Source organism: Panicum virgatum, chromosome 7K (genome assembly GCF_016808335.1).
Source record: "Panicum virgatum strain AP13 chromosome 7K, P.virgatum_v5, whole genome shotgun sequence".
In the NCBI taxonomy this organism is placed as follows: Eukaryota; Viridiplantae; Streptophyta; class Magnoliopsida; order Poales; family Poaceae; genus Panicum; species Panicum virgatum.
This window is the reverse complement of record NC_053142.1, coordinates 27,361,690-27,432,181: the sequence shown is the minus strand read 5'-3', so window position 1 is coordinate 27,432,181 and position 70,492 is coordinate 27,361,690. Positions and strand designations below refer to the sequence as shown.

Here is a 70,492-nt window from a genome sequence, read left to right as displayed (position 1 = left end):
TGGCTGTAGAGCCAACTCGTGATGAGGGTTGGAACACAAGTAAGTGTTCTCAATCCGACTTAGATTCTTTGGTGTCGCAGGGTCTTTTAGTTCCCAAATCTGTCATCCAATGGCGTCCTGCCTTGGGTTCATATCATCCGTATGAAAATACAGAGGAAATCATAGTTTTCACCTCATACTTGGAACGCGGATTGGGGTTTCCTTGCTCTTCTTTCTTTTCTGGACTCCTGCGCTACTACAAGATCCAATTGCATCATCTGACCCCAAATTTCTTTTTTCATATTTCCATCTTCGTGCATTTATGCGAAGCTTTTCTGGGCATCGAGCCCTATTTTGAGCTCTTTCGCTTTCTTTTTCATTTGAAACCGCAGCCCAATAGATTCGTCTTAGATATAGTAGGGGGCGCGGGTCTCCAACTTAGGCAAAGAAAGGATAGAGTGTATATCCCTTATAACCTTAGTAATAAAGTAATCGAATGGAAACCCAAGTGTATTACTCCCGGCCCTCCGATCCAATGGCCCGAGTGGAATAAAAAACCAATCGACGAGAGTCAAATCTCTGAACTACTCCCGCGGATTGCCATTTTAAGGCAAAGTATGTCGGCTGGGGAGACAGTCATGTTTGACTGGATGAAGCGAAGAATCCAGCCATTGCAGGCTCGGGAATCGCTTGGATTCCAGTATCAGGGAACAACTGATCCGTCAAGATACTCGAAGGAAGAGATCTCGGATGATGTAGTTTTTAGTCGAATACAACGACTTCTGAAGAATGTAAATAATATCCCAGTTGTTCCTAGTACATTTTCTGCTGCGAGTCCACCGAAGTAGGTACTTGATAAGAGTAGTCGATTCATAGAAATCGACTACTTTACCATAGTATAAAACTGATAGGATTTGCTTTCTGTAGGAGGGCGTGGATCGCTTTAAGAGTAGTCCTTCGCTACCAGGCATTTGTTCACCCTTTTGTTATTCTAATTTCCTCGATCTTTTAACCAAATCTTGGTATACTCATATGAGATTTCATATAAACAGTACTGATATCCAGATTTGGTTGTGCAGATGAGGCAACGTCTGAGGAAAGGAGTGATGGGGAGCATAGCCCTACTCCAAGCACTGATGCCCAGACCGAGCGCCCAAGGAGTACACGGTCAGTGGCGAGGAAGCGTAACAGCTCCTCCCATACTACTAGCGACAGGTAAATAGCTAGTTATTTTGCAATGGAGTGCTTTCTAGTTGTCAATTTGCAAGTTTTGATTTGTGTTTTTGCTTTTCCCAGTCCGGCGGCTAAGATGCCACGGACTTCACCATCTGGGGATGATACTGCAGTGGGACAAACTATCCCCTCCACCATAGTGGACCCATCAAGTGGGATCGGGGCTACTTATTCATCGAGTAGTTCCGATATAAATAAAACCATCGATGAGGGTAAGCTGGCCATGATCGCAAAGCCTGCCCGCAGATTTGGCATTAAGGAGTTTGCTCTAATAAGAGCTCCTGCGTAAGTTCTTTAGAACTTGTTTGTGTAGGATCTGTTTTGAATCTAGTAGTTTGTAACTACTTTATTTTTGCAGAGATGCGGTCCTGGGAGAGGACGTGGGGGCTGAGAGCCACTCGGATTCTCAGCTGGGGCTGGAGAAGCCCCCGAGTACTCCTGAGATGAGTACTCGTGATGCGGAGGCGATGGCCAACGCTATGCTTCTGGATTCTCCATTGCCGAATTTGGAGAGGGCCAATGAGGAAATTCCAGAGGATGGAGGAAGCGGCGGGCTTCCAAGAGAAAGAGAAGGAAAGAAGCTTCCTGAGGGAGGCGATGATAAACAGCCTGCCGAGACCCCTGTAGGTAAGCTTGTAGTGCCTTGTAGAAAGGTATCCTTTTGTTTGCTCTTAATGTAATTAAGTAGCATGTTTTTCCTTTAGATTCCCAAAACATGGGGAATACTGTAGGAAGGATTGACAGAGTGCCCAAGGAGGCAGTTGTTGTGGCGAGTACTTCCCAAGTCACATCGGGAAGTGATTTGTCGCGAGAAAAGGTGGAGCATGCTTTTAAGCTGCAGGGGGTAAGTAGTCGAATGCTTCGAGTACTTTTTACAGAAGATCGAGTAGTATGCTGATCTTTTTGTTTTGCAGGAGGCACTGGGACAAAAGGGTGTCCAGACGCCAGATGAGACAGAGCTAAATGCTCTTAAGGAGAGGGTTAAGACGCTCTCATCTGAGAAGACTACTCTTGAGGGGAAGCTGAAAAAGCTTTCCCAATCTAAGAAAGGTTAGTCTTTAGCATTTGATATGCACTCGACTAGTAGATCTGCTTAGTGTTTATAAGATTTTCTTTCTATCGAGTACGCAGCTTGTGCCAAATCTTTAGAGATTCAGGAAAGCTTGGTACTAGATTTAAAGATTCTTATGTACCGAAACGCAGATGAGATAGAGAAGCTCAAGAAGATCAAGGAGGACTCTGATCGTGAGACAGCATCGATGCTGCAACAACTCAAGACTTTGTCAGAGTCTCGGGACTCTATGCAGCGCTAGCTCGTGGAGCTGAAAGAAGTCAGAGATGCCGCCCTGGAGGTAGCCGAGGCCATAGATATCTCAGTTAGAGATGGAGATGAACCACTCACGCTGGCTGGGAGGCTTCGCAGGGTGCCTGGAGCCTTAGAGAGGTTTGTTTCCCACATTACCCGCCATTACGTAGGTCACGTACTTGGGCTGGTGAAATCTTATTGGCCAACCACTCGTCTGGATGCTCTTGGTCGAGGAGCCAAGGCTGATTGTACTGATGATCAGTTTTGTCAGTACTTGGCGGAAACTTCCGGGGTGGCTGATCAGATTGTAGAAGCCTTGAGCAGAGCAGAGTCTCCTTAAGCTTTTCTTGTATTTGAGTTGGCATGTGAGCCAGAAGTACTTTAAACAAATGCTGGATGTTTGTGTAAAGTCAAGTACTTGTTAGGATTGTGGAATCCCTTAATGTGTCGAGTAGTTGTACTCGTGGGTTCTGAGTGTAGGCAACATCGGGCCCACTTAGTCATAATAGTAGATACGATGAATTGTATCCGTGGGTGCCTTAGGAGGCAACATATTCTCGAATCAAATCGAGTTTGTATGTTTTTGAATCGTAACCATAGTGCTGACCGGTTAGGATTGAATCCCGCGGGATTAACCAAGTGGGAACAGCACTTAAAGGTGTGAGAAGCCGTAGCTTAGTATCAATTTCCTTCTTGGAGGAAAAATTTTCAATTAGCACGCGGCTAATATGAACTTTATTGTTCAAATGGGGGAAAAACTCTTATTCAGTATTTAGGAGTTTTAAGAAGTTTCTCGATAGATAAGAAGACGGGAAGCTCTCGACAAATACTTAGATTATTAAGGAAAAACAGGAGTTCTTTTTGTATCTCAAGCAAGTGAGTAGTACCCGTCTAGTACTCGAGGCAAAAAGATTATATAATGAAGATTCCCATAGTAAACTAAGCAAGCGGGAAACTTGTGTCAACTTATTTTAGAGTATCAAGAACTTATCTGTACTCCTTGAGGGGTTTTCCCAGTTGACCATTTAGGATAGACCTTGTCTGATTACCCAGATAGTATGCAACTGTTTGCGAGAATATCCCAAACTACACGATCGTATCGAGTAGTATGTCCTATTAATGGACTGGATTGATTTCTAGAATAGGACTGTAAGGATTGAACTCCGTCGAGTTAATCAAGACGTAAATATTCTAGAAACATCCCAAACTTACTCGAGCAAGGCAAGTAAGGTGTCCTACTTGAGGACTGGAGTAACTCTAAGGCAAGTCTGTTAGGTACTAACCCCGTCGAGTTGTCCAAGACGAAGGTGCCGAAAGAGTATCCAAGACCTACTCGAGCCAGCGAGTAGGGTGTCCTTTTAACCAAGGACTGGAGTAATCTATAAGACAGAACTGTTAGGTACGAACCCCGTCGGGTTGCCCAAGACGTAAATTTCGAAGGGATATCCAAAACTTACTCGAGCGAGGCGAGTAAGGTGTCCTTTTAACCAAGGACTGGAGTAATCCTTAAGACAGAACTGTTAGGTACGAACCCCGTCAGGTTGCCCAAGACATAAATGTCAAAAAGATATTCAAAACTTACTCGAGCGAGGCGAGTAAGGTGTCCTTTTAACCAAGGACTGGAGTAATCCTTAAGACAGAACTGTTAAGTACGAACCCTGTCGAGTTGTCCAAGACGTAAATGTCAAAAAGATATCCAAAACTTACTCGAGCGAGGCGAGTAAGGTGTCCTTTTAACCAAGGACTGGAGTAACTCTTAGGGCAAGTCTATTAGGTACTAACCCCGTCGGGTTGCCCAAGATGAAGGTGCCGAAAGAGTATCCAAGACCTACTCGAGCGGGATGAGTAGAGTGTCCTACCGGAGGACAAGAGTGTCTTTTAGGATAGAATTGTTAGGTACGAACCCCGTCGAGTTGCCCAAGACGTAAATATCAAAAAAGCACTCGAGTGAGAACCATAAAAACTACTCGATAGCTGCTCTAATGCTGAGCAGGTCTTTCGAGGTGAGGGTATTGGTCGTGTGAGCGAGAGCCAAGTAGTCGATATGGGAGAAATCAACTTTATTTGGATTTGTCGAAATTACAATAACTGTAAAGTGACAGACTCTGACTCTTAAGACCTACCCCTTGCTCGTTGGACGTGAGCAATGGTTTAAATTACTGAATAAGACTTATTCGAAAAAGGAACTTAGTCGATATGATGGTCGACTAGTACCACTAGTCGACACAGAGGTCGACTAGATTTATTGGTGGTGTCTCCTTTAGGAGAGGTGCCCCAAGGGGTTTGCGGAGTGAGTCATACTGAAAGATCGTGTGAGAGCTCTTTGGGTGGATAAAGCACTTGCGTAGCAGTACTTTGTTGATCTTGTTTACGTTCTGAGATGATTCAGCTTGATGTTGGGTGCGTGGTTTACCCTGAGGACAGGTACTGGTGGTTGCCGGCTTGTACTTCTTGAAAGATACAGAAGCCTTTAGCGGGATGCGGTAGTTGGAAGAAGGGCTGTATGCCTCGACTTCCTCCTGTTCCTTTCTTCTTGAGATGATGACGTTGTGCGCATCGCGCCCAACGTTGATCACACTGCGGAGATCGCAGTTGGAGTGGTCGTAGTTGTCGCTTTGTTGTTCTTATAGGGTGTTAGCGAGGCGCTGACGCCTGAACATCCTCTTCTGGTTGAGCTGGCGACGACGTTCGTAGAAATCTTCTGCTAGATGTTGCTCGTCCAGTTGGACGATGATGGTCACCGCTGGAGGAGGAGGAGGAGCAGGTAGATTCTCCTTGGCACTGACATGGGCTTCTGTGATTGTAGGAGGAGTAGTTTCCATGTTGTCGGAAAGGTACTCATTGAAATCATCAGAATTGTAGTCGTTGAGGTTAAGACGCTCCGTGGGATCGCTCTCAGGTTCTTCGGCGATACGAACCATGAGGATTTCACGGCAGAGGTCTTGAACTTCTTGGTCTTGTTTGCTTGGGGATGGGTCAAAAGGAGTGCTCTGTTGGTAGGGTAGATCCTCTAGCTGTGAGGCGGAGGCGTTGGGATCTTGTGCCTTCTTGAGGTGCACTGTCCGTCCTTGCGGTGTTGCATATATAATCAGGTTAGGGAGGTAGTCCTGATCGGACTTGAGGTTCTTAGCCGAGTTGGACTCGACTTGTTTACTGTACTGGATTAGGTCGTCCAGTTGTTCCTCCGGGTCGGAGGAGTACTCGGATTCGGAGTATGTTAGCCCACCGATTTTTGAGTGTGTATGCTTTGGGTGAGCGAGAAGCGGTATGTCCATCTCTACACGGAGGGCGTTCTCATTCATCCAGTGTAGCCATGATTGAGTAGGAGTTAGCCCCTCAGGCACCTTAATCCAGGGTTTGTCATAGATTGAGTCGCTGGATTGTTCTGGAGCCTTGGCTTTTCCTTTTTTAAGCTTGGCCAGGTCCCAAAGAGTGTCGGCATGCTCGGTTGGTTTGGCCATGGCGTTCATGAACAGCTCCACATTATCTGACCATTCTTCGAGATCGTCAAATGGTTCAAAGTTCTCGAGACCGTTCATGAAGCGATCAAAGTCCTGATCGAACTTGGACTCGACTGGTTTCGGAGTCCGAGTGTGAGCAGGTTTCGGTGAAGGGCACTCTGAGGTATCCTGGAGATAGACGGTCTCATCCGAACAAGGTGGGGGTTTATCTCACCAGCTCCCATGCAGATTCCTCCTCCCGATTTCTGCTCTTTTTTGTAGAGTGATTTTAGCCACCTTAATGCAGTTAGCAAGCTTTGAATTTACCCGATCGATCCCTGAGAGCATGTCGCCCGACCTCTTCTGCGGTGGGTTTAGTGCTTTCGGGTTCTGCTATAGCGCAGATGGGCTGAGAGCGGTTTCTGCAAGTTTGATGCAGCCCTCTATCGATCATGAAACTTGATCCACTCCAGCGAGTAGTTCTGAGTTCTTGATCTTAGGGTGTTTGATTGTCTTCAGATGAGCCAAGTATTTTCCAAGAGTTTTGGAAAAGTAAGGTTTTTCGGAATCAGAATTTGTGTCGAACTCGACCAAACCAAGAGTTCGGTTTTGAGTTGTCACGTTTCCTGGGTTGTCCAAGTTGAGTTCGGGTGGAACTCTTTTCTCATCGAGATCCGCGGACTCGCGGATGCCGGCGAGTTGGGAGCGGGTTTTCGATTTAGGCGAGTTAGGCATGACAAGGTGATTGGAAAAGCCTCCCGTTCCATTAGCCGTGCAAGCCCAGGAACCGAAAACGAAAGTCGTGCCCTCTGGCACGCTGTTGGCGTTGCTTGATCCGGCCATCGAATTCGTTGGTGAACTCGCCGAATCCCCTACCTGGCGCGCCAGCTATCAGTGTTTACCGCCAAGCCTGCTCAGGGATACCCTTAGCAGTAGGGTTTGTAGGTAGGGATCGACTGCTCTAGAACTCGATGGTACAAGGAACACAAAGATTTAGACAGGTTCGGGCCGCGAGTTTGCGTAATACCCTACGTCATGTATGGTTTGTATTGTCTTAGGTGTTGATGATTGTTTGGAGGGGGTCCCTGTCCGCCCTTATATATCCGGGGAAACAGGGTTACATGGAAAGTCCTAGCCGAGTATAGTTGGAGTCCTACTACAACACAATCGGGTAGTTTTCTTTGTACTGCAGCTAGTTCTATGCCTATTCGGGTAGTTGCAAAAGAGGTAAGGTACATCCATGAGCTATCCCTTACTCTATAATATTCTATGTCTATAAGCAGTTCCGTTGTCCTAGGTCTGACATACCCCTAATTATTAAGCATTAGGAATGTGCTAATTAAACTAGCATGTCTTTTTCCCATGCACCTCCCCCACATGTACCTCCTCCTACATGGTTGCATGCACATCTTTCTATTGGAAAATACCCGAAAAAGTTACACAATTAAGATAGTTGGGTTCACTCTCAACCTAGAATGACATATATTTGAGGACAAATTTCAAACCTTAGAATGACATACAATTCAGGACGGAGGGAGTATATGCCACCGTAAACATCTTATTATTTAAGTTTGACCCCTGGAGATGATCACTACTCATGGTATTGTCGGGCCCCAACACCAGGGGTGGTAAAGGGCTTTAGATTTTGGCCTAGAAAAATCTAAAGATCACTACTCATGGTATACAATTATGAATTTATTACTTAATGTATGGATGTTCTACAACAATTGTAAATGATAATCGCAAATTATTTTAAGCTCTGCGCATGGTATACTTATATGTCATTATATTGAGTAAGATAACTAAGAATTTTCAGGACTTTGAATATAAGAAATGAGATCTTAATTTGTTATTAGCCATGCCCTCATCAAAATTCTATTATTAAGAAGCGAAAAACACATTGCCAGATGAATTTTGTATAGTGTGAATCATGAGGAATTTAATTTTTTTTAAGTAATAGTCACCAACTCGATGAGTTTGGCTCTTTTGCATACGCATTAAACTTTCTTCCGAAACACAAATTATAGACGCAGAAGGTTACATACACGTACGCATGCACACCCACCCCTATAAATACACGCAAGCAATTCCTACCCTTATGACCATACCAACTTACTTATACCATAACCGCCCTTTTGTACATACCCACAGACATATACAAATTCCTCAAGCAACCATGGCTTCCTGGATATTAAGGATTATGATTATTTGTCACTTTGTCTTCCTGGTCCAATGGACCTAGCAAACAAGGGCGGGGAGCCAGGGCCGTGCTGGACCGCGGGCAGCCCAGTTCATACCATGTAAATCCGGCCCAGGGATGGCAACGGGTCGGGTTCGATTCGGGTGGAGTGTCTGGGCACCCAAAACCGAAACCTGAACCCGCCCCGAACTCCCATTTGGGTGAGAATTCATCCCCAAAACCAAAACCCGTGGATACCCGAAACCCAACGGATAATCCGAAACCCGAATAATCCGATGCACACATAGTACAGACGCGACTCGATCACTCGAGCACAAGGCCGCCGCCACCATCCGCAACGGTGGTGCCATGGAACCCCGTGCCCAGGTCCGCGGCAACGGGGCCCATGCCGGCGCCGAAGGCCGGCGCATCGTCGAGGGGTAGGCGCGCCCGCTTTGCCTCCTCCCCGACGGCGGCGTCGCGCTCCTCCGGCGCCAAACCCGACGGTGTCGCCGCCGCCGCTCCTGGCCACTATGGAGGAGACGAGGCGGCGCAACACTGGCAGGTTCCTGGCGAAGTGGCGACCTTGAGGAGGAAGCCACCGACGCCTGAACCCTCGAGGCCATGCGGCGCTGGATGGTGAGATGCTCGCTCGGCACCGGCTGTCGGCGGCAATGATTGGGGGCGCTGGGTCCTGGGCCTGGGAGCTGGGGATCGAGGGGAATCGAGTGTACGGGTGCGGCGGCAGGGCTGGAGTGCCGAATCGGGGGTGAGGTGGTAGGATAAAATTCCATGTATATATTGTTAGGGTTGATAGATGGGCCTTTACTGGACTGAAGATTTCGGGGCCCAATGGAGCTCCGCGGGTTAATTTAGGGATCCGCCTCAAACTCGAAAAAATTCGGGTACCTGAACCTGCAAATCCTGCAAATCCGTGGGTCTAAACTAGGAACCGAACCTGAAACCCGCAAACCTGAAATCCGCGGATACCCGCCCCAAACTCGATCAGCTGCCATGCATAATCTGGCCACTTTGATATTTATTAGATAAAAAACAGTAGGATTAAGTATAATTTTAGTCAATCTGGTATTTGCCCAGTGGTTCAGCCCGGGCTGGAGAGACTTTCTAGCTCCATCCCAGCAATCAAATGCACATGTCAAAATTGAATGATTAGTAGTCTAGGGAGTTAGTTTCATGACTTATGATCCAATTGTATGATATCAATGAAGATACCAATTGAAAATTTTAACTACAGTGGATCACAAAATCATGAAACTAGCATGACATGAGCTAAGCTTTCCATAAGTATGTGCACAAAATGATAATGTGAAAATCACGTGCACAACTAGATATTATAACTAGAAAACTTAGATCATATTATGCACGGAGGTAGCTCTAAAAATGATATGAAATTGACAAAGATACCAATTGAATGAGTTTAGTATTTTGCATACCTCCGGGAACAACTTAGTTTACCTTGCATGTACCAATTGAAAGTGACTTGTAATCAATTGAAAGTCTTTAAACAAAGAGCACTTGGTACACCAAGGTTAAGCAAATGTATGAGCATATAGCCTTTGAACTTAGATATGAGCATTTAAGTAAAATAGAGCATGACTCAATATGAATGAAGCACAATCTATCTAATCACTCTTATAGAGTTGTTTGTTCACATCAATCGTGAATAACATTCTCTTAGAGTGTTAATTCCATCGTGAGACTACAAATGATAAACTTGCAAATATGTTAGTCCCAAAATCACAAACCATAGGATGAACTCCCTCTAAATGTGTGCATTTAGTGTTTGAATCACCAAGCAAATGTATACACATAGTTTTTGACAACAATGGGAAGTTTACTCTATAGTTTGCTTTCATGGTACATAAATGAAACACATACCTCATGAAGTCCATGTACCATGAAAGGTAACCTTGTGTAGCTTTCTATACACTTATCAAACCATGTAGGTTGCTCATGGGTTAGATTCATGACACAAACAACCCACCATATATAACACTAGGAGATGCAATACATGCAAACACCCTAGCAAAAGCAAAGGAGCTACATGATGCTTGAATTGAATTCTAGCTACCATTACCTTTCGGGGGACTTGGGCAACAAATGTCCAATTTGTGAGCTTAGCTTTATTGGCTTGAATATTCACTTCAACTTGTGAGCTAGGCCTCCAAATCCCCAGTTGCCATTCTTGGGCTTCAAGTCTCCTTTGGAACCCACACCATTTGAGGCCCCTTCATATTGGTGATGATGTCCTTGGGCACCCAAATGGAGTGGTTCCAACTCCTTTCCTTCTTCCCAACCTTGTGAGCAACCACCTTGTCATTGGTCTTCTTTTTGATCACATAGGAGGTGCAATTGCTTTTGTTCCTCCGGTTGGGCTTGGTGTAGATGAGAGAACTCTTGATTGTGAGCTTCTTCTTGTTCTTCTCATCCGGAAGTTTCTTCCTTGATTGAGGACACTTGTTGGACTTGTGGCCTTCTTTGTCGCACTTTGAGCAAGTCACGGTGGACCCCTTCTCAAACTTCTTCACCATGTCTTCATGGTTATCTTGAGAAGGTTGGACATTGCTCTTTATGTCTTTGCCCTTCAATCTATACAAGTGCTTCATGAGCCTTTCCACTTCTTGCTTGAGCTCATCATTCTCCTTGGCAATGAGATCATCACATGATTCTACAACAACATTCTCATTGCATTTCTCATTGCAAGGGTTAGAGCAAGAATCATCAATTAAATCAATGCATGAAGTTAAAGCATCTACCCTAGAGATAGGAATTGCACAAGGAATAGTTTGCTTCATTTCTAAAGAGTCATTTGTATCATTAATGCTCTCAAATTTTAATTTAATCTCTTCATGCTCCTTGCTAAGCAATTTGAATTTGCACATCAAATCTTCAAAATTTGTAGCAAGAGAAGCATTTAGATCTTTGAGAGCACTAATATTTTTTATTTCCTTCGATTGCTTCTTAATGACTTTTTAGTGCTCATGAACAAGGTCAAGAAGTTCATCAATTGAAGGAGAGTCAGAGTCATCATCACTTACATCGCTATCCATATCTTTAGCCATAAAGCAAGTGTTGGATGATGATCCCATACGGGTGGTGAATTTCTTGTTTGATTCATCACTTGAACTTGCACTTGATTCTTCACCACCGCTTACCCATTCACCAAATACGGCATATGATTCATGATTGAGCTTCTTCTCCTTCTTTTGCTTGTTCTTCTTGCACTTCTTCTCAACCTTCATGAGTTGATGGTGAGGCCCATCCTTGAGGAAGACCATATACCCCATTGAGTTGATTTCCTTCAAGCATTTGTTCATCTTTTTTACTTGCTTGTAGAGGTTGGGGTGCATTGGCTCTTTTTCATCATTTGAGGAGTTTCTTGCATCCTCTTCTTCCTCATCGCTTGAGCTACCTTTAATGGCCATCTTCTTCAACTTCTTGAGTTGCTTGCATGCAAGTGCACTATGTGTTGATGAGGAAGATGTCGTTTTTGCCTTGATGTCATTGCGTAACTCATGGGCGATCACCTTGTTGAGGACTTGATTTGGTGTCATTGTGTTGAGATCTTTTTCATATAGAATTGTGGTCAGCAAATCATATTCCGGCCTTCGGAGGGAGTGAAGGATCTTGCGAATGAGTTCCAAGTCTTCAATTTGGTTTACACCTAAAGAATTGATCTCATTCACAGGAGTGTTCAAACGTGAGTACATAGATTCGGCATTCTCATCATCATGTTGCTTAAAGCTATTAAGCTTATCAATGAGAACATGATATCTTTCGTTGGCAACATCCTCTGTGCCCTCATGGTTCTCAATTATAGTCTTCCATAGCTTTTTAGCATTTTTACAAGAATAAACACGATTGAACGCATTATCACTAAGAGAAGACAAGATTATGCATTTGGTGGTGACATCATTTTGCTTCTCTTGTTGACTATTATTTTTACCCCTTCACTCACTACTCTCCAAATGTTTAGCCCCGTCGCTTGGAGATGGGCTTGCATCAAAACCTTCCATCGTTGGAAGCCCGTGCCGTCGAACCGTGGAGCGGGTCTAAAAGGATCCATCATTAGGCGGTGAAGCCTACCGATCTAATGAGCCGGTAAACATAAATTTGACAATAGAATTGGCTTTCTTTGTGAGAGAAGTGAGCCCCGGTTCTGATACCAATTGAAAGCGATCGGGTGCTCTAGCCTAAGAGGGGGAGGGGGTGAATTAGGCACTCTTAAAACCTTAACCTATTGCTACAACTAGTTTGCACAAAACTTAAACTAAACCAAACTATCTAGATGTGCAACTACGGTTCACCTTAGTGTGAAACCCTCATCCCAAAAGAGTTTTACAACCTATAGCCAATCTTAGTAAGATACTACACTAAGAAAGTAAATGCACACAAGTTGCAATATGAAATGCGGAAACTTAAGGAGAGGGATGAGAGGAAGTGAACTCTCGACACGAGGATTTATCCCGTGGTTCGGACTGCCACAAAGACACCCCTACATCTATGTTGTTGAATCACTCACGAAGAGTATTGCTTCCTGGCAATCAAGTCTCTTCCGTGAACACAATCACGGTCACCTTGATCCCGATCTTCACTAAGGGAGATCGCACACGAAGGAGGGGTCTCCGTCCCCCATACAAAGTTGTTGACGCCGCTCCACACCAAGCCGGAGGGTCGTAGACTTGCCGGCGATCCACCAATGCTCCAAGGAGGCCGGCACACCGAGATACAAGTTTGGTTCACTCTAGAACCACAGCACAAGGATCTAAACCTTGATTGATCACTCACTCAAGAGCTAACCTAGCACTTACACTCGCAAAGCTTGTGCTAAGGACTAAGGATTTGATCTCTATGCTCTTGGATGGCTTAGAGGTGTTCTTGGATGTGTGTGTGATGTCTTGGGACTCCAGCAAACTTCAAATGGCCGGGGGAGCTCATATATATAGGCCTCCAAGTTGAACTAGCCGTTTGTAGCCGTTAGCAGCTTTTCTGCGTGGGCATCGGAACTTCCGGTGCTTCTGCATCAGTTCTTTCGGTCACTCACAAGCTGAAACTAGCCGTTGGCTTCTCTGACGCTTCTGTAGCTGAGTTGGCACCCATCGGTTGAACCGATGCTATGGTGTCGGTTCAACCGGTGACTCTTGATCATCTTGTAGCCGTTACCCTTGCTGACGTCATTGCTCCGACGCCTTGCTCCGCCGCACCACCGGTTCAACCGGTGCTGAAGACTTCGCTCCTGCTCGCTTGACATCGTCTCTGGAACATGGTACGTTGAATGCACCGATGTCTATCTTGAAGCCATCGGTTCAACCGGTGCTTCACTTCTTTCTTCACTTGATCTCCAGAGGCGCTCAGTCTTGCACCAATACCAGGACGTCGGATCTTCTGACAACCATCGGATGCACCGATGCTATGGGCATCGGTTCTTCCGGTGCTACTGATTTCAGTAGAACTCGTCCAATTCAGCGTTTTTTTGAGTTCTTTCTTCGTATATTTGTTTGTATGGCCTTTTTATATCATCCCTGGGATCTACAAATGTTCACTCAACAAAACCATTAGTCACATTGATTGCGTTGTCATACGATCACCAAAATCACTCGAAATGGCATAAATGGTGCCATGTTCGTTACTGCATTTTATCTGTCTGCGCGCAGACCGTACCGAGCGTTCATCCTGCACCGCTCCAGCTACGCTTGCTTGCTATGGCCGATTTTTGCGTTCCTCCAGAGCGAGGCCCGTGAGCATCTTTTGCAGATCTAGGCTCACTACCTCGTGCATGTGACCAAACAAACTTTTTTTTAAAATCAAAGGCAGGAGCACTGCCACATCATATAAGAAGAAAGTGCCTCATATTAAGGGAAACGAGGCCAAACCATACAATGCTCAGTTAATTAGGGAAAACCGAGGAAAAACCAACATGATGCCATACCACCACACCGTGGGAGAGGAACCCACAAGAGACCACCAAAGCAAGCGCCGTCATTCAACACTGTTCCATGCCAACCTGGCGCAGCCCGCTGCAAGCCTAGAAAGAAACCACAGCTCCTCCACCATGGCACTGTCCTCCTCATGCCGCACGCACATAGTCGTCGATCCCCCAGCTGCCACCGCGAAGCAAAACCAAATCTTGACCATCGAATACACCTCAACCGCGTGGGGGCCTCACCACATCCACCGCCTCACAACACATAAGCAAAACCACATTAATGCAACACTCCGCCGCTGGCCACTGCTTCGCCAAGACTTGTTAAGCCACCATGGTTTAAAGATTAACCTTGCCACCATCGGGATCACCACCGCACCACAATTGCCGACCCAAAATTAACAGACACCATGAGCCCTCAGCACCTCCAAACACAGCCACGAACGAGCCACCACCACCCAACGGGGCACCCCCACCCAAGGCCATCTTCCCTCACCATTGGCAACAACACTGCCGCAAGCTAAACCCGTTCTCAAGAAGCGACGCCTCCAAGAAGGGCACGACGCCAATGGAGCCACCAACACTCGTCCACGAGTGGACAAGATTTTTACCTAGAGACCTCTCATGCAACAGGTAGAGCGGCTCCACAATGGCGCCCCCAACGGGGAGAACGACGCCTGAGGGCACCGTCACCAAAGCTTTCTCCTGAAGCAACCCCCTACCTGTTGAACAAACACAGCCCACCCCCGCGCTAACGAGCCGCGGCAGCGAGCCAGCGGGCGACACTTGCGACAGACAGACCTTCTCCACAGCCACGAAGCATACGCCGGAGTGATGGCCCGGCACGCCCCGCAACACCTCCATGGTGCCCCGCCGCGTAGTACAGACCACCCCGGCCCCACCACCATGGCGGAGCCACAAGCTCCAACCGAAGACAGGAAGAGGAACCTCCTCCGCCTTCACCGCCGTCCGCCGCACCGCCGCCATGCCACACGAACGGCACGCACCACAGCACAGGGAGCCGCCAGCCACCATCGCGGCCACCGCACCGTCAGCGCGCGCAGATTGAGGCTCAGGGGCACTAGATCAGCCCACCTGGGCTGCGGATCTAGCACCCCGAGCCTCCCCCACCGACGAAACCCGGCGCCGCCGCCATGCATTAGGTCTCGTCGCCGCCGCTGCTCGGGGAGGGCCGCCGCCGAACTCCTGCCCCCTCCACCTCCGCAGCTCCTCGTCCATAGCCCCACCGTGCCTCGCCGCGCTAGACAGCGACGACCTCACCATGGCCGGCCGAGCTCCCTTCCTGCGCAAGCATCGGGAGCCCGCGTCCCTCCTGGCGAAAGGCCTCGCTGCCGCCTTCATTGGGGGGCGCACACGAGCTTCCGCGCGGACCGCCTCCCGCGGCGGCGAGGTGGAGGGAGGGGGGCAGCGGCGGTGCAGGGTTGCGCCCCCCAGTCGTCTGCGTGGGGGACGACGCGGGAAAAAAAAGCCCTGTGGTCGCTCCGTAACCAAACAAATTGAAAGGGCGTGTTTGGTTCGTTGCTGTGCCGAGCCTGGCTCAGATCTAGCATCCAGGCTGCTCTGGGACAGGCTCAAGTCATGCAACACCTCATTGTTTGGTTGCCAGCATATACTAAGTTAGGATGAAGACATATCTTGTTTGGTTGCTTGCATTTGATATGAAAACTTGCATCTGCTATACAGAAAACAGCTAGCCATCGCCCGGCTTTGCATCTCACGAGCCTGGCTCCCAAAAAAATGGAGTCCGCGGACGTTTCTCCAGATGCAGGCGGATGGGGTAAAAATTGCATGACGGGAGCCAGGCCCTGGATGCAGACCAGGCAACCAATTGCAGTTGTGCTGCCAAACACGCCCAAACTGCACATCACGGGCCTGGCTCAACGTTGATGCAGGAAACCCATCACGCCTTTGGATGCCCTAAAAAACTGACATGTGCAGCGGCCGCGAATTTTGTTTCCTGTTTCCATGTGTTTCCCCAGTCTCCGAGAAATGATTCGCTAGAACAATTTCATCTCGGTTAGTAACATTTTTTTGTAAATGTAATAATATATAAGTGAAATAACAATAAATACTAAATGTAGCCTATATATTGTTGCATGCAATAATTAGTAACATTTTTTTTGTATTTTTCACTTGGTTAGCAAGCAAGTTCACAATTCACATGTAGTAACCCAAAGATTCGCAGCATCTACGCTCACACGGGTAGGCTGATGGATCGCTTTATTCCTGGTCCAGGCAAGGGCAAAAAAATCTCGGGCCGGCGCAGTGCGCCCCCACATGGCCTTTTTCCCTGCTCCGGGATGCCCAAATGGCCGCGGCGGAGTTGGGAAAAGAGGCGGCTGCGTGCGCGCGTGACCATGGGCGGGGGCTGCGTGGGGCTTTTCTTCTTCTGTTCTGAGCTGCGGACCGGCTGGCGGGCAGGAGCCTTAGCGGCGAAGGCTTTCCCTCTGCGTGCGTGCAGTGGCGCCGGCACCTACAGGGTGTGTGGATGGGTCGTAGCCCTTCTACTTTTATTTTTTTACCCCGCAAGATCAAAGGGCAAGTGATCTTAGATAAGTCACCGGTTCATTTCACCTGCGGTTATTTCTGATGTGTTTCACTGCACTTTTCTAAATGCAGGATGGCGCCGTCTCCATCTCGGTAGAACATTCAGTTCGCTGTTTTCAACTGAAGTGAGGTAGGCATTGTCTGCTCATCAATCGGCTCTGAAGTCGCACTAATTAAGACGAAAGATTACGTTTTCTCCTTCCTTCTTGCCAACAATGCAAAGGAATTCACCATCATCACGCAGCATGTAAAAAGTAGGAAGCAAGAAAGCAGCCCTGCTTGCGGCGGGATTTGCATTGATCATAGTAAGGACTAGATCAGATGAGGCTGCATAAAAATACAAACCCAACATGAGAACGGGAAGAAAAATTAGAAAATACTCCCTCCGTTCTAAATTATAGTTCGTTTGAGGTTTTTAACTTCAAATTTGACCACTCATCTTATTCAAAAATTTATGCAAAATATTACTTCTTTTACTGTGGTTTGTTTTATCAATATATGTTCTTCAAAAATGACTTAAATTTAATTATGTTTGCACAATTTTTTTGAATGAGACGAGTGGCCAAATTTAAAAAGTCCAACGACATATTAAGGCCCTGTTTAGTTCTCACAAAATTTTCTACAGTACTCTTCACATCGAATATTTAGACACATGCATGGAGCATTAAATGCAGTTAAAAATAACTAATTACACAGTATAATTATTTCATACGAGATGAATCTTTTAAATCTAACTAATCTATAATTGGATATTAATTATCAAATAACAGCAAAATGTGCTACGGTACTAAAATTCAAACTTTTTCGCGAACTAAAGACAGCCTAATTTAAAACGGAGGGAGCATGCTCTTGGCCGCTTTAGCCAGCCAACTGTTGCGCACGAGCCAGCGCCGCCGCCGGCCAGCCGGCCGGCCGGCAGTATCAGGCCGTTCAAATATCATTTTTTATTTGAAAAAATCGTTCAAATATTTTCTCACAACACAACAGCGTGCAGCCACCACGCATCCATGCTTTTTTCTCTAGGCCTGCAAGCATGCGTCGTGCCCACCACCGCCTTTAGTAACGCCCGCTTTTGCTTTCGAGTTCTTGCCAGCGCGCCTTTCCTCGATTTGCCCGTGTTGCGTTTCCTTAGCCGCGTGGCCTCTCGTTTAGTTCTCAGTATTAAATAAGGACAATTAACAAAACTCATTCTACAATCCGGGTGAAATTGCGACACGAATCTTTTAAGTCTAATTAGATCATAGTTAGACAATGTCGTGCTACAGTAAACAATCTCTAATGACTTATTAATTAGGTTTAATATATTCGTCTCATAATTTTCCGTTCATTCATATAATTAATTTTGTAATTATTATATTTAGTTCTTCTAATTAATTATCAGTTAAAAATTGCTGCAGTAAATTTCTTCGAAATTTTTCAAACACGGCAGCCTGCCGCGCGCTTTCGTTTCTAGTGTGACGATGAAGCTTCTAGCTACGAGCTGCACATGCAACGCAACCCCCCACTTGGTGCCTTGGTGGTGACCTCCTCCTCCTGACCGGCCGGCCACCACCACCAGGCCACCCTTCTCTTAGCCTGTGGCCGGCCTATATAAACCCCTGGCGCCCCACGGGCCAAACTCCATGCCCAACCATCCAGCAACACTCACCTACTACAGTTACTGCTCCCACAGAGCACCACAAGCAAGAACTCTCCTCGAAGGCCCGGCTCGATCGATCAATTATTGTTGCGCTCGCTCGATAAGCTAGCTGCAACTAACTCCAACAAGATGAAGACGAAGGCGTCGTCCTTCTTCAAGCAGATGGTGTCGGCGGTCGTGGCGGCGGTGAAGGCCAAGTCCACGGCGGTGCGCGTCAAGACCAGCGCCCTCAAGACGCGCCTCCTCATCTTCGGCATCCTGCGCAACAAGAAGCTGCTCATGGCCGCCATCAACCACAAGATCCACGCCATCATGGGCCAGCAGGAGGAGCAGCAGCAGACGGGCAAGCAGGATCTGCTCGTCAACGGCGACGGCGGCGGCAAGAATAAAGCCATCGTGCTGTACTCCGCGCCGAGCTACAGCTTCTCCGCGGAGCTCGGCGCGCACGAGGTGGAGGCGGCGTCGGCGCGGGAGCAGGAGGACAGCGACGACTACCTGTCCCACTCGCTGTTCGCGGAGGAGGACGAGGAGGAGGACGAGCTGGTGAGCGCGCCGGGGTCGGTCATCGACGTCATGCGCGACGCCCGGGACCGGGAGCGTGAGGCCGCCGGCGGGGGCGCCGAGTTCCGGCTCGAGGACGAGATCGACCACGTCGCCGACGTCTTCATCCGCCGCATCCACCGCCAGCTCAAGCTGCAGAAGCTCGACTCCTTCAAGCGCTTCTGCGAGATGCTCGAGAGGGGCGCCTGATTGATCTGATTGATCCATCATCCCGGCCTTAACTTCTGCTACCAATCAACAGTTAATCGCCTGCAGTGTGCAATGCATGGTCAAACCAAGCTGATCGATTATTAACGTACGCCTGATGCAGGCCATGGTTAATTATGTAATCAATTACTATTAGTAGTAACTTAATTGGTGAGATGAATTAATTCAATTCCGTGCATGTAATTAAGTAGAAGGAATAAAGGTGGCATCATGGGCAGGGCGTGAAGATGCTTTCCTTGAGCTAGGGTTTAATTAGTACTGTAGTAGACAGATGGCACCTGGGTTTAACTGGTCATATGTATGTTCTTTGGTTCTTTTGGGGAACATTGCTCATGTGCTGAAAGCTTTCCAGGAAGGAATCAATAAAAAGCGAGGAAAAAAAAGAGTGTATGTATATATAGATTGGACAAATGTACAGTTGGATCAGGATGGACCTGAACTTTTTTCTTATTTGGTTTTCTTTTTTTTTTCATCTACATATATCCTTGGATGATGGACTGGAGAGTCACAGCTCACATCAAGACACCAAGTCATCATAGTCTATCGATTTATCAGATCGAAAAGGAACAGCCAGCTGATACAGATATTTGTCAGTATGAAACTGATATTCTTGCAGGATATATAGTAACATGCATGATGAATCTCCTTTCTCTTTAAGAAGCAAAAGGAATAATTAATACAGCATCACACACCAGTAAGCTCACCCCGGAGCTTTAATTTCGATCGGCCGGCTAACATTATTACTGGTGGGTTTTTCTTTCCTGATGGAAGGACAATAACAACCTCTGATCCTGAACCTGAATGAAGGACCTCTATCTAGTCAGTTTCGTCAGAGACGATAGATGAAGATACAACGAGTAGGTTCAAACAGAAACAAATTAAAGCAATTATCGGAATTGGCATGCATAATTAATATGCTTAGCTGCATGATGATAATTGTTGATAGCTGCAGCACATCGATGATGATCGATCCCAAAGAAACCAAAAAAAAAGTGCTTTTGTTTCAACCCTGCCTTTTGGTACACACACCCCAAGCCGCATCATAGCTGTGCTGTACTGTAGTACACCGTACAATCGGACGGACGGACGACCATGACGGAATCCGGCGACACACACCACGCGCATATCACTCCCTCTGCATTCCACCGATCTAGCAGCAGCCGCATCATCTAGCTCGGCCCCGTTTGGGAGGGCTCCTCCAAAACCGGAGCCGGAGCTCCACTGGAACACCTCCAAAAAGAGCTCCAACTCTCTCAGTTTGGTGTTGGTGGAGCTGCTAATGGAGCACCCCGTTTGGCAGAGCTCTAGCTGGAGCTGATTTTGAAGTTGGAGCTGGAGCCCTGCTAAAGAGGCCCTTCGTTATTGACAACAGAGTGCAGATCCATAGAATATTAAAGGAACTATTGTGTCCTTGCACCTATTTTGAACCTCAATTGTGTTTTACCCCACTTTCTTTCACTTTGTATTTTTACTCTTACTGTTTAGAAACGAAACCTCCGTTTGCCCCTAATTTTGACTTTTGACACCGCTAGCTATACTAAGAATTTAACAAATTTTAAAAATGAGAAAACCCTTGATAATATGCTGAAAAGATAAAAATACCCCTACCCCTTCTATCCCTCACCCCAACCTGTTCCTAAGCTTTTGCGAGCAGCGGGGTAGTGTGCCGACCGTCGGTGAGCAGCGGGGTAGGCATGGCAGCAATGCCCGATAGGGTAGGCCAGGTTTGTTTTTTTAATTTAAGTCATAAGTCCCGTCACATCGCATGTTTAATCACCAATTAGGAGCACTAAACATAGACTTATTACAAAACTAATTTCATAAGTCGTGTCTTAATTACGAGACCAATCTATTAAACCTAATTAGTCCATAATTTGACAACTAATTGCTACAGCAATGATCCACTAATCATACATTAATTATACTTAATAGATTTGTCTAGAGCTCTAATTGCATTTTATGCAATTTGATAGCGAAGATATCACGCGTAATATGTGGCTTGTATTTCACGAAGAGGAATACAGTACATATATATAGGCAGCCATGTGAGTATCCAGGTTTATAGCAACAAGAATCCTGAAGATAATCACGTGGAGACTTGACTTGCGTGAGAGTCCTTGGAGATCACGGCTGCAACCATAGAGGTGCGCCAGATCAATCCTAGGGAGGCCCACAGGGAAGCTAAACAGGAAATAAACCTATTTTCTAACCCCCCCCCCCAGTTGGAGCATCGGAAGACACGACGTTCAAACTGGAATGAAATTCAGCAAACACCGAAGTTGGAAGACCTTTGGTGAAGATGTCGGCAAACTGTGACGTCGTTAGAACATGAAGAACACGAACATCACCAGTAGATACCCGCTCGCGCACGAAGTGGAGGTCAATCTCAACATGCTTCGTTCGTTGATGCTGAACTGGATTGGAAGACAAATAAACAGCACTCACATTGTCACAATACACCAGAGTGCTCTTCTGCAACGGATGATGTAGCTCATGAAGAAGTTGGCGCAACCAGCAGGCTTCAGCAACACCATTAGCAACCGCCCTATATTCAGCCTCTGCGCTTGACCTCGACACTGTGTTCTGGCGTTTAGAGGACCATGAAACCAGATTGTCCCCAAGGAAGACAGCGTATCCGGAGGTCGACTTTCGAGTATCAGGACATCCGGCCCAGTCAGCATCAGTATAAACAGTCAACTCAGAAGCAGCACCATGCCGAAGAAGAAGACCATGGTCAAGCGTACCACGCAGGTAGCGTAGAATGCGCTTAACCGCAGAGAGGTGAGGCTCCCTCGGATCATGCATGTGCAAACAAACTTGCTGAACAGCATAGGTGATGTCTGGCCAAGTGAAAGTAAGATACTGTAACGCACCAGTGAGACTTCTATAATTAGTAGCATCACTAACAGGAGGACCATCCGCAGTAGAAACTTTGGCCTGAGTGTCAACAGGAGTGCTACATGACTTGCAGTCTGTCATTCCAGCTCGCTCAAGAATATCCAGGGTGTACTGCCGTTGAGACATGAACAAGCCATCCGAATGCTGGGCAACAGAAATTCCCAGGAAGTGATGCAGGGGACCCAAATCCTTCATAGAGAATTCTTGCTGCAGAGCCACAATAGTGTGACGGAGAAGCGCACTGCTGGAGGCTGTAAGCACAATGTCATCAACGTAGAGGAGCAGGTACACAGTGTTCTGACCTTGCCTGTATATGAATAAGGACGTGTCTGATTTGGCTTCTACGAAACCCAACTTGAGCAGATGAGATGCAAAACGGCTGTACCAGGCCCTAGGCGCCTGTTTTAATCCATAAAGAGACTTGTTTAAGCGGCAAACAAAGTCTGGGTGAGCTGAATCAACAAACCCGGAGGGCTGAGAGCAATAAACCATTTCTGACAAAGTCCCATGGAGAAAAGCATTCTTGACGTCGAGCTGATGAACAGGCCAATTCCGACATAGTGCCAGAGAAAGGACTGTCCGTATAGTAGCTGGCTTCACGACTGGACTGAAGGTTTCATCATAGTCAACTCCGGGACGTTGAGTGAAACCTCGAAGTACCCAACGAGCCTTGTAACAATCAAGACTGCCATCTGCAAGGTACTTATGCCGAAAGATCCATTTGCCGGTAACTACATTGGCGCCAGGAGGACGAGGAATCAAATCCCATGTGTTGTTGGAGAGTAACGCAGAATACTCTTCTTCCATGGCGGCGCGCCAATGAGGATCAGCCAAAGCACTGCGGAATGTCTTCGGGATCGGTGATAGCTGGACGCTGTGAAGACCAATGTACGGCTGGCGGAAGCCGTCTTTACCGCGTGTGACCATCGAGTGCCGGTTGACTACCGGCTGGATGGGCTCTGCACGTGGAGGTAGAGGGCGGGGTGGTCCGACAGGGCTGGGTGCATGAACCGGCACTCGGACGAACGTGGGGCGGCGACCGGAGGCGGTGATCGGGCCGTGAACGGGCCGTCGACGATAAACCAGCGGCGCGGAACACACAGGAGCCGCCGGGGCCGCGGGCGAGGTCGACGCCATGGCCGGCGTGGCCGCGCGTGGTGCGGTCGAGGGCGATGCTGTGGCCGAGGACAAAGGCGACGCCGTGGCCGCGCGTGGCGCGGTCGAGGGCGGCGCCGTGGCCGTAGGCGAGGATGACGTCGGGGCCGCTGGCGAGGGCGACGCCATGGCCGGCGTGGCCGCGCGTGGTGCGGTCGAGGGTGACGTCGTGGCCGCGCGTGGTGCGGTCGAGTGTGGCGCCATGGCCGCAGGCGAGGGCGACATCGGGGCCGCTGGCGAGGGCGACGCCGTGGCCGCGCGTGGCGCGGTCGAGGGCGGCGCCGTGGCCGCAGGCGAGGGCGACGTCAGGGCCGCTGGTGAAGTCCTGCAAGGCGCCTGAAGCAGACCACCAGAGCCGCAAGGGGACTCAGAAGACGGTAGCGTCGGCTCTGATGGGTCCGCAGAGATCCAACCAGGGCCGCACGAGGACCCAGTAGGGAGGGACGATGAACCTGCAACACGAGGGACAGGGAGTCCGACTGGACTGACCTGAACCGGGAACTCATCCAAAAATTCAAAGTCAGTAGATCGAAGCGGGGAGGACTGTGCTGCGTAGGGGAAGGACTCCTCATCAAACACCACATGACGCGAGATATAGATCTTGTTAGTGGCAAGATCAAGACACCGGTAACCCTTATGATTGGCAGAATATCCCAGAAAAACGCATCTAGTTGAGTGAGGGGAGAGTTTGTGGAGCGCTGTTGCCGAAAGATTCGGGTAACAGGCGCACCCAAAAACACGTAGATGATGGTAATCAGGAGGGGTGCCAAACAGAGCAAGGTGTGGGGTGCCAGAAGCAAGAGCTTTGGTGGGGAGTCAATTGACAAGGTATGTGGCGGCATGAAGGGCCTCGACCCAATAGCGAGGAGGAAGACTAGCCTGAAGCAGGAGGCAGGGAATGACGTTGTTTGTGGTGCGGATCATTCGCTCTGCGCGGCCGTTTTGGGAGGAGGTGTAGGGGTATGACATCCTGAGAAGGACGCCATGGGTGAGGAAGAAGGCGCGAGTAGACGAGTTGTCGAATTCGCGTCCATTGTCGCACTGAACGCTCTTGACAGGGCAGCCAAACTGGGTGGAGACATAAGAGAAAAAATTAGCCAATGTAGAGAACGTCTCAGATTTTAGACGAAGTGGAAACGTCCAAAGAAAGTGAGAGTAGTCATCAAGAATTACAAGATAGTATTTGTAACCGGATATGCTAGTCACAGGCGATGTCCAAAGGTCACAATGGATTAAATCAAAATTCTTGATAGCTCGAGACGATGAACTAGGGAAAGGCAAACGAATATGACGACCCAGTTGACATGCATGACAGAGAGTATGAATGCTAGTTTTGTTACATCGAATGCTGGAACAGCTAGCAAGCCTAGAGAGGGCCTCATGACCGGGGTGGCCGAGGCGACGATGCCATAGATCGGCTGGGGCGAGAACAGCAGTGGCGACAAAGGTGGATGACGGCGACTCCGGGAAGTGTAGGTGGTAGAGAGGGCCTGCACTATTGCACCTGGCGATCACGTTCCTGGAACGAAGATCCTTCACAGAGAGGCCAAAGGGGTCAAACTCAACTGAGCAGCGATTATCAATGGTAAACTGTCGAACAGAGATGAGGTTCTTAATAATGTGAGGAGCAACAAGAACATTATTAAGATGCAAAGCACCAGGTAAGACAGTATGACCAATTGAAGTTACTGGAAGAGTAGAGCCATTGCCAACAATGACAGATGAAGGATATGACGAACAGGGAGGACGGAATAAGGATATGTTACCGGCATCGGGCGTCATGTGGTTTGAGGCACCTGAATCCATGACCTACTCAGAGGTGGATGGCGGCTGCTGGAGGGTCATGGTGTTGAAGGAGTTGGCGAGTGCCTGTTGGTCCCACGAGGCGCCCCAAGGACTCCAGGAGGCGGCGCTTGGCGTCTGCGGTGCCTGCTGCTGCTGCATTTGCGCTGGAAGTGGCGGCAGCAGTTGCAGGTGCTGCTGATGCTGCAGGGGCAGCTGCGGCTGCTGTAGGGCCTGTCCCTGCGGCATGTAGGGCAGCTGGTAGAGCAGGGGAGCTCCGTAGGGGGGCAGTAGCAGCCATCAAGGCATGCTGCTGCTGAGAGAAACCGGAGGCGCTAGCCTGCGCCTGAGGAGGCTGCTTGCCGGCCTTCTGTTGTTGCTGAGGGCCGGGCCACATGGTGATGGTGCCGCTCCTGGCGGGTCGGCGGCCGGTGGAGGAAGCGCCATAGCGACGGCCTGGTGGCGGCGGCTAGGGTTGGAGCGGAAGCGAGAGGTCACAGATCGTAACCGTCTCTTGATACCATGATAGCGAAGATATCACGCGTAATATGTGGCTTGTATTTCACGAAGAGGAATACAGTACATATATATAGGCAGCCACGTGAGTATCCAGGTTTATAGCAACAAGAATCCTGAAGATAATCACGTGGAGACTTGCCTTGCGTGAGAGTCCTTGGAGATCACGGCTGCAACCATAGAGGTGCGCCAGATCAATCCTAGGGAGGCCCACAGGGAAGCTAAACAGGAAATAAACCTATTTTCTAACACAATTAGTTTTATATTAAGTTGGCATCCGAACATTCGAATTAACATCCGAATATTCGATGTAACATCTACTTATAAAAAATCAGCAGCAGCAGCAGCTTGCGATACTGTCATTCTGAGAGAGAATCTGTGTCATGCGTGAAGGCTACTGATGTTATTCCTGTATCCAAATTTGTAACATTTATGTGTCATCAATTCAAAGTACTGATCGATATTGTTCTCTTTTCTAAAAATCAGGATCAATTCCTCTGTCAATGTGTTGGAGTATCATCTCAAACTGAAGCCCAAAGTTGCTTTGGACATTGTGAAACAGTATCCTTCAGAATGTGAAGGCCTGAAATGAGAGTTCAATTCATCATTGCTTTTGGGTGTTGTTTAGAGTATGTTTTCAACACTACTGGAATTCATCATTGCTTTAAGTGGTTATGGAAATCAACTTGCTAAAATAAACGTAAGGCCTTTTTTTGGCTTCTTAAGGACAGGCTTTCCACCAGGAATTTATTAAGAAGGAAAAATTTGGAACTCCCATCTTACAACTGTGTTTGTTGCAGTCAAATGATGGAGGAATCACTAGCTCACCTTTTTATTCATTGCAACTTTGCCCAAGCTTGTTGGTCCACTATTGGCCTTGTGGTGGGTTCTGACGCCATTCACCACCCTTGAGAATTTGAAATTGCAGCTGGCGCTTCCTTTTTTCATGGATAGTATCATTGTCATGAGCTGGTGTATTTGGATGTAGCGGAATGATTTCATTTTCAAAGATATTCAAAATAAATCCTAAGAGCTGCATGCTCTTAGGATCAACAGCTGCATGCTTTCAACACTTCGTCAGAGAATTTGTCTTAGTTATCCTAAGAGCAAAGAATAGGAATAAATCCCTTGTCTTCATGGCTAGAAGCCCTCATGTAATCTCCTATATTTTTTTTGTTTCTTTCTTTGTTTCCTAATTGTACTGGACTTTGTTTTTTTTTCTTTCTTTAATATCATTAATCAGTAGGGGCCCTCCCCTCCTATTTCTTCAAAAGCCAGCGTTACTATTCGGTACATGCTCAGTGATTGCAGCGTCCTTCTCAACAAGGTGACAATGATATAGAGCTTTCTTTTGTCGGCAGTGGCGGAGGTAGGATGGGGGACAAGGGGGGCTGAATCAATGGAGTTGTTAATTTGCATGAAGATTTAATGGTGATTTAAAATTTTTGCTACAGTATTTTAAGTGTGATTAGTTGCTCTTAGGGGGCTGGAGCCCCCCAGCCCCTCCTGTAGATCCGCCGCTGTTTGTCGGTTAATTGATGGATATATATATATATATTCCGCAAACTGATATCCACATTTTCTCCCCTCAAGGAAAAAAATTGTAATTTTAACTGCTAAATCACTTAGTGATATTCTTTTATGTCAACATTACTCGAGATAGTTTTCCAGTGACAGACTTGTTGTTTTTTGCCATTTCAGACACTCGTATCTGGTTCCGCATTCGGTTTAGAAGGCCAGGTAATGCCGTTTGTTGGCAGAAATGACGTGATTCACCTCAAGAGTTCCTGACATAACTCTAGTGACACCCTTCAAACTTTAACTTCTAGCAGCTGACTGTTTATAATCACAATGGAAACCCATGCTACCGGTGTCTTTTTCCAAATCCATCAGCGTCAACAGGATGCCAGGGTTGTTCTGACAATGGTGTCCTGGGAGTTTCAGACAGAACACTCGGAGTCTCAGACAGAAAGGGTATGTAGATTTGAGGTTTCATGTTCAGTTTCGAAAACCGCTCCTCATACCTACCTACCTACCTACCAAGCAACCAACAAGATTCACCTTATTTCTCAGTATCAGCAGTAATAGCGCCTCGCTCATTCCCAATGCTGCAAATTGGGCGATAATTCAGTAGCACAGAATCAGCAATATATTTAAAGTACTCGGTTTGCAATTTGGTGGCACAGTCATCCGTGTTTAGATCATGAAAAATTTTGGACGAAACTCACTGTAACAATTTTCAACTAACATTTTTTTGAGGAGAAATTTTCAACTAACATAATCTAATTTTAAAACTAATTATATGAATGGACGGAAAATCACGACACGAATCTATTAAGCCTAATTAATCTGTCAAGAGAAATTATTTACTGTAGCATGATATTATCTAATTATGGTCCAATTATGCTTAAAAGATTCGTCTCATAATTTTACCTGGAGATTGTGGAATGATTTTTGTTAGTTATTCACATTTAATACTTCTAATTAGCAGCCAAACACTCAAAGTTACTGTAGCGCTAGAAAAAATTTGGGAGCTTTTTCCGTTGAATGTACATTGTACTCATATTCTGCTCAACATACCTTGATTTCACTATCACTGAATAGTCCATATGCCACACACTCCTTTTGCATGATCTAATAATATTTGCCCTTTGTTGACCAGTTCCAGGAGTAATTGGCTGTCTACAAGCTCTAGAGGTCATAAAAGTTGCAGTTTGGCGTAGGTGAACCCCTTTGTGGAAGAATGCTACTCCTCGATGCACTGTCCTCCCGTTTTAAGGCTGTATGTCACTTCTGTGCACAAGTAGGTTGTGACGTACTAGTAACCATTAACCAAACTGTGTGCCCCGTTCAACCTCCAGGACCCATTTCCTTATGCTAATAATATAGTGGTGGCAGTTAATTTTGAGAGCAAACTTAAAGCTTTTATCAATTTGCTATTTTTACTAGTAAAAGAGATCGTTCATTGGATCTATCATTTCTTCTGTTTTACTAGTAATAAAAGAGATCGTTCATTGTTCTATGCGTTTCTGAGGATCAAGATCCGTCGAAAGTCATCAATTTGCGCGGTTTGTGGAGAAAACCCTTCTTTCACTCAACATGTTTTCATGACGTTTGACTACGACAGCTTCACAAAATCTTCAGGTTCTAGTAAGGTACATTCCTTTTCATTACCAAAATTAAAATGATTCTGGTTTCCTTAACAGACCCTTTTGATGTGTTTGATGTGCAGCCGGCGCCAAGCCTGAACCTGCTCCCGGAGAACGCCAGGGTCACCTGCCTGCCGAGAGTACAAGCGGCTGCGCGACCGCGGCGAGCCCCACCTGTTGCCCGCCGTCCGGCCGGCGCGCACCACTTCCAGGTCGCCTCCATACCCGGGTCCCTGAACGTCCCGCTCCCGGACCTGGAGGAGAAGCTGCCGCTGCTCTGGGCCGCTCTGGACGAAGCGGCGGAGGCGTCGTCGCCCTCGCGCGGTAGGCGGCGGCGCCCTCCGTACGTCGTCAGCCGGCGTGGCAACGGCTCCCAGGCCGCCGTCCAGCGTCCTCCGAGAGCACGGCTTCCTGTACGCCAGCGATCTCGCCGGCGGCCTTGAGGCGTGGGCGGTGGACGCTGATCCCAACTTCCTCGTGTATTGGTTGTGAAACTTGGATCCTGTTGTGTTCGCAGAAGGAGAGACCTTCTTGGATTTTGGGGAAACACAAACACCATCCCCTGCAAATCTCCAATCCAATCTCGGCTCGATCGAACTGAAATATCGGCATTTTAAACACGCAATCGTACAAGAAGCAGACAAGCGTATACGAAGACAAGTTCTGTACAATTTTTGAGTTTTCTGATGAAATTCAAGCGATTCACGGATCAGAATGCAGTGTTACCTAACGCACGCAAGAACAATCAGTGCCGGCGCCGTTTCTCGGCGGCCGCCGCCGTCCGGGCCTTCTCCAACTTCTCGTAAACCGCCGCCACGTCGGCGTCCCGCTCCTCGTCGGTGAGCCAGAAGGAGAATTTCTTAGTCTCCACGGCTTCCACGGCCGGCTGCTGCTGCCTCTGGTGGCTCACGCCGGCGAACGCGTCCACCTCCTCTTGTAGCGCGGCCTTGCTCATCACCACGGCCGCGTCGACGCCCAGGCGGCAGCAGAGCTCGGGGTCGCCGGCCTTCCGCTGCGCCGCCGAGGCGGAGGCGGAGGGCGAGGGCGCCCCGCGAGCCTTGGGCGGCGGCTTGGGAACGTGGTGATGCGGCGCGGCGGCCGGCTCCCGGATCGACGAGCCGGCGGCGACAGCCTGGTGGTGTCCGTGCCTGCCGCCGATGACGATGCCGTTGGGTCTCGCCGTGATCGTCAGCGACTCGTACCGGCTGGAAGCTCATGCGGGAACGCCGCCGCCCGTGGCGGCCGAGTGGGGCTTGGCCGTCTTGTGCTGGCGCGGCGACGGCGAGGCGTCAGGTGGTTCCCGGAGAAGCCGCGGCAAGGAGCTCGGCGCGCTTGCCGCGTGAGCGACGGCGTAGTAGGAGCTGCCGCCTCCCGTGGCATAGCTGCCGGCAGCAGCAGCAGCAGCCTGATGCCTGGGCCTTCCGCCGATGACGATGGTGGCTCCGTGGCCGTGCTTCCCGGAGCCCGATTCCGCCCCCTCCGACGCCGGCGCGCGCGGCCGACGGTGCTGGTGGCGGCGCGCTCCGCCCGTGTCGCCCCCGTCGTCGATCTCGGACGGCCGCGCCGCGGTCGCCGCCACTCCGGCACCTGCAGCCGCGTCCTCGTGCTTCCTCCGCTTCCGCTCCTTGCCGCGGCCGTCCATCACCGCCGGCGCCGGGGGTTGGCCGTGGACGGCGGCGTCGTCGCTCGCGGCCGCGTGGACCTTCGTGAGCGGACCCTGCAGCGGCATTGCCGGCGATCGCAGGTGGGCCTAGCTTTGCAAATTCCAAATTGCAAGCAAAAAATGTAATCGATCGGGGGGCTTGATCGCTGCCGCCTCGTTCATTTATGAGCTCTCGCGCCGGCGTGCGCGGCGCCGTGTCCGACTGCGACTCGCACCAGTGGCGGCCAGCAGAGGCAGGGTACGACGCGCCCGAGGACAGAACGAACGAGTCCCGGTCGGAACGGGACGGGAGAGAGATGTGGCCGCGCGCGGCGGGAACGACAGGGCACGCGCGGTGTCCGGCCCACGCGTACGTGTGTTTGGGCCCGAGTTCGCAGGCCCGCTAATAATTTCGTTCCTGGGTTGTGTATTTGTACCGCCTCGTTTGTCAAATTTTCGAATTCCTGCCTCTAAGAAAACCAAACATCGCAGTCCTCTCGTGTCGTGAAAACATACTAATAAATTGACATGAGATTTGTTACAAAAATATAACTATACCTAGGTTACACTAGTGGGCTTCGCAAGTATTAAATGTCACGCGACATCGGCAAATTTGTTGATATGGTAAGGTTATCATGGGAAAAGTGGAGGGGGAGCTTTATGATATGTGAAAGGAGATACGTCGTCATGAAATCTAGCCAGCACAATTACCAAATTTTCACCATCAGTAACTGTATAATAAAAAATAAAATCGAGACTGACCTGATGTTTAACCATGTCGTCTTGTCAAATCATCTTTAATCGCTCATCCAAAGGAGTTGACTGTCGACAGTCAAGGAAAAAAAAAAGGATGGGAATATGGAGGCAGCAGAGAGAGAGATGGGAAATATTTCTAATCAGAGAAGGGATAAGCACTAAGCCGGCGATGACGCTGCTGGTGGCCCACTTGCCCTCAGCCTGGCCCATCGCACCCCCGCCCAGATTAATTCTTGTAGTAGCACGTGCTACTCGAAGAAGAACGTTGCGTGTCTGACAGGCGGGCTTCTGTCAGTTTTCGTATATCAATTGCTGCTTCGCGCTCGCCTCGGTGTTTCAAACTATGTACCATTCATGTTTTCAAATATTCTTTACGTGTATAGTATAGAAAAAGACAATTCAAATACAACATCCCCGTCACTCTTAAAAGGTACTCCCACGGAGGAGTAATAAACGAGTAGCCATTTTTAGATAACCTAACTCTTAGTAACCATATAATCTCTTAATTCGTAAATAAGAAAATGTTAAGTTTTAAATATCAACGAAAACTTCAAAAATAGTAAAGGCCCTATTTGGAATAAAGGAATACAAAATATAAGAATAGTAGGAAACGTAGGAATAGAAAAGACACATTGTTGCAAAACAGAGAAACTGAAAAATACAGGAAACTCATATGAAAGGTGTTTGGAACGGAGGAATTTTTTTATAGTAGAAGTTCACTTTATTTAGTACCGATCTTGTCTGCGCTTAGGTTAAGTAGTACGAGTTTTCTTCTGTATTATTAGATGAAACTAGCGTTCAGATGCACCAAGACCGAGGGCCCCACATGTCAACATAGGTTGGGTTGGTCTTATCCTCTCACCCATCCTTCGCTCCATCGGTTCTTCTCCGGATTGTTTTCTCTTGCTTCTCACCAATACTATTCGATTCGATCTCTCCTTATGTAATCCCCGTAAGTAGCATGAAAAAGAGGAGGGCAAGCTACAGGCTGCAGCTCGGGGCCAAAGGAGAAGATGTTTGATGTCGGCAGTGCGGCAGCTATAAGAGCAATTCTAGTATGATTTTTAAATTTAGGTGAGTAAATATTTATTTGGAAGTCCACATTTAAATTTTACTCATCTAAATATGGGCCTTCACTCCAACAGTCTGCCCAAATAGAGAGCCACCAAATTGGATTGGAGGGGGGGATTTGAAAGGCCTACCAAAATGACAGCTTATTTGCTCCCGCTGCTGGAGATGAAAAAAATCTCTTTTGCCTCCCTGAACTTTGGACCGAGTTCGCTTTTCCTCCCTGCAACTTTGAAACCGGCCGACCAGCCTTCTCGAACTCTCGAAACCGGTCGCTGGACCTCCTTAAGCGGGTTTGAGGGCGGTTTTACTATTTTTCTTTTATATTTATTTTAATTAATCTTTAAAAAATTATAGTAAATCACAAAAAATCGCAAAATAGAAAATCTAATTTTGTTAGATTCAATATGAGTAGATATACACAGTGAAGATGTTATATAGTATACTTTAGTACAAATTTTTTGTTATATATTTAGATATATACTTTTCTGTAATTATTTTATAGCTACAGTTTTTGTTTTCCAATTATGATGAAATTTTTATTGCGGATTAATTATTATATGATTGAGCTGTAGTAAAAATTTTATAATTATTGAATAATGTTTGACTGATCTATAGATTTATCTATATAAACTAGATAAATCTATAGAAAAATCTAGACGAATCTATAGATAAACCTAGATAAATCTATAACTCAGTCATACATGATTCAATAATCATAAAATTTTTACTGCAGCTCAATTATATAATGATTAGTCCACCATAAAAAATTGACAATAATTGGATGACGAAAATTGTAGCTATAAATTAGAAAAGTATATATCTAAAGATATAGCAAACAATTTGTATTAAAATATACCATATAATATCTTCACTGCGTATATCTACTCATGTGGAGTCCAACAAATTTGGATTTTCTATTTTATAATTTTTTTGTGATTTACTATAATTTTTTAGAGATTTAGTTAAAATAAATATAAAAGAAAAATCGTAAAACCGCCCTCAAACCCGCTCAAGGAGGTCGTGTGACTGGTTTCAGGAGTTCGAGGAGGCTGGTAGGCCGGTTTCAAAGTTCAAAGAGGAAAAGTGGACTCGGCCCAAAGTTCAGGGAGGCAAAAAAGACTTTTTCCGCTGAAGATTGATGTTTGATGTTCACCGACTAAATCTTCATATAAAAGACTATTTGCTTTCCCTACTGCACAGTTGCTCTCAGCCTCCGACACTCGAGGCTCAATTTCGCCATCTAATCTCTTTATCTCGCTCTTTTCTGGCTTGCGCGCATAGCTTTGCCTCGGGCTTCCGCGAAAACGTGGATGTTTTATCTCCTGCGTTTTGTGGAGGAAGCGAATCCTTTCCTCTGGAATGGGCAGCCGTGTTCCTCCGTTCCAAAGGACATGTGACCTAAGCAAACCATAGGAATGAGCTTCCTGTGAAATTCCTACGGAAAAACTCCGTTCCAAACGGCGCCTTAAAAGTCTCAATCCTACGGTCCACCTTTATTTCGCGCTACAACAATTAAAATTATATATGACAATCTCCACAATTACTAACTGTAAAAAAAAGACCTAGTGCCGTGGTAAATGTATGCTTGAACGTACTATATCTTCTTAGTATAAGGTAAAAAAGGTATTCACATGTCCTGATGGCTTTGTCTTGTTTTTTTATACCCTTGGAACTATGTAAGGATGGATTCGGATCGGATACGGATGAAATCGGATCCGAATGTCACATTTTACCACATTTTAATCCGGATACGAATACGAATGCGGATCTCATCGGATACGAATACAAAACGGATAGTTCGAATCCGGATTCGAATCCGGATACCTTCTCGATTTGAAACATAAAGCAATCATGAGTATCGGTTTATTTTGTCAATAATTTTATCATTAAATAAATAATTAATTTGACTCATATAAAATAATTTTAATCATGAAATAAATATATTAAATAGTTAAAGTTAATTTTTTATATCATTACTAATTTTAATAAATATATTATTAGTTATCTAGCTTTCTAAATAATTTAAATAGTGTATATAATTAAGTAATTAGGTATAAAGATAAATTTAAGATTGTCTCACTAGTTACTTTTTGTGGCAGCCCCGCCTAAATTAATCCGGCTTAAGTGCGCTAACCATCACCGAAACGGCAACTAGGGTTAACATGCACTTAAAACGGAGTAATCCGGCAGTGCTGTCGGGTAATATCCCGATTAAACTAGTTGAAACAGGATCGACAAAACATTTCAGAGAATGCAACATTCCACAAATTTTACAGTACAGAGGATGAAACTGATTGTTATTATTACAAACCGAGTTTGAATTTATAAAAGTACAACAGAGTTCAAGTTTGACGAAAAACGAACGATAGTCTAGCGTCGAAACCAGACGTCATGATGAAGCCCGTACATGATGTCAACCGTAACCTCCGATGTACCACCTGAAAAACAAAGCCACAAGCAAAGCCGAGTATACTAATACTCAGCAAGGCTTACCCGACTAAGGGTATACTTAGCCCTTAATCTATACATGCAAAGCTTTTGGCTTGAGGGGTTTGTTTTGCAAAAAAAAAACATCTAAAAGTGAGTCCTTACTTTCAAGATTTTAACTCAAGTTTAATGTAGCAAGTATTAACTAGGTTTGCAAGAATATTTAGAACAAGCATGGTATATCAAATTAATCCTCCAAGAATAGCATCATCATTCCATCCTCATTTCAATTTCTTACTACGATGTGACAAAGAGATCAAGGCTCTCATATCCGCGAGTCACGGCGAATCGATCCGATTTTAAACCTTGCAAGGTGGACCTAACACACACGACCTGTGTAAGCCCTGATGGACTATACAAGTCAACCGTTTCCTATATGCACACCGAATAGCTAAACTGCCCTGCAACTCGGGACTGCTAGCCCCACCGTTACCTACAAAGGGTCAGCCATGAGTTTACCCACTAGCACCACTGGAAAGACAGTATCAAGTTCATACTACCAGTGTGCATATGGTACTGAGCTTACCGGTTTCGACTACCTCCTACTTCCGGCATGTGGTTAGTATTGTTCAATCCTCGATCAACACTGCCACAACAGATCGGTCCTCAACCGACACAGGCGGAGACGTACTTTCCATCCAATTCATATCCTTAGCCAAACTCATCTCCGCCCGGTCTCCATTTCCTTTCCACATTGATTCATCCTCAATAACTTTTCCATAATCCAAAAGGTCCTAACTCTCGCGAGTGACAGGAAATCACTCGACTTCTACCGAGTCCTATTTAGCATGGCGGTACTAACGACCTACACACACTAGTAGATCAATTGAGGGAACCTAGGGATCATGCAACTAAGATTCCAGTCAACTCCTGTAAACTTAAGTGCACAGATACATAATAGGAACATAAAATGGTATAGCAATTAAAATACTGGAATTGATGCACCGGAACTTGTCTGGGATTAACACTAGGTCAGTGTTAGTTAAAAGATAGTTGCTCAGCGAGCATCTTCCTTCGGTCGTGCACATCGGGGTCCATCCATCCATCTTCTAGACGTGTCCACCATTCACCGTCTTCTGGCTCGGCTCCAACGTCACATCCTTCACGTGGTTCCTCTATCGTACCTAAATGAAATGCAACAATACATATGTATGGATGCAAAGTTCCGAGTTATTTAGCGATTTAGGTGTTATTATTTTTCCTTCACGATAAAGTCGTGGTCCAACATGATGTGAGTTTGGATGTGAAACTTCTTAATTAATATTTTCTGGGCAGTCATTTATAGAGTAGTAATTTAACACAATTTAGTTCGCAAGAGGAACGGGTGGTTTTCATAATCTTGCTAAGTCATGCAACACCAGCACCTTAACAAAGACTAGCCCGCCAATGTGCAATTCAACAATAAAGTTTCTCCTAACTAAAGGTTAAATTGTATAGGTCAAATGGTGCAAGTAATAGTAATTAAATTTTAAATAAGTGTTGTCTACCTAAAGATGAGCTTGCCATAAATTTTTCACAATTAAACAAGTATTTATACAGGGCATGAAAAGTAGTACAAGTATAACTGCAGTAAACAAAAATAATTTCCACAGATAGTTCTACTAAGTTTCAGAGGTACAAATTTTTCCAGCAAGATACAGTACTCAAATAACAGCTCTGGTAAAAATATCAGATTTTTTTTCCATGCAAAGGAACTATTTTTCTTGATTTAGTGTAAATATCCATACTATTAATTAGTTGGACTGGTTCCACTTATCTAAAAATTCTCAAAATTTTTATATAGTAACTAAACATCTCTTTAAAGATTCTGTAAAAGTTTGAGCTCATGAAACCAAGTTATATAACATGTACAGACAAAACTAATTAAACAAGACACAAAGCAAGATTTAAATAAACTGACAGCTAGATATGTCAAATGTCCACGAAACTTTTACACAAGGCTATGCATCTGACATGTAACACACTGATAAAAAATGGCCAACAGATCATGCATGTAACTTGAGATCTAATACAAGCTACACTTTCTTTGTATTTTAAATAGAGCAAAAAATGTTGAGCAAAATAAAAAGTGAATGTAACGAAAGTTGTAGATTTAGTCACAAGGAACTCAGAATAGTTGAGTTTGCATTTTTCTGATATATCTACAAATTTATATTGATTTTACAAATTTGCTATTTTTGAAAACAAAAGAAAAAGAAAACGGAACTTTGCAGTTGGGCCCCTGGAAAGAATTGGGGACTCGCAGACATGCCCCTGGCCGGAGCCAGGAACAGAGGAGGCGGCGGCCGGCCGGATTTCGGCGAGTCCGGCCGGCGGCGGCGAGGGGGAACAAGGGAAGGAGCAAGAGGGCGGCGAGAGGAACCTGCAAGTGGGCTCGGACAGGGTTGGGAGCTGCCGGAGAAGGCGGCGCCATGGAGCAGCGGCTCCGGCGGAGGTGGCGCGCGGCGGCGGCGGCGGCGCTCCGGCGAAGGGGAGCAGTGGTGGCCGGCCTAGGAGGTTCACGTGACCATGGGGAAGCAGTCTGCGGGGTCTTTTGGGGGCGAGGAAGGGCGGAGGAGAGGTCTCCACGGCGAGCTAGGGGGTGGCGGCAACCAGGGCGGCGGCGGGAGCTCTGTGCCGGCGAGGACGAGCGGGGAACGAGCCGGTGAGCATCAGTGGGAGGAGGAAGAGCTTCCTGGGGAGCGGTTGCGGCAGCGGAGGGCCGGAGAGGGAACCTCCACGGAGCAGGACCGGCGGCAATGGCGCCGGCGGTGCGCTGAGCGACGGGGAGGAGGGAGTTCGGCTCTGGAAGAGGCGAAACAGAGAGGAGAAAACGAACTTGGTTTCGTCGGATGGTTAAGCGGCGACGAGGGCAGCGGCACGGTGACACGTGGACGCGGACGCCGAGAAGCTGCGGCGGCGCGAGCAGAGGAGATGGAGGTGATGGCAGTCTCGTAATTAACTCAAAGTTCCAAAATGCAGTTTGTAAATTCAGTTTTTCTCCTTTTTCTTGGCCTCAAATGAAAAACTCTTGAATACCAAAGTTGTTCAAAATTTCGAGATCTATAACATTTGTTTTAGGCACTTTTTCATTTGAACACTGGTTTGAAAGATAAAAATTGAAACTTGAATGTATTTGAAAATGTCGTATACGCTTCGGAAATCAACTTTTTCTTCTATTTTTGTGTAGCAACTCGAAAAACTTTGAACACGAAAGTTGTTCGCCATTTAAAACTCTATAACTTTGGTTTTAGGCAAAATTTCATTTGAGCAATGATTTAAAATTCATTTTTAAAACCTGTTTGTTTCAATTTGAAAGATATTTTAAACATTTAAAATCTTTGATTTGAAGAACTCGTCATTTCATGTACAAAATTTTATTTTCTCACTTTGACTTCATCTTGACTTTGATTTATCATGGCATTAGTGATATGCCAATGCAATTTCATATGCAAACTTGCATCATTTTAGAAATTATTTAAGTTTTCTCTTCTGTTTTCAAATGCACACAGACACATATACACATAAACATGCATGCATACACATGCATTAATTCAAGGTTTCCTATGCATGATTTGGTGCTAATTACCCTGAATTGGCTATTTAAAAATCTGGGCCGTCACACTTTTTCTTTGCGGATACGGACGGATATGGTGTGATTGGATATTTCTCGAATACGAATATGAAATCGGATAGACAAAAGTTCTCAAAGTCGGATTCCAATCCATCCATATGACATTCATATTAAAATCGAATACGAATACGGATATTTATATTTATATTTTAAATTAATACGAATATGAATAATTCGGATGTTCAGCTATCGAATCCATCCTTTGAACCATGTAGATGCCACCGATGCATGTGCCCAGAAGGAAGCAGCAAAACCTGCAAAGCGAAGCCACGTCGCCGCCCCCTCGTGTCCCGGGTTTCCGTTGCTGCCGCAGCGGTTTTCTTTACTCCTACCCGAGGAAACCTGCCGTGTGCTCTGCCCGCCTGTCCACCCCTCTCAGTGACAGGTGGGCCGCAGCACCCGTGGCCCCTTGCTGTCAGTGACGGTCTCTGTTCAGGTCGCGCGCGGGCAGGCAGGCCCCCGAGCCGGGTCCTCTCGCCCGCCTTCGTCAGTTCGTCCCCCCTTCCGTTGACGCGGACAAGCGCAGAGCAGAGACCACCACTCCAGCCTCGTGCAGTCTGCCGAGAGCAAGGCGGCGGGGGTTTTCCTAGTAGCTGCAGTCGATTGCTTGGCATCTTTATCAGCTCGCGATCTCCCTGCTCCCTCCTATAGTTATCTCCAGATATTGCAGCGAAGGTGGAAGCAGCACTTGAGAGAGAGAGAGAGAGAGAGAGAGAGAGTTCTTGGACGAATCCATCCAGGGAGTGGGGAGCGGTCGAGGGAGAAGAGAAGAGGAACAGAGGGGATGGAGACGGACAGCCCGCGGAGCCCCGAGGCGGAGATCGGGCACCGGGTGGAGGACCTCTGGGAGGTGGCGGAGCCGCAGCTCTCGCCGTCCGAGAAGCTCAACTCCTGCTTCGAGGACATCCCCGTCGCGTCCTTCCCCCGCACGCACCCCTCGCAAGGTACGCTGCCATCTTGCTTCTCAGCTCCCCCTGTCTTTCTTGGTTCAGAGGCCGTCAATTCCATCTGTCTTTGATGCAGCGAAACGCAGGCACCCGGTCGCGGTCGCAGGGGTACTAGTAGTATCATCCTGCTGCTTATCAGCTCCGATTCCGCTCCCTTTCCGGTCCTGGTTACAAGCCGTTCGTTTGGTCTTGATGCTTATGCAGCGATTAAACGGGGAACACTGAAAGTAGCATCGTGTATCAGTTCGGATGCAATTAGATCAGACGAACGAACAGTTCTCTCTCCGTGCCAATTGCATTTCGTTCGCTGGTGTTGTTTGGACTTAGGAGCCCCTTGCTCATCTGGCAGCTGGGGCTGGGGAGCTGATAGCCAGGGTCGAACAGAGTCAGTGTCAACCATTTTGAGTTCTGTCATCACCTTTTCTTCCTTTTCTGATAATAACTTCCACTGGACAAACAACTATGGTGTTCTTTGTAGCCTTATGCAGCTCTTGTGATCAACTTAGTAGGCCTGTCTTTTCTGAAGCAAATGCACAGGCCGTGTCCAAGTGTTCTTGACAGGATGGTAGTTCGATACTATTTCTTGAGGATCAGTATAACAAATATCCCTGTTTCAGTCTAATACAGAAAGTTTTTATTTTCTTCCCGGACCTCTACAGCAGTTACGCACTTATGCTGAACCTTGGAAAGAAAATAACTTTCCTTGTTGTCGTGATATGGGGCCGAACATTGTGATTCTGGTTGTTGGTTGAAGGGTCCTTTTCCTCCCTTGACCAACTAAGCAGGAGCCAGGGAGCGCTTTCTTTATTGTCATGATATGTGTCACTTTGTGAGTTGATGTGGATAATTATCAGCTTGCTCAGAAATGGCCCACCTGACATGATTGAAATATATATCTTCTGGAACAGTGAGGGTCCATGTTACCATTCTTTTGCTCTTAGTTGTGATCTTATCTAGAGAACTAAGGTGTTGAACTGCTTAAAAAGATATATCAGCTGAGCTCCTCACACATGTTTCTTGATTTGCATCAATGAGCTTATACAGTCATGCAGAAATGTACAAAGACGCTTAGGTCCCATTCCATTTTTTTCTTTTCTCGAATGCACAGGAGAACTGCGCATCAATATATTAAGAAGAAGAAAAAAAGGGGGAGGAACCCCAAATACCAAACAGCTACAGGGTTAGAGGGCCTGTAGCATGCCCTGAAAATAAACTTAATAATAAACTTTTTGTCTACCCTGTCCCTTATCTCCTTCTTTCTTGGACACCATCTTCTGTTATCTGTTTGATCAATCAGGTGATGCTAGACTGAACAACTCCCACTCAAAGTCCAAGCAAGTTGCCAATGACAAGGCAACACCTCCAAAACTAAAGTGAATAGCATCAATGGCATGCCAAATATTCTTGGTGATGCTGTTCCATTTTATATCCTAGAGCAAACATCTTTACTCTTTGATGTTCATGTACGAGCTAATCTAATTGTGATTTTATTCATATGGGTTGCTTATGCATTCTTATCCGTTAAATAAATGTATGCTTTCTTGAGTTTGCAGTTTAAACTTCCAGATCCTTTGATTTTCTTCAAACATGTTTTCAGCTTCTTTACTAAAAATATCAAATCCAAAGGAACAAAACTATTAAACTCAAAGGTTGTTTTATGGTACTGATGAATATTCCATGTAATTATTTTGAGTTGATGGGGGTACTGGAATACCTCAAATGCTTTTTTGAAATTTCTTTATGTAGCCTAAGTACTCCCTCCATTTTTAAATATAATCAAATAATATTTTCTGGCTTTGAATGTAAAAAATGTGATGTTTCTCATGCAGTAATTGAGATACCCTCTGATGCCAGTCTTTCTGAAACTGTTGAAATATTGTCCAAAAACAAAATCCTGAGTGCACCCATAAGAAACGTTGAGGCTCCAGAAGATGCTAGTTGGATGGACAAATACATCGGTATTGTGGAATTTGCTGGTATTGCCATGTGGCTGCTCAGTCAGGTCTGTAACCATGCACTAGAACATATATAAGCGTTCTCAGTTCACAAAGTAGGTAGATTGGCTAGATATGTATAATTAACCTGGTAGTCAGAATGTGTTGATCTACTGCAGCTCTCTATGATTTATGTATTTCTATTCAGTCTGGATACCACGATTTCGAATGTTGAATTATCTGCTGAATTTGAATAAAGTAAATTTAACTCTGGACTACATACAACAACAACAACAACAACAACAACAACATAGCCTTTTTTCCCAAGCAACTCTGGACTACATACACAAACCAAAATAAAATATAAGCTACATAGAACTGTCCATCAAGTCATTCGCTGCAGGAGTATCCCTTCTATGGTCTTGTTAGTATGCATAATCAAATTGATCATAATCCGGGCCCCTTTTCCTTTTCTAGGGGAAAACAGTAAGGGAAGTCTACTGTATGTAATTCTGACCAGCGACAAACATTAAATATTTTAAAGAATAACACGTCTTAGTAAACAAATAACCTTATGATGGCAGAAATCATTTTTAATAATATCACTACCACTTATGTACTGATATTTTATCAACGCTCATCTTTTTGAACTGATTTTTTTTTCTGCTTGGCAACAGTCTGATGCTGCAGCTAATGGGACGGCTGGTTCTGGAATAGGATCACCTGTCTCCAATCTAGTTTCTAGGTTGGGTTCCTTCACATTCAGAAGGACATCATCCGGCAGGGTAGAAACTGCTACTGATTCTGAATCAGATGAAGCTGCATCGGTTGGAGGAAGTTTTTTCGAAACCCTAACTTCCTCTGAGTTCTACAAGAATACAAAGGTGATCTTCTGTTGCACTGTATTTAAAAATAGTTATAACCTGGAAGTGTGGATCAATCCTGAACACAAGTTGTGCCACTGTAGGTTGGCGATATCTCAGGGAGCTTCCGGTGGGCACCATTTCTTGCACTGCAGACGTCTGACACATTCCTTACCATGTTGCTGCTTCTGTCTAAGTACAGAATGAAGAGCCTGCCAGTAGTAGAAGTTGGAGGAGATAAGATTGAGAACATCATCACACAATCTTCTGTTATGCACATGCTTGCAGAGTGTGTTGGGCTCCCATGGTTTGAGAGCTGGGGAACTAAGAAACTTTCTGAGCTTGGGCTTCCTATCATGAAACCATCCAAACTTGTCAAGGTACCTCTGAACAAACTATGCTTTTAATTCATATAATTGCCAGACATCTTAATCTGCTTTTTCCGCGCTGGAATGCTAATGAATTTCCGAGTTTCACTTTCCTTTCTGCTCACAATGCATTAAATCCACGCTGTGTTAACAAAAACCTGCCTGGAAACAAGCACATGACTTGTGTTTGTGTATGATATTAGACTTATAACTGTAACCTCCTCTACAGGTAAATGAAGATCAGCCGGTTCTAAAAGCCTTCCAACTGATGAGGGAAAAAGGAGTTGGTGGTCTACCAGTCATGGACACGAGTGGAGCAAAAGCAATTGGTAACATCAGTATCAGAGATGTTCAATATCTTCTAACTGCCCCCAAGATATACAAAGAGCACAGGTAAATCCTGATACTTCCTTTGTTGATACGCTTGTAAGGCTTTTGCACTGTCGGAACTAGGAAGACCATTGCAACTGATAACCCTTCGAACTGTTGAATGCGACACAGGACAATCACAACAAAGGATTTTCTCACTGCGGTGCGACAGCATCTCCAGGAGCAACATGAGACCTCACCCTTTCTGCACGATGTGATCACTTGCAAAAAGGACGACACGATCAAGGACATTATACTGAAGCTGGACTCTGAGAAGATTCACAGGATCTACGTTGTAGATGACAAAGGGAACACTGAGGGGGTCATCACATTGAGGGACATAATCTCCAAGTTGGTGCACGAGCCTCGCCACTACTTTGGGGATTTCTTCGATGGTGTTGTTCCCCTGCCTGCAAATAGCACTGTATGAGACAAAATCGTGGTCCAATCGCACTGATGTACCTGTGCAAATGTATATTATGAACCGTTCTCTTCGGAGGTTCCTTGCTGTGCATTTCTTTTCCCAACCTCCTCATGTGAACAGAGTATGAACAAGAAAGTAAAAAAGACCAATTCGCTAATGAATGGAAATGGTGTACCCTGGATAACTTGGGAGCTGCCTGAGTCTTCTTTTCGTATGTTTCCGTTTTGATAATCCTGGCTTTTTTTTTCTGTTTTGCTAAAGATAATCCTAGCTCTTTGCTAATGTGCTATGAATGGGGAAAAAAACTTCATCATGCTGCACTTCAAAGCAAAATTCTGAGGGAAAAAAACTTAAAATCATGCTGCACGCCAAAGCAAAATTCCAAAATTCTGAGGGGCAATGACCTTTGAACAATACTCTTTCGTTGTCATGGTAACTTCTCATCATGCAGATGGTACACTCAAATTGTTGCTGCACTCTATTCCAACGTTCCATGTTCCATTCCACTATATTTGATATTGCCAGGGTCCACTCCGCTGAAACATACTGTTGCTGCCCAAGATCTACTTCGATGCATGTCTATCGCCTATGCATCATAACTAAGTGCTTACAGATTCAAAAGGCCCCCAGTAACACTAGAAAAATTAAATTAAGTATCAGTATACAATACTGGAGAATGCAGTTTCTGTTTCACATGTTAGTGGTTACTCGTAAGTAAAGGTCAACAAGCCTGGCTAGAACTGTGAATCGGCAAGCCGGAAGGCAAGTATTGCAGTAGCAGCATCACTGCAGCGGACAGTCCATACCTCAATATCAAAGGAGGCACCAAGCATTGCGCTAGGTGAAACTGGAGCTAGTGCATACTAAATTCAATCCAAAAAGAGACTCGCATAGTCAGGTCAAAAACCTTGTACATTTAACTAATGTACAAATTTGATAATCAAGTTCACAAGTTTAGGAAGGATCAAATTTGCACTGTTGATACTAAAATTCCCCACCTCAAGCATTCTTAGAATAACATCAAAACGGGAGCACCTCAATGACATTATCATCCTAAAATTGATCGTACCCCTTAGACAAGACGGGGGAGATGTTATTTTGAATCATGTCTGCAAAAGGCTAAATAAGATAGGAGTTGCGTACAAATATATTACTGCACATAAGATTTGGCAAGTTGGTCAATACAGTAAGCGAGCTATCGCCTCGTTCGGCTGGCTGGTGGCTGGTAGCTGGGCTGATTTGGCGTGAGAGAAAAATACTGCTGGATGGCTGGCTGGCTAGTGGCTGGGCTGATTTTGCGTGAGAGAAAACACTGTGCTGGCTGGCTGAACCAGCCAGCCGAACAAGGCCATGTAGGAGAATAATGGTAAGAAAACATGTTATCTTTAGTGCAACACGATCTTCCAAAATATAAATCCAAGCTTACCACTAAACTTCATTCCTAAGGAAATAAAACATCCTGCATAATTGGTCCAGATTAGAAGATTGGGTTTCACTGCAACAGGATCTTGCAATATAAGTTGCTAATAATGGTAATTTTCCCAATTTTGGAAGCTCAAATCTATAAAAGATAGTGTGCTCTCATTTTGGCAATGTCTACCAGACTACCACCTAATGGAATATGTTGCAAGAGTCACATCCAAACTCTACTAGACATTAGAGAAATAGAGGTGTCCATGAATTTTCAAAAAGAGTCACCATGGAAGTTCAAAAAGATGTTCATGATCTGTCCACTCTGCCACTGCACTTAGCTAAGGCGAGCATAAGCAGAACAATCTTTCAAAGGAGAACAACAAATGGATGAGATTCTTTTTCTGCATGCCAGTTGCCAACAAAGATATATAAATACTCATACCCCAAAGAACAATCAAAATACATTATTTTAAGCTTCACTTAACTTATGGAGAATTTATAAGAAAAAAAATACGTGTAATTTATGGCACTAGTAAAGCATGTGGTGGAACAGTGCGCTAAAATTAAGATATCTAACATTGTTGGTAGTGTTAATCCAAATAGCATTAACAAATTAAGACAATTATTTTCGTTTTGAATAAAAAAGTAGTACAATGCACTATGTGGAGTGCTGAAAAGAAAACAGAATTAGTGCACCAACAAGCCTGCTCTCAGTTTTGCAATATCTTGGCACCAGAAATAACTAACAATGAAGCCTATATTCCCTAGCAAGCTGGCGTAGGCTAGGGATGAAACACAATAAGAGGCACCGAAAACAAACAAATAGCACTATAACAGGGAAAAACGAAAGATGTATTAGTCATATAAATAGTAGTAGCAGCAATAATAAGACACTGATAGCCTAAGTCATGGTTTGGGCACTTAGATTGCTGATTTCCATGCGGTCCTACTTTCCAAAGCTCTCAAGTTTGCAAGATCATGGCACCAGAAATACTGGGAAAATACTATCTGAAGGTTGTAGGGTGATAGCCAGCCATCCATGCAGGTTATGAATTTCTTTTTCAAAAACATTACCGTCTTTAATAATCTTCTGAGGGCACGATTTCACAAACAAATTGAATTCGGAACGCTCATTTTATGCCATAAAGCTATGGCCCTAATAGAAAACTTCAAATATGAATAATGGTACCATGTTTTTTCTTTGTAAACTGTTGGAATATTGTTGATAAAAATTACAAAGTTTGAATATTGAAATGCATGAACACCTCATAAAAGGAGGTTGCGGTATGGCATCAAGAGACTTAAGATCACTGCTCCTGGATAGAAATAGCCTGCAGTCCAACAAAACTAAACTTTATTTGTGGATCTACAAGATGTACTTAACTAAATATAGTATCTTGCAAGAGAAGACTTGGAGCCCACCTTTAGGCTTTATCATAATAAACAAAAGCATGTAGGTATCCCACCGAATGCTTGTTATTACTTTTAAGTTTTAACACTACAACAAAGCAGATTTAGCAGAGCTGTGTCAGAGTTCTGCAATACATAATTTCAAGGATTTTATAAGATATGGTTGCTTCACTTCATTATTCTAAACAAAGCTTGCAAATCTCAAAATTCTCTTCCTATTTCAGTACTTGATAATCCAATTTTTGCGATACCCGAGTCCAAAAGTAAAAACGTATAAAATGTCTCTACTCCCTAAATGATGTAAAATTAATACCTGTAAATGATGTAAAATTAATATAGCTTGGAGACTTAGACAATCAAACTAGCAAATATAATATACTGAAGAAAAAAGCATGTACATCATTTAGTAGTACACATAACTGATTGCGAAACAAAAGGGTCCTGTTTAAATTACATCGCAGTACATCTAAAGGGACAAGCACTAATTCAGCACATGTTCACTCCATCATTTGAACAATATAGTGTCCCTTGTACCAAAATCATACCTGTAGCCAAATACCATTATAAGAAATTCTCATCTTCTCCTGGAATGGTTGGCAGCCCCTGGTGACCCTTCAAATAGATCAGACAGATGATTTTCCAAGTCCTCAGGGGTGTACTTTATGTATTTTCCTGAATTCCTTCCACTATCCACTAGACTGCCGTATCTTCCCGTAAAAGCACGATAAGCTGGAATCACATTTTCAGATATAGATATCTTGAGTTCCTCCCGGAGCTGAGGGTCTGGTACTTTCCACAGTGTTTGACTCCGGTATATCTCATCAAAGGCCAAGTTGAAGTTCTTAATTTTTTCTTTGATCCTAGAGCTTGAACTCCCACTGCTGCCAAAACTTCCACTCCCGCTGCTGCCATGACCATCATCCCTCAAATAAGATAACACTCTGGTCCATGAAACCCTGAGGTAGCTCTTTGAATTTTGCCGAATCTTGCCACGGCGCCTCCGGATCCAATGATCACCCAAAATCCTCCCAAGCTCGGAATCCTTCACCTTTTGGACAATATAGAGTGTATTATTCATGGAAAATATGCACTGCAATGCAGCATCCTCGTAAAGTTTGGATTTCTCATCCAGATTTGCCTCCAAGTAAGATATCAGCTTGACCATACGGCGTCCAAGTGGGGTCAAGCTCTTCAGATACTCTTCATCCTCATCGGTGCCGTTATGTAAAGCATTATGATCTACATCTCCAGCACCACTGTCATCCAAAAGTGTGTCAAGTGAATCACTGTAAACGACCAACAACCTAAGATAGTTCATCACATAACGCGTCATTGGGTGGATCTCACCAGCCATCATTGGCCGGCGCGATGACTCCTGCTGTAGGACCTTCCCAAACTCAAGAAGGGTACCCTTCACCGCATCACCAAGCCTTTCAAGAACCCCCTCCAAATCATGGATGACATCATCACCATAACTACCAAAGAAGAGCCCCTTCAGTTCAGGGATCACCTCAGCAAGCGCCTCGTACATGTCAAGAATGCGGGAAAGCTTCTCCGGCGAGCGAGTGCACACAGCCACCGCATCCCCAAAGTTGCGGATCTGCATAATGCAACCCTTGGTGGACTCAACAAAGCACTCATCCCGGAGGTCATCGGACGCAGCAAGCACCTGGTCGCAGAGCCGGCGCTCGCCGGTCAGCAGGGAGCGGACAACCGTCTTGACACCATGGACCCACTTCTTCATCTTGTCGTTCAGCTGCTTCCACTCGACGTGCTGCACCTCGTCGATGCTGAGCCGCTCGACGCCGAGCACATTGAGGCACCCGTCAAGCAGGTCGCGGCGGACGGCGCAGTACACCTGCGCGAGCTCGCTGGCGTACCCGGCGCGCACCATCCGGTCTGCGATGGCGCGCAGCTCGTCCACAGCGTCCGGGCGCACGAGGTCGAAGACGTGGTCGTCGAAGGGGTTGTTCCCCGCGACGCCGGCGCTGCGGGCGGTGTCCGGGCCGGCGCCGCCGCCGCCGCCGTCCTGGCTGTGCGGGGTGGCGGGGTCGAACTCGGAGGAGGTGTCGAGGTCGTCCATGGACCCGAGCGAGAGGCGGCGGAGGGAGCAGAAGAGGCCGCTGGCGTCGAGCGGCACGGCGTGGCGGAGCATGAGGTGGCGGAGCTCGTCCTCGAGGCGCGCCATGGCGAGCTGCACCGCGACCCCCGCGCGGCCGGAGACGGCGGGGGAGGAGGCGGCGAGGTGGTCGACGGCGACGTCGACGGCGGCGAGGTAGTGCGCTGCGTCGTCCTCGGGGGCCTCGAAGACGAGCGCCTCCGGGGTGGTGTCCCAGAGGTGGATGAGCTGCTCGGCGGCGTCGAAGGCCGCGAGCGAGGCGGCGGCGGCGTCGGGGGCTTCCCGGTCGGCCGCGGCCTTCGGGTCGGAGTCGTCGGCGGGGGCCGGGGCCGGGGACGGGAAGAGGTCGGAGGTGATGGAGGAGAGGCGGTGGTCGAAGCCCGAGAGGATGCGGATCATGTCGTCGGCGGCGTTCTTGGACGTGGCGAGCGACTTGACGATGTGCTGCGCCGCCGCCAGGACCTTGTCGTCCCCGACCACTGCGGCCGGCACCGGCACGGGGAGCCCGCCGCCGGACTCCCCCGCCCCCCGCCCCGGGGGGGACGAGGGCGCCGACATCGCCGCCTCCGTCGCGGGCGGGCTAGGGTTTGGGGGCGGGCGCGCGCCGCGCGCCGGCCAGGGCAGGTGGACGGGCGGGCGGGTGGGGATGGGGATGGGGGCGCGGCGAATTGAAAGGAGTCGCTCGCTGGTGGGGAAGTAATTGGAGCCTTGGAGGCCGGGCGGCGGGGCGGACGGATTGAGGTTGGGGGGGAATCGAATCGGAGAGCGGAAGCGGGAGGCGGCACGGCAGGCCGCAACAAATTGGGGGGCGGCGCGGCGTGGTGTTGCCTCAGCCTGGTGGGAGTGGGAATGCCGGCGGGGCTCGCCTGCTGAATCTCTGATGACTGATGGGAGAGACTTTTACACGTATACCATTATAAAAAATGATCTCAACATCCATATCACTAAAAAAAATTTGGTGACACCTCTATAATATTACATTTTTTCATTTTGACGTTTATACTATTTTGGATGGACTGACGGATGGTAACGGACCTTAAAAAGATCATTATACCCTTAGCTGCCAAAAATTATTTAACTCTCTCATTCTGTGAATGACGAGTGGGTCCCACTTGTCATCTTCTTCTTCCTCATCATTCTTTTCCTCTCTCCCTGGCTCGCGCGTTAATCCTCCAAGACAAGCAGCTGCAAGCTGCCCCCACGATGGACCATGGTGTGGCGGCGCGGCCCCGACGGCTGGCCACGGCGGCTCCGGCCGCGACGCGCGGCCCCGACGGCGAGCCACAGTGCGCCGCACCGCGTAGCCCCGACGGGGGCCCAGCTGCCCCGGTGCGGTGGCGGCGCGCAGCCCCGACGAGAGGGCCACGGCTGCCCCGCCCGCGACGCGCGGCCCCGACGGCGGGCCATGGCACGGCGGTGGCGCGCAGCCCCGACGGGGGCCACGGCTGCCCCTGGCGCGGCGGCGGCGCGCAGCCCCGACGGGAGGGCGACGGCTGCCCCGCCCGCGACATGCAGCCCCGACGGCGGGCCCAGCGCGGCGGCAACGCGCAGCCCTGACAGGAGGGCCATGGCGCGCGTCCTGCTGTCGAGTGCGGGAGGGAGTGCTTGGGAGGGCAAAATGGTCAATTTACTAGGTTAGGCCCGTATGTCAGAGCTCCAAATCTGTTAACCCTTGACGGATGGTGGATGGAATGGTATTGCGATCAAAACGAAAAAACGCGATGGTATAGAGGTGTCACAAAATTTTTAGTGGTATGGACGTCGGGGCCATCTTTTATAATGGTATATATGCAAAAGCCTCCTGTTCTTGCTCCAGCTCCGAGCAACCACTCAGCAGCTTGAGTATCCAAAGAAAAAAAACCCTGGCTGCTTCTAGAACATTGACGATTTGGATGGATAGAAATTGACCCATAAAACCTCGCCATTTTCAGTTGAGCTCAGGCTTTATTTAGTTCATTTTGAATTTTGATACTATAGTATTTTCGTTTTAATTTGACAATTAATATTTAATTATAGACTAATTTGATTTAAAAGATTCATTTTATCATTTATAGTTAAATTGTATAACAAATTATTTTTTTTCAATTACATTTAATGTTCTACGCATATATCTGAAGATTTGCTGTGATAGGCATTGTATGAAAAATTTTGGAAACTAAAAAATGTCCTCGGTCGAGAACCAGAAAAACTCACTGTCAGCAGCCACAACGAACGATGAATTTTTTTTATGAATGAAAAGCTACGACGAACGTTCAAATTCAGTGTGATATGTCGGATGAAGATGGGCACGGGGTACTACTTTTATAACGAGGTCGATGGCGCCAGGCGAGTGCTATTCGATCAGATCGGATCGAATTCGCAGCGTTCTCGAAGGCGGCTGCTTCTCCTTCACCTGCTGCTTTCAATAATACTAATGCGCTTGCTAATCACGAGCCCAACACACAAAAAGAGCACGGTGATTAAGGACCACGAAGCCCATATGTTGATAAAAAATCAATACACTGGAATCCGAGGGCAAGTATTCGCCAAGCTCCAGAAAGTCAACCAAACGTGTCAGTTAATTTGACCTGAAATTGACAAGCAAGAAAACAAAATCAAATTAGAGAGCATATCGGCTAGGATTCCGAATAACTCTCGCACATACGTATCGGTAAGTTTTGTCGATACAGCAGACGATAAAAAGGTATTAAATGTGAATGCGTAATAAACAAGCACGTTGGCAGAATCAGCCGATGCACTAAACGACAAAACTAGCTTGAGATTGCCGATTGGACGTGTATAATAAAATCTAAACTACGAATGTATAACTCAGATAATGTAATGCTCGAAATAGATTAAATCGGCTCTTAAGATAACAAGATGTTAATTCAAAATCTAAAACCGATCTAATATGCTTCTAGCGAATAGATGTGATAATGGCCAAAAAGCATGGAAAATCTACAAATCTAGCCGATATCGGTAAATTGTAAATAAATCTAAACGAGACGACAGCGATACACCCGGATGTCAAAGTCTAGATGAACTCGATAACTTTTGAATAGATCTGAACGAAACCACAGCGATACGCCCGGTAGCTAAAGCTAAAATATATTTGGTAAAACGAAAACTTACCGTCAAACCAAGTTGCTCGAATGTGAGGTGTCCTTGATCAACTTGAAAGAATTCATCGAAAAGAGAAAAGAAAAGGCGAAGTCGCCGAAAAAATACAAAGAAATTATAAAGTGTTTGTTGTATTGGATGTGTATCAAGTTTTTCCGGTCCCTTACAACTGATATTTATAACCTAGTGCTACCGAGTTCTAGCCGATTATGCAAACATTACTTAACTATAAAGAAAAAAATTTGCTAAAGATAAACTACTTTAAATATTACAACTGAATCGTCAAGATTTTTGTAGATTCCGGATCCTCTTCTCCTCTTCTGACTTCATCAGCAACTCTCCATCGGCCGAGCACCAGAGCGGGCAAATCAGCATTTTCAAAACATATTCCTCTGGTCTATCGGACGGACCCCATTGGCCGATTATAACCCTGTGCATCTTTTGGTTTCTTCCAAATCGGCCATCGCCCCTTTACTAAAATCACATCTTTTGACACGTATCAAAAACCGGTGTCAACACATGCCCGGCAGTTTCGAAATAATTTATTTTGTTCCGAAATTATTCCAACCCACGATCGTCCTTCTGTTCTAACCAGCATTTAGAGTCATTTTTCGTACCTCGTGCACACGACTTACTCCGTACAACCGGGTAAAACTCGTTTTTGCCCCTGGCCCTTTACCTTCCATCCGCGCAAATCCAACGCGCTGATCCGCCTTCCGTCTTTTCACCTACCCAAACTGGTCCATAAATATCACCCTTCGGCCTTGTATCGGCAACAAGTCTCCATTAGCTACAGCACCTCCTTTCTTCCTCCTTCAGTAAAAACCCTAGGTTTTTCTGTAGCAATGACGGGCTTCAAGCGCCCTGATGAGGGTCCCTCTAATGCCCTACCGGCGATCTACCGCCGTTTGGAGTAAGCCTTCCTCTTCCATCTTGGATTGCCATGTTTTTGTTCAACCTCGATCTTTAATTTCTCTACTTCTTTTCCATGAAGTGACTACGCTTCTTCTGGTTCCTCCAACTCGGAGGGCCCCTCTTTCTCTGACATCCCGAAAAGCACCAAAGAGTTTATTCGCTAGCTTCTTCGTGAGAAGGATGAAGCTTGGCAGAATTACTCCGAAGAGACCATCAGGTCTCAGCGCCTCGCCTCCGAACTGAAGGCGGAACAAGTCGACCGGGCCATTGTACGGGCCCAACTCACCGCCGCCGACTCCAGGGTCGCCTGTAAGTCACCCTTTCCAAAGCATTGTCCCTCTTCGTTTTTCTGACTTCTTTTCTAATACTTTGCTTCAGTCCTGGAGTCACAGGTCCAAATCCTCCACGCCGCAGCTGCCACCGCAACCGGATCGGTGAACGCTCACGGCAACACCGTCGCTGCTCGCCTACGGGGCATCCCCAACTGCGTCCGGGAGGTCACCGTACATGGGGTCCATCGCGGTGCCGCTGTAGCCCTCGCCACAGCCCAGTTCCACTCCAGCCATGACTTCCTGCAGGTCGAGCCAGTCCACCTCCCGCTGAGCAGCGAAGACTGGTGGGCTTTCGAGGAGCTCGTCGATGACATGGAGATGGCAGCCACCGCCATCTCCGAAGATGTTAGCATAGAGGCGGTCATCGGCAATGTCTTTGCCGATGACTAGATTTCTAGGAGTAGCATCATCCTAGAAATAGTTTTTTGCTGTATCGGCCAGATCACCTGATCGGCCCTTTTATAAATAATACTATTAATGAAGTATTTCCTTCTCTTGTTAACATCCATTGCAACTTTTCAACTGACAATGCAAAAAAATCAACTTTGACCTAAACTTGAACAATCTGGATTATGTAGATTTTTTGCACTAAGGGCGATATATGTCATATCGGCCATAACAATTCAACCGATAACTTAATTAATCGGTTATGCATCCACCCAAACACTAGGATAATATTTCTTCAAATATTTTCCATTAAGAGCCATATAATACTCTTCCCCTTCGAGCGTTTTCAGAATGTAAGCATTACCAGGAATGCATTTGCTCACTCTGAATGGCCCCTCTCATGTTGGCGACCATTTACCGAATTTCGAACTTTTTGTTCCTATCGGTAGAATCAATTTCCAAATTAATTCTCCTTGCTCAAAAGTCTTGGCTTTCACTTTTTTGTCATACCATCGGCCAACTCTGGCTTTGTTCACTTCAACATTCACAAGAGCCTTCAGCCGATGGCCAGCCAAATCTTCAAATTCATCTTTCATCAGAGTAGAATACTCATCAGCCGTTAACTAATCCTGAAACGTGACACGTCATGAATCAAGCTTTAACTCCCATGCAGAACAGCTTCATGTCCGTATACCAAATGATATGGAGACATCTTTGTACCACCATGACAGACCATCCTATATGCCCAAAGAGCCTCATTAAGCACAGTATGCCACTTTCTAGGATATTCATCAATTTTCGTCTTAATCAACTTAATGACTCCTTTATTAGATGCTTCTGCTTGACCATTAGCTTGGGTATAATATGGAGAAGAATTCAATAATTTAATTCCCATTCCAGTAGCAAATTCCTCAAACTCATCTGATGTAAACATAATACCCTAATCCGTCGTAATGGTCTGTGGAATACCAAACCGATATATAATATGTTCCTTGACAAATTCAATCATCTCCTTTGATGTAACATTTTTCAGAGGAATTGCCCCAACCCACTTGGTGAAATAATCGGTGGCCACCAAGATAAACTTATGATTTTTACTGGATGGAGGGTATATCTGGCCGATCAAATCAATTCCCCATCGTCTGAACGGCCATGGCTTGATTATGGGATTCATGGCCGACGTAGGAGCCCTTTGTACGCTCCCAAACTTCTGGCACTCTTGGCAATCTTTATAATATGTGAAACAATCTGCTAGTATAGTTGGCCAAAAATACCCGTTTCTCATAATCACCTATTTCATTTTATAGGCCGATTGATGGGACCCACAGACACCTTCGTGAATTTCACCCATCAATATTTTTTCTTCTTATTTGTCGATGCATTTGAGCAAAACTCCATCAATCGCCCGATAATATAAATCCTTTTCCAACAACACATATTTGACTACTTAGAATTTGATTTTTCTATCTACTTTCTTGGAAGGATCCTTCAAATAATCAACAATCTTCTTCCTCCAGTCATCGGCCGTTAATTCCAAAGCCGTCACATGTTCCATCAGCCGATACCCTTAAGCATGCTGAGCGAGCCGATTTGCATCACTGTTATGAAATTTTGGAACATGCTCAATGGTTATCTTTTTGAACTCTTTCAACAATCGGAGACATCCTTCATGATATAATCATAAAATATCATCTTTGCATTCATATTCTCCAATTAACTGATTAATTACCAGCATAGAATCTCCAAAAATCTCAACAGCATCGGCTTTGATTTCTCGAAGTAATTGAATTCCTTTGAGAATAGCACGATATTCAGCTAAATTATTGGTTGTGGATGCCTCAATTAGAAATGAAAACTCAAAATTTGCCCCCCGAGGGGAAATTAGCACCACAGCAATTCCAGAACCACTCCCACATGAAGATCCATCAAAAAATAAAGTCCAGGAAACAAGATCTACCATACTCAGCTCTGGTCCACAATATTGCACAACAAAATCGGCTATGGCTTGACCTTTAACTGCTTTAGCCGACTCATACCTCAAATCAAATTCTGATAAAGCTAGAATCCACTTCCCTATTCTTACATTTAAAATTGGCAGCAAGAGCATATATCTAATGACATCATCTTTGCTCATGACAACACATTCAGCCCATAATAAATAATGTCTAAGTTTGGTACAAGAAAAATATAAGCAAAGACAAAGTCTTTCGATCGGAGAATATCTGGTTTCGGCATCCAGCAATCTTCTACTCACAAAGTATATAGCCCTCTCTTTTCCTTCAAATTCTTGAATAAGGGCCGATCCGATAGCACGTTCATCAGCCGATAAATATAATTTAAACGGCTTTGTTTTTGGAGGGAACCAATACTGGCGGATTCACCAAATAACGTTTGATTTCATTCCATGCCTTCTGATGTTACTCTCCCCATACAAAATCCTGATCGGCCTTCAATTTCAGTAATGAACTGAACGACTGAATTTTTTCGGACAACTTAAATATAAATCTCCGAATAAAATTAATCTTGCCGATCAATGACTGAAATTTAACTTTTGTCGTAAGGGCTTCAACTTTGTCAATGGCTGATATAGTCTTCTGACTAATCTCGATCCCTCATTCATGTACCATAAAATCCAAGAATTGACCAGCCGACACACCAAAGGTACACTTGTTTAGATTCATCTTTAAACCGTGTCGTCTCGTGCACTCTAAAGCTCTACGCAGATCGGCCAAATGCTCTTGGTGCCCCTTTGACTTCACAACTACGTCGTCAATATATATTTCCACAATTTTGCCAATAAGTTCATGAAAAATATAATTTATGGCTCTTTGATATGTAGCACCGGCATTTTTCAATCCGAAGGTCATGACTATCCATTCAAACAAATCAAGATGTCCTGCACATCTGAACGCAGTTTTGTGGATATATTCTTCTGCCATAAAGATCTGATTGTACCCAGTATTTCCATCCATAAAACTGATCACCTTGTGTCGAGCAGCGGCGCGTACCAACATATCGGCTATCGGCATGGGGTAACCATCCATCGGCGTAGCCTTGTTGAGATCCCTAAAATCAATACACACTCGTAATTTGCCATTCTTCTTATAAATAGGAACCACATTAGAAATCCATTCGGCATAATGACACTGCCGAATAAAATTAGCTTCAATTAACCGTGTAATCTCGGCCTTTATATCTGGCAAAATCTTAGGATTGCACCGTCTTGCTTCTTGCTAATATGGCCGATATCCCGGTTTTATGGGGTAAACGATGCTCCACAATAGACCTATTCAAGCCAGGCATCTCATAATATTCCCAAGTAAAGCAATCTTTGTATTCCTTCAACAAACTCTTCAATTTCTGCTTGTATTCGGGATCCAGGTTAGCACTAATAAATGTCTGCCTTGGTCTATCACCGTCTCCGATATCAATTTCTTCCAGTAAATCGGTCGACATAAATCTATGCCCCAACTTTCCTTCTTCTTCTAGGAACTCATCCATTAGGAACTTTCTGAAGAACCGACTACTTGGATCGGTGTGGAACTATTACCGGCCTATTCATCATCAGCCTTAGCCTTAACACGCCAGACTTGTGTCTTGACTCCCTTCTTGTTTAGAGTCTGCTCTTGCTCTTCCTCCATAATCTCCAGCTGGCGTAGCCTTTGAACACGTCGCTTTTGAGATCTAGACAAACCTCCCGGACACCACTGAGGTTGATCCGCACGATCAGGCTCACGCTCCGGATCTCTCCGCATTGGCTGATCGTCTTGCACTCTGTCATCGGCCATTTGTTCAAGCCGATCATGTGCAGGCACTCTTCTTCCAGCAAGATCACGTAGCATAGTACTGCCCCCAGTCAATCATGCATCGATACTTTTTTCCGAGCCGATCATGCACAGGAGTGCACTCACATCGATAGGGTTTATTAATATGACGTGGCCTTTTATATGATCGGCTGCCTTGACTATTGCATTCGGGACAATCATATGTCAATGGCAATGTCAACCCTTCTTTCCAGCAATAGACAAAGAAAGGACATCTCTAATGTTCCTTCTCACGACGTTCTTCCTCTTCTCTATGTTGCTGCCGTTCACGATCACGCTGAAACTTATTAAACAGCATTTGAGACGTGACACGTCTACACGGTGCTGATGAACGTTCAGCCTCGTTGTGTGGACTCTTTCCTTTGACCTCATCGGCCGCTATCTGTGCTTTAGGATCAACAGCTTCAGATTTCTTGGCCGATGATGACGTCAGAATCTTGGCTTGAGAATGACCTTTGTCTCTGGCTACATCCATCATATTTGTAGCGAACGGATGTCCGTCGATCTTCATCGTCTTCTTGGGAGTCTCAAACTTTAACTTCTCTTGCTCGAAAGCCATTTGAATCTGCTGCTGGAAGACCATGCATTCATTTGTATCATGCGACGTAGTATTGTGCCACTTGCAGTACTTCATATTCTTGAACTCGTCCTCCGACGGGATCTTGTGATATGGCTTTAGCTTGATCAAACCTTCCGATAATAACAAGTCGAAGATCTTGTCAGATTTTGTGATATCAAACCCATATGACTCAGGCTCTTTTTTCCCAAACAGACACGTCACCGGCTTCTTGCTGTTTTGTATCCACTCAGCCGATGCGACCGTCTCTTGCTCCTCTTCAGAATCACCATTACTAGAATATTCCATATAGTTTATCTTCTTCTGAAAATGCTTCTTGGACTCATAGGATCGAGTCTCTCCTGACATCCTGACTGCAATCTAGCTAATGCTCTCAAACTCTTGAGATGCATATTTGTCTTTAATGTGTGACAAGAGTCCATTAAATGCTACTTCTGCCAACTGTTGATCGGAAAAAACCAGACTATAGCATCGGTTCTTGACATCTCTGAACCTTTGAATGAAAATAGCAAGTGATTCATCATTTCTCTACCTTAAGCCAGTCAAATCGGTCACCTTCAATTCAGTAATCCCAGAGTAGAAGAACTGATGAAATTGTCTCTCTAGATCGGCCCAATATAATATGGAATTTGCTGGCAAAGTGGTGAACCAAACAAATGCCGATCCAGACAAAGACAAGGAGAATAAACGGACTTTGAGTGCATCATGATTTTCCGCTTCTCCCAACTGTAGAAGGAACCTGTTAACATGCTCCATCATAGAAACTTCTCCCTGCCCTGAGAATTTCGTGAAGTCAGGCATCTTGTACTTGTGTGTGAGAGGAATTTGATTGTAAGCCGGAGGATAAGGAGTCTTGTACATAAAAGATTGTTGCTTCGGCCTTAAGCCAAACTGTTCCCTCATCACTTCAGCTACCTTCGCGTTCCAATCAACTTGCTGATCAACCGCTGGCATTTGCTGAGTAGCCATATTTGCTGTATTTGTCATCATGGTAAGCTGCTGAGCTATATGATTCATCGGCTGTTCAGCCGATTGCATCTAATGTACCTATTGAGCTATCCGATTGGGCGTCTGCTGAGTCATCGTTGGCTGTGGAGCCGATGGGCTAGCCGATTGTTGACCAGTAGTATCCATGTACGGCACATTGACATATCACAATTGTCCAGTTGTCTGATCATGGAAAACCCAGTTGACTCCTTTTTGGTGAGGGGACTGTGAAAGCAGAATTTTTGTAGCAGTCTAGGACTGGAGCATAATTGCGAGACGCTGCTGCGGAGTCATCGGCGGTGGCACCGATGCATTCTGTTGGGATCCCATCGGCCGGGTGGCCGATGGATCATTCCGAGGAGTCATCGGCTGAGTAGCCGATGCATTTGACTGCATCTTGGGCGGCGTAGAGTAGAAATCAAGAGGCATGCCATATCCAGTGGCAGGATTCCATTCTTTTAGAAACACGGTCGCAGATCCATCTTGCACGGATGTGATAATAGGCGGAGTAGTTGAGTAGATAGGATCTGCTATAGCTGCTGATGCTGCGGTAGTAACTTGTGGTGGTGCTTGACTATAACTCGCCCCTGCCTGGCTATTTGGAGCCGACAAAGCTGCTGCCATAGACAGTTCCAATGGCATATACTGCATCTGACTCGGCTGCATGTAACAAGGATCCACGCAACCTAGAAACGTGCCTTCAGTAAAAGTCTTGACCACCGCGTTGTGTATAGTGTTGCCCATGACTGTTGCACTCTTGATAAATGCATGCGCTACAGCTTGACCAATTGCATCTACCATCTTATTCTCACGCTGTGCTTCTGTCAACAGCTGGAAGGATGGGAGACTAAACTTTTTAATCACATCACCAGATCTGGTGGCGCTGTATGACTTGAGACATTCGTGTTTAAAATTCTCCACCCTCTCTTCATATTCCTTCCTTTGATCTTCTTTGAGTTTATCTTTAGGAACAGGAACGCAATTTTCTTTACTGACATCAGATTTTTCAGTAACTTCCACCATGTTGAAATATCCGGTCCCACCGGGCATGCCAAAAGATGTGTTGACGCAAAAATCAACACACTGGAATCCGAAAGCAAGTGTTCGCCAAGCTCTGGAAAGTCAACCAAACGTGTCAGTCAATTTGACCTAAAATGGAAAAGGGAGAAAACGAAATCAAATTCGAGAGCATATCGGCTGGGATTCCGAATAACTCTCACATAGGCTTATCGGCAAACTTTGCCGATACAGTAGACGACAAAAAGATATTAAATATGAATGCGTAATAAACGAGCGCGTCGGCAGAATCAGCCGATGCACTAGACGACAAAACCAGCTTGAGATCGCCGATTGGATGTGTATAACAAAATCTAAACTACAAATGTGCAACTCGAATAATGTAATGCTCGAAACAGATTTAAACCGGCTTTTAAGATAAAAAGATGTTAACCCAAAACCTAAAGTCAATCTAATATGCTTCTAGTGAATAGATGTGATAATGGCCAAAAAGCATAGAAAAACCTACAAATCTAGCCGATATCGGTAAATTGTGAATAAATCTAAACGAGACGACAACGATACGCCCGGAAGTCAAAGTCTAGATGAACTCGATAACTTTTGAATAGATCTGAACGAAACCACAGCGATACGTCCGGTAGCTAAAACTCAAATATACTCGGTAAACGAAAACTCACCAGTAAACCAAGTCGTTCGAATGTGAGGCGTTCTTGATGAACTTAAAAGAACTCGTCGAAAAGAGAGAAGAAAAGGCGAAGTCGCCGAAAAAGTGCAAAGAAATTTAATGTATTTATTGTATTGGATGTGTATCAAGTTTTTTCGGTCCCTTACAACTGATATTTATAGTCTATTGCTACCGAGTTCTAGCCGATTACGACTAACATTACTTGACTATAAAAAAAACTTGCTAAAGATAAACTACTTTAAATATTATAACCGAATCGTCAAGATTTTCGTAGAGTCCGGATCCTCTTCTCCTTTCCTGACTTCATCGGCATCTCTCCATCGGCCGAGCACCAGAGCGGGCAAATCAGTATCTTCAAAGCATATTCCTCTTGTCTATCGGGCGGACCCATCGGCCGATTCTAACTCTGTGCATTTTTTGATTTCTTCTAAATCAACCACCTTCTCTTTACTAAAATCATCTTCTTTGACACGTGTCAAAAATCGATGTCAATACTATGATTGGATTTGGGAGACGATTAGTATCAGTATCGCCCGATCCAACGGGCAACGGCCCCCCGCCGAGGAAGACACGAACGATCACACGAGGCGTCTCGCTCGTGACCCCCTGGACGGAGACACGACACCCCCGCAATGAGATGGCGCTCCAACCATTTCATCTTCTCGATCAACCATGAGCTGGCACCCAGGGCGGCAGCGAATCCGGGGAGCTAGCGAGCAGCGACTGTCGTGTGCTCGTGTTGCGTCCACATCCATGCTTGCAGGTGTGTCGCGGATATTTTTCTTTTATTTTGCTCAAGTGACAAACAAGATCACTGGCTCCACGGACTCAGGGGCACGCGAGACATGCCGTAGAGTAGAGTCTTTCCATGCATTTTGTTTTCTCTTCACCTGCTTCCACATTCAAACACAAAAAGGTGTGTACACCTCAGTATCGGGTCCCCTCCGGCCTCCACCAGACGTACGCCTTCCCAGAGCCAATTGTTCCTGTTCGCTTCGGCAGAAACCAGCTTCAAATCTTTGATCTGATCGAGAAGCGATCAGGGCGTTGATTAACTCCACCGAGGGCCGACAGAAACCAGGAAGAAAGACTCTGCTTCCTCCGACCCTGCCGTGCTCAGTGTCCCTGTGCTTCTCCGCCGTCTCCTTCCAATCCCTCCTGTTTTTTTAAGCCCCCATCCTGTGTTCCAACTGGATGGGCCCCGGTGTAATGTAGCTACTACTAGATTATGAAGGAGAAGCAGATTCTTTCACTCTGTTCGGCTGCAACCAGCTAACAATATTTTTCTAGCTGGTTATAGACAAATGGTGCTAATTGAGTGCAGTTAAAAATGAACTTATTGCATTCCGATCATGTACGAGGAGAGCGGACAGGGCCTAAGCTAGTAGTACGTCTCAGATACTTGATGGCGCTCGATGGTTCTCTAATTTAAACGGAGTCCAAGCACCAGCTGATCGGTGGACACGTGGATCGCGAGGAGATCTCGACCGTCGCCTCTGGCCGGAACCCCTCCTCGAGCAGAGCCGACATCACCCAGTGCCTCACCGAGCCCTCGCCGATGGTGGCAGCCCCTACTACTTGCTCGCTCACCTGCACGACGCGATAATCCACTTGTCCCAATCAGTACAATAATCAATGCACAAATTATGACTAACTAATTCCAAGTGCTAGCTATTAATTTTTTGTTCGGCTGACTGTGACTGGCGACTGATATTGATTTATTATGAGAGAAAAATATTACTGGCTGGTTGGTGGCTGATGTCTGGTGCTGATTTAGTGTGAGAAAAAAGTACTGCTGCTGGTTGAGACACGGCGCAGAAATGCTTGTGCAGCAACAATACCTTGAGCGTGAGCGTTGACACGACGCGGTCCGGCCCCGAGCGGACGAGGCTGGAGCTCTCCACCCGGAAGCACGCCAGCGACTCCACGGCGGCGCACAGCGGCACCGCCACGCCGTCCCGCCGCTCGCACTCGACGGTCACGAAGAACCGGCCCTCGCCGGCCTGCACCGCGCCCACGCGCGCCAGCCGCGCACCGTGGCCGCCGCGGTACTGCTGCAGGCGCCGACCGGCGGCCGCCGCGGCGCGGCCGCCGTGCTGCTGCTCCTGCTCGTGCCAGCCAGCGGGCGAGGACCTCGGCCGCGCCTCCAGCGCCGCGACCTCCTCCTTGAGCTTCCCGGCGCGCGCCTGCAGGTTCCTGACGTACACCACCGCGTCGGCGACGATGGAGGCCTTGTCCATCTTGGTGATGTTGGGGACGAGCGACCGCAGCTCGTAGAGCCTCTCCTTCATCCGGACCCTCCGCTTCCGCTCCGACACGACGGTCTTGGACCGGTCCCTCCGCTTCCGCGTCGCCGGCGACGCGTCGTCGTCGCGGTGCGGCTCGGTCTCGGTGGCGAGCTCCCCGGCGCCTTGCTCCCCGCCGGGAGGAGGGCTCCCGTCCCCATCCATCGACACGCTCGGCGGCGGCGTATCGTCCGGGGACCCGCCGTTGTTACCGTCTAGCTGCTGCCACGGCTGATGATCGCCCGTGCCGACGACGGAAACGACATCGCCGCCGAACAGCTCGGCGCCGAGCTGCAAGAGGTCCTCCACCGCCCACGACCCGCCGTCGTGGATGCCACCACCTGCGTCGCCGAGAGGCTCGACGAACCCACCGGCCGGGAAATGCGCCGCGTATCCGCCGCCCACGGCGAGGAAGCCCGGGCTGGCCATCAAGTGCTCCTGCGGCGAGAAGTGCAGCAGCTGGTGGAGCTGCTGCTCCATGTCCATGGTGGCCGCCGGATGCGGCGCGATTGATCGATCTCGGTGGCGCGCGAGTCCCCAGCCGCGAAAGATGATGAGCTCATTATATAGCTCGAGGTGTGAAACGACTAGGATTCCATTGTGTGATGTCAACCATTAGATGCTAGCACATCATTAGTTAATTAAAGTAAAAAATCGGGGTGGATTAACTTAAGCACTATTAAGACCTTGCCAAGTTGTGAACTGAGCTTACCACAATGTGTGAGCCTATAAAAAACAAGCAGATGGGGATTTAGATAATGGGTGGCGGCATGCAATGTGCATCTCCAGTGGCAGGCCGCGGGAAGCTGAAGTTGAAACTGCTTTTATGCTAAATATGATCGTGACAGATCGGAAACAGACATTGAAGATTGAACGCAACAGGGTAATAGAATAATCTCAGCTTGCTGAGGGGGGCAGTAGTGTGTGTGACAACAGATGTGTCAGGGAGGGAGGGGTATTAGTAGGCGTAGGGGTGGTAAGGGATCCTGTCTTTAGTGATTCTTATATATTTTTTAGTTTATAATAGTATAAGATTAGAGTCCAGCTTTTAAATTATCTAAGTTAAATTTTAAATTCTTTACCACCTCTAAGTACGCATGTAGCCCTTGGCGTAAAATTGTACTAGGATTTTTTTATTTTAACACATTCTAAAATATTATTTTACAAATAACCCACCCAAACAATATTTGTAGACCTGATCTCTTTTAAAAATAGATTGCCACACCACATACATTGACGTGACAAGGCATGCTGTCGGAGCGTGGGGGAGGGGTCTACCAAAGCGCATATTTTCATATGTCAAGCTTGTCACGACACTCCCACTATAGTTTTGTCACGCCACTCGATCCCCTTGGCGTGGCAACAAACTTGGATGAAGATAAATTTTGTATGAAAATCATAGCTCTCAATGAGATATACATCTTTGCAATTTGGAGTTTTTTATTTGAAGTCACTAAGATTCTTAAATAATTGATTTAAACTTTAGACATCATATTAAGCACTTTGTACCTCTATCGGATCATTTCCAACTTGACATGTTTATCATGGTTCCACCAAAAAAAGTTCTATATAATATTTGATATGTGGAATAGCATAGAATATCTAATAATAATTTGTTAAGGACTAATAAAATAAAAAAAATCAAACTATACAATTGTCAAGTATGGAATACAATGTAACACTCTAATGTTAATGGTAGCTCTAAGCTAGATTAAATATCTTGAGAATTGTCAAGAGAAAAGGTGATAAGCATCACCATGTGGCGTCATGGTGCTTCCAATAGAATTGATTCAGGTGGAGGGGAGGTAGGGATGGAGCGATTGGTGGGTGGTCACGGCAAGGACTCGGCGGCGACGCCGGCTCGGGGGAGTCTATTTATCGCACGCGCGACTAAAATCGCGCACGTCGCAGAAGCTCCGGCGGCGGAGACGGAGGCGGAGGCGGCAGAGGCGAAGAGGCGGCGGAGGCGAAGAGGCAGCGGTGGAGGAGGAAGGCGGAGGCGGAGGCACTCCGGAGGAGGTGGTTCCGGCGGCGGAGGAGGCTGACGAAGGCGGAGGCCGCGGCGGAGGCCGACGAAGATGGAGGCGGCAATGGAGATGGAGGCGGCGGCGGCGGCGCAGACGGAGGCGGGATGAGGCGGTGTGGGAGATGGAGGTGCGAGGGGGTCTGTGCAATGCGACGGCGCCCACCCGCGCCCCCGGCTCCCCCATCAAGAGGCACCCTGACTTCTTTAGTGGTGGCCTTAGACGGTTAATCTTTCCGATCCTTCTCGGTAGCTATGAAGATATCACCATGAGTTGTTAGGACTCTATCACTAACAAAAACAGGAATTTCCATGTGTACCAAAAATCGTCAAGGAAATAAGAAAAATAATTTTTGTTGGCAAATCCCGACAAGGATAGATCGACAGAGAATAAAATTGTCTGTCGGTTTTCCGATGGAAATTATTAAAACTTATACATACTCCAATTCCAGTGAAACAATGTGAGAAGTAAAGCAGAGAAACTATAGTTTTGTGCTCAATCCTGGGAATTCTCGCTTGAAAATGGAACAACCACTACTACATGATTCTTTTTGGAGGCGGACGTTTTTTATTTCCGGAGGCGGGCAAAGGCAACCGCCTCCACTAGAAGGCCACGGTTAATCAGTGAGTTATGAAGGCGGTTGGACTGCCGGCCTCCGTTAATCGAACAAGAAATATATAAAAAAGGAAAACCCATGGATGGGCCCGCCGAGGCCATCCACGGCTATCATTGCCGCTCGCTGCTCGCCGTCGGGATCCGGCTGGCCGTCGCCGGATCCGTCGCTCCTCGGCCAGATCCGCCGCCCTCCGCCTCGGCTGACAGCTGCCTGGGCTCCGCCCTCCACCTCGGCCCTACCGTTACGTGGGCCTCGGCCGCACTGCCGCGCCTTGCCCCCGGATCCATCCCCGTCGCAGCCGGATCCAGCCGCCGTCGTCCGCCGCGTGATGGCCGCCGGCCTTGGCTTGTTCCTAGGCGTGGGCGAGGCCTTCGCCACACCTTCCTGCTGCCTCCTCGGTGGCGTCCGCTGACCGCATCTCTCCACGTCGGCCACCAGCCTCGCTCTACTGGAGAGGGGGAGGGATGGATAGAGGACCGGCGGGGAGGAGGGGGAGGGCGCTGCGGCCGGCTCCCGTGCCTGCGCACTGCATCAGGCCGCGTGCTGCGGGGGCGCCATCACCGAGAGAGTGGGAGGAGAGGGTGGGACGGCGGGGAATTGAGGGGTGGAAGGAGAGTGGCGGCTGAGTGAAACTGGTGGGGGAACTGTGTTAACCCTAACTCACAGTATATATGGAACTGTGTTAACCCTAACTCACAGTATATATGGAAGTCTGTTAACCTAACTACTATTTCGGCTTTTGAACATCCGAGACTGTCAGATCTGGGGCCACAGGGTACTTGATGTGGCACGGATCAGTACCGGATATAGGATGGGGCATGTCCCATACCCATACGTCGTGTCAAGCAGATTCATTGGTTCTGGCGGTGAAGGGCGAGAGGCTTCAACAAATTCCTTCGTTGAAGCAGCAACTTGCTGAAAAAGATGCTCTGATTGCTACACAGATGAATTGATGTTGACCTGTGTAGTATGTGGTCTGACCGGTGACCGGTCTGACTGGTCCTGTCTGGGCCAATGAAGGTGGTGGTGTTTGCCCTACAAAATAGCCCGGCGGCGTGCCTAAAAATGTATCTGATGTAAGCGCTGGCGTAACCGATGAGTTATGATTTAAAACGTCCGATGTATAAGAATTGTCTATGATATTTTTTATTCTTTTTGAATGCATCTATTTCATCAGACATCAAAGCAAGCATATCACCCACAGCTAATTGTGCAACATAGATTTTCTTATCCATCATGAGCGATAGCTGCTTAAGTAAGTCAGAGGATTCGTTGCTTACATTGGAGATCTCTTCAATCTTATTATTGTTCAGCTTGAAGGATGGCCTGACAAACTCTTCGACCCTCTTGAGAAAGCCCCGATCCTTCTTGAAGCCTGTTGGATTGCATTTCCGGCAAGTCCATCAGAGGTATGCCCGGCGGTAAGTTTCAGGTTGAGGATTCCGGAGCCAAGAGATCGATAGTTACGTGGTGACGCAAGGGTTAGACAGGTTCGGTCCGTCAAGATGACGTAATACCCTACGTCATGTTGGTTGCTGTATTAAGGTTTTCGAGGTGGAAGATGATGCTGTGTAATGTCATGTGTTTTTTATGGATCCCCCATGTCCCCTTAATAGTCCAGGAGACGTGGGTTACAAGTAAGGAAGAAGATCTACTCGGGTTGTTTACAAGAAAATCGGTCGGTTAAGATCCCTAGATTCGCGGGCATTTTTGTCAAGCCTTCATCCTGGCCCGCAAAGGACCCTTCCGTTCGTCTAGCCAAGTGCCTGTCCGCCGGGTAGTTCATGCAGAGTAGTCGAGCAGGGTAATCACCTGGTCTCAGGGACCCTACCCGACATGGAGGTACCTAGATCTACCTCCGTCAAAACCCTTCAAGAACTGCGCCTTGAAGTGCTCCTCAGCGACCCGGTATGCCTTGTGTTCCTCTTGAGTGAGCACCTCCACCGTTGCCGTGTTAATGTTATCTTTGCTTATCTCGGAGTTGGAGCCCATCTTCTCTGAGGAGTATATTAGATCGATTTTTGTATAACCAAGATCTTCATTCCAGAGCCGCCAAAAAGTGTGTCGACACAGAATTCAGCCAAACATACTTGAATGCGCTAGAATGCGTGGAAGATCGTCAAAACAATCAGAATCGACAAAGCCCTGGGCAAACCAGTTATGCTGACCGGTCAGACCGGTGCAAGCAGGACGCTGCATAGACCTAGAATAATGAGTTCAGGAGGGACCCGTCGGAACTCGTGGATCTAGGGTTACTCTGAAATTGGCATGCCACTCATAATGCTCTCGAACACCATAAAGACGAGCGAAGAACAACAATTAGAGTTTGAAAAAGGGCTAAGGTTTGAGAGGTAAAAGTAAATGACAAGTTGTATTGACTCGATTGGGAATAAACCTTAATCCGCCTTAGCCTATATATATATATATATATATAGGCCGGGGAAGACGTACCCGTTTACGAGTTGATTTATAAAAGATTTCCTAATACAAAATTATAAATTCTAAATTTACTCGAATTGTACAGGCTAGACCAGTCTGACCGGCCAGCCTGACCTGTGAGAGCGGTCGCCCTCAGTGTACGCCAGTTTTGGCTGTCAACACTTCCTCGATCAACAACACCACCTGATGCGGCTGCAAACTTTGAGAGGGGAACTAACAAAGTCAGTTTACATGGGTAGAGGTGGAGAGCGGACAACGACTAAGCTAGCTTGGGACACATGATAACTTTGCCATTCTAAATGGAGCATGATGGTCGTCAGTTGATCGCCCGACGAGTGGATCAGGAGATCTTTACCGTCACTTCAAGTCAGAAGTCCTGCTTGAGCACTGCTACACCGAGTCCTCGCCGATGGTCGCATCCCGTATGGGCTCGCTCACTTGCACAATGCAACGTCCACTTGTTCGAATCAATGTGATTAGTTCCAAGAAATTCTTGAAGCAGTATTATTCCTAGCTCTAAATTTTATTCCATGATCTGGGGCTTGATCATGAATCCTTTTGATTTAAATGTAGAGTAACGGTAAATATTTAAACTATTTTATTCTAATTTATAAACTCCAAACCTGACTTGGAGCTAAGAACCGGAGCATTATGCCGTATGAATGCATTTCTGTTTTCCACTCTTCTTCGTGTTGTCTGCTACGGTACCATAGATTTCAACTGGACACTGCACACAGACGCCTGACAGTGACAGATGGATGGAGGATGGTTCAGATCACACACAGTTGAACAAGCCGATAAGACCTGGCACATCACCCCCGGAACATGATCTAGAGCGGGAACTAACAAAATCAGTTGACATCAGGAGAGCCGAGGAGAGCGAACGATGCCTAAATAATGAGCTAATTTGGAACATTCGATTGATGACTCTCGTTCTAGACGGAGTCTGAACATCAGTTGATCCATCGACAAGTGGATCATGAGGAGATCTCGACCGTTGCTTCGGGTCTGAACCCCTCCTTGAGCAGAGCCGCCATCACCCAGAGCTTCACCGAGCCCTCGCAGATGGTCGACGCGTCCCCTACTTGCTCGCTCACCTGCACGACGCAATCCAGTCAGTACGATCAGTGCGTAAATGATCAATCCATCTTCAATCCTTGATGACTAACCAATTCCAAGTGCTAGATATTAATCCTTTGTTATCGATCGGAAATGCGTGTGCAGCAACAATACCTTGAGCGTGAGCGTCGACACGACGCGGTCGGGCCCCGACGGGACGAGGCTGGAGATCTCCACCCGGAAGCACGCCAGCGACTCCACGGCGGCGCAGAGCGGCGCCGCCACTCCGTCCCGCCGCTCGCACTCGACGGTCACGAAGAACCTGCCGTCGCCTACCTGCGCCACGCCCACGCGCGTCACCGCCGCGCCGTGGCCCCGCCTCCCCGCGCCGTCGTCGCCGCCGCGGTCCTGCAGGCGCCGAGCCGCCGCCGCCGCCGCGCGGCCGCCACTGCGCAGCCGCTGCTGCTCGTGCCCGGCGCCGGCGGGCGGCGACCTCGGCCGCGCCTCCAGCGCCACGACCTCCTCCTTGAGCTTCCCGGCGTGCGCCTGCAGGTTCCTGACGTACACCACCGCGTCGGCGATGATGGAGGCCTTGTCCATCTTGGTGATGTTGGGGACCAGAGACCGCAGCTCGTAGAGCTTCTCCTTCATCCGGACCCTCCGCTTCCGCTCCGACACGATGGTCTTGGACCGGTCCCTCCGCTTCCGCGTCGTCGCCGGCGACGCGTCGCCGCCGTTCTCGCGGTCGCGGTGCGGCTCGGAGGCGAGCTCCCCATCCCCGGCGCCTTGCTCCGCCGAACGAGGGCTCCCGTCGCGGCCGTCCACGGAGACGCTCGGCGGTGGGTCGTCCGGGGACCCGCCGTTGTCGTCGAACTGCCACGGCTGGTGGTGATCTCCCGTGCCGGCGGCGATGACATCACCGCCGCCGAACAGCTCGTCGCCGAGCTGCATGAGGTCCTCCACCCACCCGCCGTCCTCGATGCCGGCCACGACACCGACGGGCGGCTCGACGACGAACCCGCCGGTCTGGAAATGCCCGCCGTCCACGGCGGCGAAGAAGCCCGGGCTGGCCATGAAGTGCTCCTGCGGCGAGAAGTGCAGAAGCTGGTGCTCCACCATGTCCATGGCTGATCGAAATGGTGGTGGACTGGTGGTGGTGGTGGTGATCTTTTTTTTTATTCGTCAAGAGGGGAGTTGTGGTGCTCCGATCCGGCGAAGAGCTCAACTGGGGTGAGCTCATTAAATAGATGGATTGTGAAACCGAGTCTGATTCCTTTTGTGCTGCGTTGTCAGCAATTAACAATGTATCGAAGACGCGCCCCATTGGTGGGGTGAACACTCACAGTACGCCTCCGGTACCACGATTAATCAGTAAAATATTGGAGAGGATTAAATTAGGTACGGGACTACGGGTTATTAGTTAGAGCATCTCCAGCAATTTGGCAAATCGAGTTGCCATCTTCGATTTTTGGCAAAAACGTTAAAAATACTCCTCCAACAGTTTGGCAAAAGACTTGGCAATTTTTGGCAACTTGGGAAAAACCAGTCTCCAACGCGTAAATATACGCGCGCGGCGCGCGGTTGGCATCGTGGTTTCTAGTCAGGTGGGAGGGTGAAAAAAGAAATAAATAAAGAGAAGGGTTCCTGATTTAAGTTTTCAAGAGGTGGAAGGGCATAAATATAATTTTTTTTCTCTCAAGGTTCCTGATGTAAGTTAGATCTGGATTTGGCAAGTGAATTATGCCAAACTGTTGGAGATAAGCTCTTTTTTTACTTGGCATATCTTTTTAGAAGTTGGCAAAACACAAGATATGCCAAGTAAAATATGGCAAACTCTTGGAGATGCTCTTAGGACTCTGGCAATTGGCAAATTATTGTTGCCTGTAACAGCTCGCCACGAAGCAAGCTGTGAGCCTGTGACAACATCCGAAAGGAAATCCACGAGGATTTAGATAACAGCACCTTACTAGCGCCTGGACGTCCGGATCTGGCATCGGACGCCCTATCCCTAGTATTACCATTTGGACAGTGGCGGCATGAGATGAGCGAGCAAGATCCCTGGTCAGGATAGGTGTTGGAACATGAAATTCTTTTTATTTTTATTCTTAGACTTTGTTGGTTTGAACTTCTGGACATTTTTAGACTACTAACATTTGAGATGCCTAAAATCTGAATACCCTCAAAAGCTATAAACTAGAAAGCACGTGGGCGGTTGCTTCTAACTTCTAACTCTCATAAGCTTCTAATGTTTGTAGATCTCAAAATCAATGGTCC

The 70,492-nt window shown here is 46.9% G+C and overlaps 5 protein-coding genes and 1 pseudogene across 8 annotated transcripts; 3 read left to right on the top strand and 3 right to left on the bottom strand.

Annotated features, from left to right (window-relative positions):
* The first annotated feature begins 18,270 nt into the window (after nucleotides 1–18,270).
* Nucleotides 18,271–19,482, top strand: LOC120640712. The gene has a single exon (XM_039916625.1). It carries the CDS (start codon nucleotides 18,418–18,420, stop codon nucleotides 19,036–19,038), a length of 621 nt encoding a protein of 206 aa, XP_039772559.1. The 5' UTR covers nucleotides 18,271–18,417; the 3' UTR covers nucleotides 19,039–19,482.
* A 7,204-nt stretch (nucleotides 19,483–26,686) lies between these two features.
* On the top strand, nucleotides 26,687–29,064 carry LOC120640711 (annotated as a pseudogene).
* A 9,527-nt stretch (nucleotides 29,065–38,591) lies between these two features.
* On the top strand, nucleotides 38,592–43,221 carry LOC120640710 (SNF1-related protein kinase regulatory subunit gamma-1-like). 2 transcript variants are annotated; one of them, XM_039916623.1, is made up of 6 exons: nucleotides 38,592–39,069; nucleotides 40,902–41,074; nucleotides 41,684–41,890; nucleotides 41,974–42,249; nucleotides 42,467–42,630; nucleotides 42,739–43,221. In XM_039916623.1, the coding sequence occupies exons 1-6, from the start codon at nucleotides 38,910–38,912 to the stop codon at nucleotides 43,034–43,036; spliced, it is 1,278 nt and encodes a 425-aa protein (XP_039772557.1). In that variant the 5' UTR covers nucleotides 38,592–38,909; the 3' UTR covers nucleotides 43,037–43,221. The 2 variants fall into 2 exon arrangements, with proteins under 2 accessions (XP_039772557.1, XP_039772558.1); XM_039916624.1 differs by having other exon boundaries at nucleotides 38,632–39,069; nucleotides 39,149–41,074.
* A 2,018-nt stretch (nucleotides 43,222–45,239) lies between these two features.
* LOC120640709 (exocyst complex component EXO70B1-like) lies at nucleotides 45,240–48,851 on the bottom strand. 3 transcript variants are annotated; one of them, XR_005661973.1, is made up of 3 exons: nucleotides 46,399–48,851; nucleotides 45,866–45,941; nucleotides 45,240–45,774 (listed from the first exon to the last, which is right to left on the bottom strand). XR_005661973.1 is itself a non-coding variant. In XM_039916621.1 (2 exons), the coding sequence occupies exon 1, from the start codon at nucleotides 48,528–48,530 to the stop codon at nucleotides 46,428–46,430; it is 2,103 nt and encodes a 700-aa protein (XP_039772555.1). In that variant the 5' UTR covers nucleotides 48,531–48,851; the 3' UTR covers nucleotides 45,240–45,774; nucleotides 46,399–46,427. The 3 variants fall into 3 exon arrangements, 2 of the variants coding, with proteins under 2 accessions (XP_039772555.1, XP_039772556.1); XM_039916621.1 differs by lacking the exon at nucleotides 45,866–45,941; XM_039916622.1 differs by lacking the exons at nucleotides 45,240–45,774; nucleotides 45,866–45,941 and having other exon boundaries at nucleotides 46,205–47,838; nucleotides 47,881–48,850.
* An 11,743-nt stretch (nucleotides 48,852–60,594) lies between these two features.
* Nucleotides 60,595–62,603, bottom strand: LOC120642985 (transcription factor BHLH156-like). The gene is made up of 2 exons (XM_039919533.1): nucleotides 61,637–62,603; nucleotides 60,595–61,385 (listed from the first exon to the last, which is right to left on the bottom strand). The coding sequence occupies exons 1-2, from the start codon at nucleotides 62,564–62,566 to the stop codon at nucleotides 61,224–61,226; spliced, it is 1,092 nt and encodes a 363-aa protein (XP_039775467.1). The 5' UTR covers nucleotides 62,567–62,603; the 3' UTR covers nucleotides 60,595–61,223.
* Nucleotides 62,604–67,925: 5,322 nt separating this feature from the next.
* LOC120642984 (transcription factor BHLH156-like) lies at nucleotides 67,926–69,412 on the bottom strand. The gene is made up of 2 exons (XM_039919532.1): nucleotides 68,393–69,412; nucleotides 67,926–68,256 (listed from the first exon to the last, which is right to left on the bottom strand). The coding sequence occupies exons 1-2, from the start codon at nucleotides 69,341–69,343 to the stop codon at nucleotides 68,137–68,139; spliced, it is 1,071 nt and encodes a 356-aa protein (XP_039775466.1). The 5' UTR covers nucleotides 69,344–69,412; the 3' UTR covers nucleotides 67,926–68,136.
* Nucleotides 69,413–70,492: the final 1,080 nt, after the last annotated feature.

Coding starts and splice junctions, on each gene's coding strand:
- LOC120640712 (XM_039916625.1), top strand. CDS start 18,418: ATGAAGACGAAGGCGTCGTCCTTCTTCAAGCAGATGGTGTCGGCGGTC.
- LOC120642984 (XM_039919532.1), bottom strand. CDS start 69,343: ATGGACATGGTGGAGCACCAGCTTCTGCACTTCTCGCCGCAGGAGCAC. Junction 68,257..68,392: donor TGTCGACGCTCACGCTCAAG/GTATTGTTGCTG, acceptor TGCGTCGTGCAG/GTGAGCGAGCAAGTAGGGGA.
- LOC120642985 (XM_039919533.1), bottom strand. CDS start 62,566: ATGGACATGGAGCAGCAGCTCCACCAGCTGCTGCACTTCTCGCCGCAG. Junction 61,386..61,636: donor TGTCAACGCTCACGCTCAAG/GTATTGTTGCTG, acceptor CGCGTCGTGCAG/GTGAGCGAGCAAGTAGTAGG.
- LOC120640710 (XM_039916624.1), top strand. CDS start 40,730: ATGGTACTGATGAATATTCCATGTAATTATTTTGAGTTGATGGGGGTA. Junction 41,891..41,973: donor AGTTCTACAAGAATACAAAG/GTGATCTTCTGT, acceptor GTGCCACTGTAG/GTTGGCGATATCTCAGGGAG. Junction 42,250..42,466: donor AACCATCCAAACTTGTCAAG/GTACCTCTGAAC, acceptor CCTCCTCTACAG/GTAAATGAAGATCAGCCGGT.
- LOC120640709 (XM_039916621.1), bottom strand. CDS start 48,530: ATGTCGGCGCCCTCGTCCCCCCCGGGGCGGGGGGCGGGGGAGTCCGGC.